At 40.6% G+C, this 65,427-nt stretch overlaps 1 protein-coding gene across 1 annotated transcript; it reads right to left on the bottom strand.

The window, feature by feature from the left end:
- Window positions 1–23,618: 23,618 nt before the first annotated feature.
- MRPS33 (mitochondrial ribosomal protein S33) lies at window positions 23,619–33,480 on the bottom strand. The gene is made up of 3 exons (XM_032401447.1): window positions 33,388–33,480; window positions 28,213–28,454; window positions 23,619–24,680 (listed from the first exon to the last, which is right to left on the bottom strand). Exons 2-3 carry the CDS (start codon window positions 28,425–28,427, stop codon window positions 24,575–24,577), a joined length of 321 nt encoding a protein of 106 aa, XP_032257338.1. The 5' UTR covers window positions 28,428–28,454; window positions 33,388–33,480; the 3' UTR covers window positions 23,619–24,574.
- Window positions 33,481–65,427: the final 31,947 nt, after the last annotated feature.

The following is a 65,427-nucleotide window of genomic DNA, read 5'->3' as shown; positions in this document are numbered from 1 at the left end:
TTTCTTTCTTTCTTTCTTTCTTTCTTTCTTTCTTTCTTTCTTTCTTTCTTTCTTTCTTTCTTTCTTTCTTTCTTTCTTCTTTCTTTCTTTCTTTCCTTTCCTTCCTTCCTTCTGAATTTCTAGTTCTTCAAATGGAGGGGAACATAGCCTTCTCCTGTCCTTTCTTCTTCCTGCTTCCTAAATTTTTTTTTTTTTTAAGATTTTATTTATTTGACAGAGACACAGTGAGAGAGGGAACACAAGCAGGGGGAGTGGGAGAGGGAGAAGCAGGCTTCCCACTGAGCAGGGAGCCCGATGCAGGGCCCGATCCCAGGACCCTGGGATCAGGACCTGAGGCAAAGGCAGATGCTTAACGACTGAGCCACCCAGGCACCCTCCTGCTTCCTAAATCTTGAGCAGTCATCTTGGACCAAGGGACCGTGCATGCAAACAGCAAAACACCAAGAGAGAAGGAGCTGTGGAACTATCGTATGAGTGAAAAATAAACCTCAGTGTTGTTTAAACCACTTGCATAACTGAAAATTTGTGCCCCTTGACCAGCATCTCTCCATTTTCCTCCTCCCCCAGCCCCTGGCAACCATCATCTACTCTCTACTTCTATGCATTTGACTATTTGAGATTCCATTCTTCTCCTGCTTTTGCAGTTCCCTCTGGCTGAGGCATTCTTTTACTGCAGCTTCACATGACTCAACTCTATTATTTCTACCCCACTTAGGTCTGCTGTCACCTTCCTCAGCTTCCTAGTTGGGGGAGGGGGGTGCTTTCCTTCTGGGCTCCATGGCGGTAACACCCTGCAGATACCTCTACCATAAGGCTTGTTGGCTGTTTGCCTGTGTCTCCCCCTAAAGATTCAATCATGTCTTCCTAAAATATTGGAAATATTCAATTACTATTCACTGAACTTAGAGATGAGGTGCTGAGGCTAACAGAGTATTTCCCCAAGCTTAGTATGTGGAGGAGCCAGGAGTAGAACCCTGACCTTTGACCTCCAATCCCAAATTCTTTCACTATATTATGCTGGAGGTTTCGCTCTCTATCCCCAACAGAAGTCCCCACTGCCAGGCATTTGTGCGATTTTGTTTTGAAGCTGGGATGTAACTTCATGTGACCAGTGCACTGAACAAGCAAACCTTATGGGAATGTAATCGGACAGTGCATCTTTATTTTTGCCTCCCACTGTTCCTCTCCTCCAGCTAAGACCATCTGCAGATGGAAAGCCTTCTTCACCTTCTGCTTTCACCCTTCCCCTCCATCTTGCTAAGCAAGGTTCCTGGGCTCTCTGACTTTGAACGTGGTGAAAAAAAGAAGGAAAAACTGAGCTGAAAAGCAGGGCTGGCAGGAAGGCACTTGCCTCAAGTGCAGAATTTAAAGGGGCTCAGTAATCAATATAAATATTAATGCAGTACATTAAAAGTCTCATGCAAAAAAAATCCAGGATGAACAACATACCAAAAATGTAAATAAAGACAGGCCATCATTTTCTGTTTTATGACCTTGAGTTATTGTGTAATGGGAACAGTGTTTCTCATCAGCCTATAGTTCAAGGGCCACTGGGTCATTGTGTCCCTCGATGGGTGTGTTTATGAGGTTTTACAATGGTGTGAGAAACAGATTGGGCAACCCGGGACTTCATATGTAATCATGGTTTTTGATCGTAGAGCCTTTATTAGCTTTTCTACTTGGTTCAACATGGGAGAGGATATTTTGGAAAATGTATATAGGGGCACAGATTTTTATCCTGTGGCCTCGGGCTCCAATATGTCTTGGCACGGCACTGCAGGAAGTTCTTAATTTACTCATGTGCTTGGAAGAGGGCTTTACAACTCTGGGTCTGGCGGGTGTTGAAAGCTGCCTTTTTCTCTCATAGGACTCTTCTGGGGTTCTTTGGAGGCAGACCTCTGGGCATGTTTGGCTGCATTTTCTACAATACGGGAGACGTGTCTTCCATGGACCGGCCAGTTTTCTCTCGGGCTTTTCAGAGGTTTGCTCCACGTAGACTCTTGCCTTCTGTTCTGTTCTTTCCTTTGTGTGGTCCTCTGGGGCAGGAGTTTAAAAAGTTCCAGGCTGTCTCTCCACTGAGAGGGCCACAGTGGTCTTCAAAATGCTCAAGCAGGGGCCCCTGCTGGCTCAATCGGTAGAGCAACTCTTGATCTCGGGGTTGCAAGTTCAAGCCCCACATTGGGTGTGGAGCCTACTTAAAATTAAAAAGAAAAAAATGCTCAAGCATCTTCTGCTCTCACACAGTCCGGGAGCATAGGCCACCCAGAGCAGTCACCTCCCCCTTTGCTCCCACCCTCTTTATCTAGCTTCTGGATCTAATGCCAGTCCTTCTCTGGCTTAGGGATTTTCCAGGAGGGAGTCAGGCACCAGTCCATCGTGTGCCTTCTTTCCTTACTTGATATAAAGTGAGAGGAACCTTCCACATTTGCCTTGAGAGTGGGAGACTTGCAGCATGGTTTCCTGCAAGTAAATCTTGACACAAATTCTTTTCATTTTTCAATGATTTGCTCCGTTTATAATCTCAGTGTGGGACAAAGGGTTTCTAAGAACCATGCCCCCAACTTTCAGATACCTACTGAAAAATTCCTTTAGGATGGTCTATCTTGAAACCCCCTTTGGTATCAGATATCTATAGCCTTAGGGTCTCAGTGGAAAATTCCATTTAACATTCTGCTACTGTTTTAATGAAAAGGCATTTTCTCTGAAGATTTGGACATGGTAAGAGAAAAGAAGTGGTGAATTAAGATTCCACAGTTCTATTCTTAAAGACAGGAATCTGCTGGGGTGCCTGGGTGGCTCAGCTGGTTAAGTATCTGACTCTTGATTTTGGTTCAGGTTATGATCTCACAGTTGTGAGATCAAGCCCCGCAAAGGGCTTCATGCTGGGTGTGGAGCCTGCTTGGGATTCTCTTTCTCCCTCTGCCCAGCCTCCCACTACCCCCCACTTCTTAAAAAAAAAAAAAAAAGGAATTGTGGGTTTTTTTAAGATTTTATTTTTTTAAAGTAATCTCTATGCTCAACGTGGGGCTTGAACTTACAACCCCAAGATAAAGAGTTGTGTGCTCTACTGCCTGAGCCAGTAGGTGCCCCAGTGTCTGTATTTAAAAAAAACAACAACAACATAATATTTCAAACTGGACCCCATGGAGTTCTTGCAAATGGTGTGACAATGGAGTCAATACTTGGGTCATCACCTGAAGTTTGCTTGAGGCACGGCCAAATTACTCATTTCAGATGGGATAGTCATTCATCCAACCTCATTTTCTCTAATACATCCTCCTGAAAATGGCTAAAACTCAACAGGTAAAGATCCCAAAGGTGAAGTAGCTACAATCTCATTATCAGATCAGATGTTATATGTAAAAGACATAAACTTTGAAGAGCTATTTAAAGGCTCGTTGTTATTATTAATTTTCTCTGGAAATCTAATTCTCTGTATGCAGCGTCAACATTTCTAAGTGAGTAATTCACAGATTCAAAATTAGCAGCATTCAATTAAATGAGGTTTGGCTGTGACTGTCTTTATTCTACAAAATGAATATAATGCCAGTCTTTTTAGGTGTTGCTATGGAAGTTAGCAGCCAGGCTCAGGTCAATTTATCTGTGTTATCTCTGGTAGCACTCCTTATAAAATTTAGCTTATCTGAGAAAACCCAAATCCTAGTAAGTGTTCATCCTTGAGTCTATTATAAATTGAAGTGGGACAATGCTGCAGAATAAGAAGTTATTTACATTATGTCAGATCAATCTGACATTCATTCATCATGTTAAATATCATTTATTCCAAGAACCTTTTGGAGTGTCAAGGTGCCTTAATATTATACAAAATTCATGAAGACAGGGACCATGGCTATCTTGCCCGCTGCTGTGTCTCCACGAACTAACACAGTGCTAGAACAAAGTAGATACACAGAAATCATTTGTTCAATGAGTGGATTCATGTATTCAATAACATGTGACAGGCGTTTGGTACTGGGATATAAAGAGGAAAAATGAGGTCCTTGCCCTCAAACAGCGTATGGTCCCTGTGGGGGTGACCGACAATTGCCATGCAGGATGAAAACACTTTGGTAGAGTCTGTCTAAGTAGTGTGGGAGCACAGAGGAGGGATATGTAACCTAGCATGGGTGAGGGCAGGCGGAAGGTGGCAGGGCTCAGAGAGAAAGCATCCTGAAGTGGTGTTGCTTGAGTTAAATGTTTGAGAACAAGTAAAACTTAGCCAGATCAGCATAATAAAGAAATTGCATATTCAAAAGGAAAGAGGCCAAAGTGTGTGTTTTTGTGTATCAGCTCTGCACTAGGGCCCTGGTGTGCACGTGTGTGTGTGTGTGTGTGTGTGTGTGAATCTGTCTGTCTGTCGATCTGTGAAGCTGTGGTGAAAAGGCCAACTGGTGCTCATTCACTTCCCTCCCAGGGCTCCTCCAAGACCTATGGCCCTATTTCCAAATAATGCATGGAGCTTAAACATTTTTTTTTTTTTTTTTACACCTGCCTATTCTTTACCTTGCATCCACTTCCATCCTTCTCCCCTAAATTACTTGATTGTCCTTGATGCTTAGTCTCTACCTGGCCAAGGCTCTTCCTCTTTCTTGCCCCTGTGTGGGTGTAAGTTCCAACGGCGAGCAGTACTCGGTACAAAGACCATCTCTGGGTCAGTCCCAAGGTGGTCATCCCGGAACAGTGAGACTCTCTCACATCACAAATGGTGATTTTACCCCCTGTAGAATTATTTAGTTAATTGTCTTAATTTTCTATTTTTCTTTGCATTCAAAGATAAAATCTTGATATTCAAATCTTAGTGTTCTCTTTGGGAAAATCAACCGAGGATATCATACTGCTAAAACAGTGGAACATGTTGTGACAGAGGAATGCAAGTTCAGAGACCTGGGCTCCACTAAATGCAGTACCACTAATTCACTGTATAAACTTGGAAAAGTGGATTTCTTGTGTTTAAAACAATAGATGGATGAGTACTAGATGCACCCTAAGACAGTCCCATTTGGATTCAGAGAAAAAATATTTGGCCTTATAAGAAAGACGAGGGGAAGCACACTATTGCTATTGTTGATATTGAACAGAAACAGTAGTAATTGCAACACTCTCTCTCTCACTTTCTCTTTTTCACACACACAGACACACACACTTGATGGGAACATTTCAGCTAAAGGAAATCAGCTTAACAGAAACCCAGCAGTGGGTGTAAGGTTAGCATTCTCCATAAATGTTTTGATAATTGTACAGTTATAATTAAGTTCTGCTTGAGAAAATTGGTTCTCACGGTGCAACTTGAGAACTTCCTTCATTGCTTATTCACCTCCAAAGCTGTGGGTCTATCCTATCAGCCACCAGTTTAGGTTGTTGTCCAAAGTGCTCGATACCACTGATAGATGGTATCATCTACCTGACTTCTGACCAATATGTAGTGGAGATTAGTGATCTATATTTTTTTTTAAGAAAAAAAGGACAATCTGTTTATATTTACATTTTGCAGACTATCTTCCCATCTAAAGGAGAGCTAATTACACTGTTTTTCTTCACGGGGGAAGTTGTTTCTGAATTTCTAGCATCGTGTGTGCGTGCATATGTGTGTGTACCTGTCTCAAATAAAGTAACAATTCCAGTTTGGCCACCCCCTAATTGCAGGCATTGCTAAAAAGATTATCATGCATGTTATTGCAGAGAACTCAGCACCCTATAAAGTCATGTGGCAGGAACTAGGGCATTTCTCAATTTACCACATTAACATCGCAATAAACCAACTCCTCTCTGTAAACATCAGGTCCGGAGCACTACCTGGAGGGTGGATTTGTAGGGTCTTCTCAAGAAATTTTGTTGTTGTGGGAAGGTGGGAAGATCACAGTCAATTTGTTAATTAATCTTGTTCTTTAGCTTTTCTCCTTTTATTCCTCTTTTTTTCTTATGATACATGCTGCATGTAGTGATACATGCTATATGTAGAATATTTGTAAAATACGAGGAAGTATAAAGCAGCGGAAATAAAATTAACTGAAATCCCACCTCTTAGTTACAACCACTGTTAACCTTTAGAAATACTCCCTTCAAGTCTTTATACTCATGCATTAAAAAAAAAAAAAAAATAGTTATGCCTTGCCTTTTTTTTTTTAAGATTTTATTTATTTATTTAAGCGAGAGAGCTCAAGCAGCAGAGATGGGGAGGGGCAGAGGCAGAGGGAGAAGCAGGCTTCCCACTGAGCAGAGAGCCAGATGTGAGGCTCGATCCTAGGACCCCCAAGATCATGACCTGAGCCAAAAGCAGACACTTAACTGACTGAGCCACCCAGGTGCCTTTGCTTTTTACACAATATGACAGGTATTTTTCTTATGTAAAAAAATTATTTATAACCATCATTTGTAATGGCTACCTAGTGTGTTATTTATGGAATTTGCCTTAGCAGACCTCTATCATTAGATTTTAAGTGTCAGTTTTTCACTTGCATAAAAATGCTGCAATGATCATCTTAATTTCAAAATATTTACACATGTTTTGGATTACTTCTTTAGTATAAGTTATTAAAGGTGGAATTATAGGGTCAAAAATTAAAACATTTTAAAGCTTCTTTAAATACGCTATGAAAGGGCGCCTGGGTGGCTCAGTTGGTTAAGCGACTGCCTTCGGCTCAGGTCATGATCCTGGAGTCCCTGGATCGAGTCCCGCATCGGGCTCCCTGCTCGGCAGGGAGCCTGCTTCTCCCTATGACCCTCACCCCTCTCATGTGCTCTCTCTCTCTCTCTCATTCTCTCTGTCTCAAATAAATAAATAAAATCTTTAAAAAAAAAAAAAAATACGCTATGAAATAGCTATTCAGAAAAGTTACATTAATTTTTATTCTTACTGCCAACAATATGTGAAAGGACCCATTTCACCATAAACTTATCAGTTGGGGGAATGCATATTTCAATACATTTTTGCTAAATCTGTAGGTAAGCAAAATATCACATATTTGTAGTTTTAATTCTCAGTTATTTGATTTCAGTGAAGTTGATCATTTTACCGAATGTTTATCATCCAACTGGATGTGCATTGGAACAAGAACTATTCTTGTTCTTTGTCCATTGTCTACTGAGAATTTAGAGGGGTTTTGTTTTACTTATTTGTATGAGCTCATTTAATCCTTAGTCCATAATGTTGCAGTTTTCCTCTCAAATGATTAGTTTGTATTTCAAACCTACACATATTTTTGATGTACAGAGGTTTAAATGTTTGATGCAGTTCAACTTTTTCTTTAAACGATTTTATTTATTTACTTGAGAGAGCACGCAAGAGGGAGGAGGGAGAGGGACAAGTATAATCCCGCTGAGTTTGGAGCTGAACGCGGGGCTCAATCCCACGACCCAGAGATCACCAACCCCAGCGGAAACCAAGAGTTCGATGCCCAACCGACTGAGCCACCCAGGGGCCCCACAGTTCACCTTTTCAATCTTTTGTTTTCTTTTATTTTTAAACTTAGAAAGTTATCTCCAGTCCAGAGATTTAATAAAGTTTTCCTTCTCTTTTATCATATATACATAAGCTATTTTAAATGCAAAACATATACACACCCCAAAGTCTGGGATATATCCATCAGCTCAAGGAAAGCAAAAGTAACAACTCATTAAGAAGTTAAAGCTGGCCTCTGTTGGGCACCCGTAACTGTCCCTGAGCTGCTGGCCAGGAAGGGTGGAGGCATGTGGGAGGAGGCCGACCAACGATCTTCCTGACTAGAAAGATGGACTTTCACACTGATCTTGAGACCTCTTCATAGTCTCCATTCTCTTCTTTTTCTGAGTTTCTAAAAGAAATGTGTTGCAAACGTGGACTCAAGGAATGAGGACTTGCGACCTTTCCTATGGCTGACAGATAGCTGTGGGTTGCAGAACGTACTACAGTTCCTCATTTTCAAAAGAAGCTGAGAGAAATGAAAGAGTTACAGAACTGGAGGAGAGCTGAGTGGGAGTGCCCAGGAGTTTCCGAGCCTCCCTGTGAGGAACAGAAGCGGGTAGCCAAATGTGGAACTAGAGTCCCAGGGCACTGAGGGAGAGCTATGCGGAGAGGGCAAGCCTAAGTGGGAGGAAGTTGGGAGGTCCTATTTTGCCATAAGGAATATCAGAATTAGATTAGCATTCATACAATTTGAAATTCAGTGTGAGAAAGGCAGATATTTGTACTTCGTAAAATTTTAATCTACACTGTAGACCTGCTTATTCTTTTCTTACTATTGTGGATTATTTAAATATTTGTATTGGTTAGCAATTCAGCAAGCATATTTATTTTTTAGTTGAAATTACAATGTATGTCTTCATAATCATTTCCACTTGGAAAGAGCCTAAGCGACTGGTCTAACAGCCAGTAACTAGATATATTCTCTAACCTGTCTGAACTGCAAGCGTAGTGACCAAGAGGAACTACTTGGTTTGTAAAGATCTGGCTTGGGGGCACCTGGCTGACTCAGTTGGAGGAGAATGGGACTCTTGATCTGGGAATCATGAGTTTGAGACCTACATTGGGTGTAGAGATTACTTAAATAAATAAAACTAAAAAAAAAAAAAAAAAAAAGAACTGGCTTGGTAGGGGCACCTGGCTGGCTCAGTAGGTAGAGTATGTGACTCTTGACTTCAGAGTCATGAGTTCAAGCCCCACACTGAACATAGAGCCTATTTAAAATTAAAAAAAAAATTTTTTTTTAAAGATTTTATTTATTTATTTGACAGAGAGAGACACGGCAAGAGAGGGAACACAAGCAAGGGGAGTGGGAGAGGGAGAAGCAGGCTTCCTGCTGAACAGGGAGCCCGATGCGGGGCTCGATCCCAGGACCCTGGGATCATGACCTGAGCCGAAGGCAGACGCTAAATGACTGAGCCACCCAGGCGCCCCCCCCAATTTTGTTTTTTAAACTGGCTTGGGGGCACCTAGGTGGCTCAGTCGGTTAAGCAACCTACTTTTTTTTTTTTTTAAAGATTTTATTTATTTATTTGTCAGAGAGAGAGCACAAGCGTGGGGAGCGGCAGGCAGAGAGAGAGGGAGAACAGACTCCCCGCTGAGCAAGGAGCCTGAGGCAGAACTCGATCCCAGGACACTGAGATCATGACCTGAGCTGAAGGCAAAGGCTTAACCGACTGAGGCACTCAGGTGCCCCTAAATAAATCTTAAAAAAAAAAAAAAAAAAACTGGCTTGGTAAACCCAGCCTTATAAAGTGACTCTATATTTCACAAATCAACATTTGTGTCCTGTTTGAGCACATTTGTCAGGGGTCCCTATGTAACCTGGGATCTAGTTCTGTGTCACCAAAGGATCTTGGGTAAAACACCTACATCTGGACATGCTGGCTTCTTCAGCTGTAAAATGTGGGCTCTCACTAAATTTCGAAGGTGACTCCCAGATCGAAAAGTGGGATCTTTAAAATCCTGCAATTAGGGGAAACCTAACAAGGAATCTTTCCTTGCTGCTCTTCTGTAGTCACATGAAAGAGACATTTCAGGACAGTCATAGGAAGCAGCCCAGAACTTTCTAGCTGATTAGGAATATTACAAAGACAGACTAATATTATTCTTTTATGTAACTCTAATCACCTAAGCAGTATGACTAGGCTGTCTCTGACTTTACGGAGTTGTTTCTTTTTTTTAAATCTTTTTATTTTTTCTGTTTTGTCTTCTTCGTAACGTTAGTATAAAAGAAATATCTACCATCTTCAGTTAAAATCAGAGATTTTTTTCTAAAAAATATTTTGTTTATTTATTTAATTGACAGAGAGAGAGAGAGAGACAGACAGCGAGAGAGGGAACACAAGCAGGGGGAGTGGGAGAGGGAGAAGCAGGCTTCCCATGGAGCAGGGAGCCCGATGCGGGGCTCGATTCCAGGACCCTGGGATCATGACCTGAGCTGAAGGCAGTCGCCTAACCAACTGAGCCACCCAGGCGCCCCAAAATCAGAGACTTTAATAGAGAATGAAAACCATACATCTCTCAACACATTAGAACACCTTGCCACAAAAGCCTTATTCTTCCAATTACTAGGCCATGACTGAAGCACTACTGTCACCTGGTGGCGTATCGTCTAATTACAGGAAAAATGTCTAAAGGAAAGGCTAGTTTTTGAAGGAGTGAAATTAAAAAGTAACAACAAATATTATAGTCTTAAACTATAACCTCTGACATTTATATTTAATAAGGCAACCCTGGGGCATCTGGGTGGCTCAGTTGGTTAAGTGTCTGACTCCTGATTTCAGCTCAGGTCTTGATCTCAGGGTCGTGAGTTCAAGTCTTGTGTTGGGCTCCACACTGGGCGTGGAGTCTACTAAATAAATAGATAGATGATAGATAGATAGATAGATAGATAAAGACATTATAATGTACTAGTGATCAGGTCAGTTCCGTTGAACCTAAAGTCATACACCACTGACTATTAAATTTTTGCATCTATGCCCTAGGGAAGGAAAAATCCATTTTTTTCTTTTTTCTGTTGTTCCATCAGCATTCATTTATTATTCTTTATTTTATTTTTTTAAAAACATTTTTAAAAATTAAATTCAATTAACATCTAATGTATTATTCGTTTCAGAGGTACAGATCTGTGATTCATCAATCTTATATAATACGCAGTGCTCATTATATCACGTGCCCTCCTTAATGCCCCTCACCCAGTTACCCCATCCCTCCACCCCCCTCCCCTCCAGCAACCCTCAGTTTGTTTCCTATGATTAAGAGTCTCTTATGGTTTGTCTCCCTCTCTGGTTTCGTCTTGTTTTATTTTTTCCTCCCTTCCCCTATGCTCCTCTATTTTATTTCTTAAATTCCACATATCAGTGAGATCATATAATAATTGTCTTTCTCTGATTGACTTATTTAACTTAGCATAATACTCTCTAGTTCCATCCACGTCGCTGCAAATAGCAAGATTTCATTTTTTTTTTTTTTAAGATTTTATTCATTTATGTGTGAGAGAGAGAAAGCACAAGAGGGGAGAGGGTCAGAGGGAGAAGCAGACTCCCCACTGAGCAGGAAGCCCGATGCGGGACTCGATTCTGGGATTCCAGGATCATGACCTGAGCTGAAGGCAGATGCTTAACCAACTGAGCCACCCAAGCGCCCCAAGATTTTTTTTTTTTGATGGATGAGTAATATTCCATTGCATATATATACCACATCTTCTTTATCCATTCATCTGTTGATGGACATCTGGGCTCTTTCCATAGTTTGGCTATTGTAGACATGGCTGCTATAAACATTGGGGTGCAGGTGCCCCTTCGGATCACTACATTTGTATCTTTGTGATAAATACCCGGTAGTGCAATTGCTGGGTCATAGAGTAGCTCTATTTTCAACTTTTTGAGGAACCTCCATACTGTTTTCTAGAGTGGCTGCACCAGCTTGCATTCCCACCAACAGTGTAGGAAGGTTCCCCTTTCTCTGCATCCTCGCCAACATGTCATTTCCTGACTTAATTTTAGCCGTTCTGACTAATGTGAGGTGGTATCACATTGTGGTTTTGATTTGTATTTCCCTGATGCCAAGTGATGTTGAGCACTTTTTTCATGTGTCTGTTGGCCATTTGGATGTCTTCTTTGGAGAAATGTCTGTTCATGTCTTCTGACCACTTCTTGATTGGATTATTTGTTCTTTGGGTGTTGAGTTTGGTAAGTTCTTTATAGGTTTTGGATATTAGCCCTTTATCTGATATGTCATTTGCAAATATCTTCTCCCACTCTGTTGGTTGTCTTTTGGTTTTGTTGACTGTTTCCTTTGCTGTGCAAAAGCTTTTATCTTGGGTGCCTGGGTGGCTCAGATGGTTAGGTGTCTGCCTTCGGCTCGGGTCATGATCCCGGGGTTGTGGGATCGAGTCCCGCATCGGGCTCCCTGCTTGGCGGAGAGCCTGCTTCTCCCTCTCCCTCTGCAGCTCTCCCTGCTTGTGCTCTCTCGCTCTTTCTGTCAAATAAATAAATAAAATCTTTAAAGAAAAAAAAAAAGCTTTTATCTTGATGAAGTCCCAATAGTTCATTTTTGCCTTTGTTTTTTTCCCTTGCCTTGGAGATGTCTAGCAAGAAGTTCCTGCAGCTGAGGTTGAAGAGGTTGCTGCCTGTGTTCTTCTCTAAGATTTTGATGGATTCCTGGGCGCCTGGGTGGCTCAGTTGGTTAAGCGACTGCCTTCAGCTCAGGTCATGATCCTGGAGTCCCAGGATCGAGTCCCGCATCGGGCTCCCTGCTCGGCGGGGAGTCTGCTTCTCCCTCTGACCCTCCTCCCTCTCATGCTCTCTGTCTCTCATTCTCTCTCTCTCAAATAAATAAATAAAATCTTAAAAAAAAAAAAAAAAAGATTTTGATGGATTCCTGTCTCACATTTAGGTCTTTCATCCATTTTGAGTCTATTTTTGTGTATGGTAGAAGGAAATGGTCCAGTTTCATTCTTCTGCATGTGGCTGTCCAATTTTCCCAATGCCATTTGTGGAAGAGATTGTCTTTTTTCCATTGGATATTCTTTCCTGCTTTGTCAAAGATTAGTTGACCGTAGAGTTGTGGGTCCATTTCTGGGTTCTCTATTCTCTTCCATTTTTAATGGTGGGATAATAGTATTAATAACAGCTAAAACTTATATTGTTCTTATATATATCAGGGACAGTTCCAAGTGTTTTACAGCTATACCTCATTTAATCTTTGTGGCTGTCCTCTTGAGGAAGATACTATTATCATTTTCATGTCACACACAGGAAACTGAAGCACATAGAAGCTAAGTCATTTACCCAATGTCCCACATATAACTGGTAGAGCTGGAATTCAAATCTAGTTTGCTTGGGATTAGAATCTGTTCTTAACACTATCACCTTTCTGTATTCTGTTCCATGGATATATTTTACTCAGTAAATTATCTGTTGTTGGACATTTAGGTGTTTTTTTTAAAAGATATTTTATTTATTTATTTGTTTATTTAGAGAGAACGCACAAATGCGGGGGGGAGAGGGGCAAAGAGAGAGGGAGAAAGAGAATCTTAGCTCCACAGTTAGCACAGAGCCCATTGCGGGGCTTGATCTCACAACCCTGAGATCATGACCTGAGCTGAAATCTAGAGTGGGATGCTTAACCGACTGAGCCACCCAGGCGCCCCTTAGGTAGTTTCTAAATTATTATTAGGTACTTTCCTTTTATTTATTTATTTATTTATTTATTTATTTATTTATTAATTATTTGACAGAGAGAGACAGAGCCAGAGAGCACAAGCAGAGGGAATGGCAGAGGGAGAGGGAGAAGCAGTCTCTGCACTGAACAGGGAGCCCAACGTAGGACTCTATCCCAGGACCCTGGGATCATGACCTGAGTCGAAGGCAGACGCTTAACCATCTGAGCCACCCAGGCGCCCTATTAGGTACTTTCTAACGATGTGATGGTTATCCTTGCAGTGAACTTTTTGTAAACATATATCATTATACTCTTAGGCTAAATTCCAAGAAGTGAAATGAGGATCTAATGAATGCCATCTTTTTTAAGGTTCATTTATCTAATTCCTTGTGTTAGAAAGTAAGGGAGTGCTCAAAGAAAAAGGGGTATGTTAAGAGTATATCAATCAATACTTCCAGGAACAGGTCTACTTTATTAATTTTTAATTAAAAAATCATAAATTCTCATTGTAAAAAAATTCAAGCAACAATTCTCAAGCTACTTTTTGTGTATCCTAGGATTCAGCAATGAAGTAAATGCATTGTAGTTAGTGGGAGCTAGGTTTCCTCCTGCTGAAGACGGGAGTTAGGAACAGGGAAGAGGAAGGCTAAAGTGAACTGGCAGGATGTTCCTACACATAATTTTTTTTTTTTTTTTAAGATTTTATTTATTTATTTGAGAGAGAGAGAACGAGAGAGAGGGGGGAGGGTCAGAGGGAGAAACAGACTCCCTGCCGAGCAGGGAGCCCGATGCGGGACTCGATCCAGGGACTCCAGGATCATGACCTGAGCCGAAGGCAGTCGCTTAACCAACTGAGCCACCCAGGCGCCCTCCTACACATAATTTTTAAGGAGGTTCATACTGTAGTACTATGATAGAATGTTCTGTTACTTGATTTTTTTTAATGCTGTATCCCTGACATCTTTCCATGTTAGTACATTTACATATATTTCTTTTTAAAAACTATAATATCCAGGGTATGGATTTAATACAATTTATTTAATAATTTTCCTGTTGAACATATAGATTGTTTCCTATTTTTTCTATAAAAACTTCAGTGAAAATTTTTGTGCATTTGTATCTATAGTTCTATGCTCTAGACATGTGGGACACCTGAGTCAAAGGATATTCATATTTAACCTCTTGATAAATATTGCAAGGGCCACTTTAGAAAGCAGAAGTTCACCTAGTGTCTCTTAATTACCCCTGCCAGAACCATACCTTCAGAACAAATGGGAACAATGACTAAGATCAATTTGTGGGCCATTTGGATGAATCTTATGGGCCATGAGCTGTTCATAGCTGTGCACTGCTGATGAGCACTGAGCAGTGATAATTGCTCATTGTATATTACCAGCGAACATCTCAGGCTGTGTGTTATCTCATGCAGGCTGGTACATGACTACCTACAGTCTTTCAAGAGATCATTGTTAACCTGAGGGGTTATGCCAACTCTGTAAGTGCCCCATAATTAGCTGCATGTTTTCTTCTGTGTTTAAGAACACAGCTATTAAGATTATTGGGACTCTTGGATCACTACTTATTTTCTACTTTATTTTCTTATCTTTACTGTTTTCCTGCCTTTCACTCACAACTGATTTGGTAAAATCGATTGTATATTTGCAAGAAAATATTGGAGGTATCAAGGCAGCCTTTTTTTAAAGATTTATTTATTTATTAGACAGAGAGCACATGTGTGAGGGGGATAGGGGTGGGGAGAAGGGGCAGAGGGAGAGAGAGAGAGAATCTGAAGCAGACTCCCTGCTGAGTGCAGAGCCTAATGCGGGGCTCGATTCTGTGACCCTGAGATCATGACCTGAACAGAAACCAAGAGCTGGATGCTCAACTGACTGCACACCCAGGTGCCCCTCAAGACAGGCTTAATAGAAATGAAGAAATACAGTAATTCCTTTTATTATATCACCTCCCATCCCCCCCTAAAAATATCTGCTCTATAAGTTGGCTTTTCAGCAAAGGATAGGTTATCTTGTGGGAGAGGGGTGTGTACAAGGGAAAGGAAGCAGAAATCACTACCCCAATGAAAGGTAGGTTCAGAGATTGTGTCCAGGCCAATGGAATTATTTTTGAATAATCACTGTAAATTAGCTACGAAAGATAAAAGAAATGTTTTTAAAGGATACCAAGTTATAATGTGAAAATCTTTAAGCGGTAGAGTAAGATTTACTATTACCTGACTAAAACAATGGAAGAAAAGATCTAAAGGTAGTTTTCCTATAACACTGAGCCTCTGTTCCAAGTCCTGGGCTGGGTGCTAGGGAACATAGATGAATAAAATGTGTTCTTTGTCCTTGAGTAACTCACATTCTTGTGAGGGACACAGATGAAAGCCTACAAATATAATATGGCATGAAAACTCTATAATATTGGTGTATACTGGATATAATAGATATAATATATCAAGGGAATACAGAAGACAGGATGATTAGTTTTTGCCTTTTTTTTAAATTTAATTTTATTGTTATGTTAGTCACCACACAATACATCATTAGTTTTTGATGTAGTGATCCACAATTCATTATTTTCGTATAACACCCAGTGCTCCATGCAGTACGTGCCCTTCTTAATACCCATCACCAGGCTAACCCATTCCCCCCCACCGCCAAAACCCTCAGTTTGTTTCTCAGAGTCCATATTTTTTTGTTTTTTGTTTTTTTTAAGTAGGCTCCACACCCAGCAGGAAGCCAACACAGGGCTTGAACTCAAGACCTGAGGCAGAAGAGTCAGATGCTGAACCAACTAAGCCACTCAGGTGCTCTGGGAAACGATTGGTTTTGACTCGGGGTATCAGGAGGGTTTCAATGGGGATGTGATCTTTGGGCTGGGCCTTGAAGAATGAATAGGAGTTGGCCAGGTTGATGAGCTACCATGGAAGGCATTTCCAGGCAGAGAGAATGGACTTCGTGAGTAAAGGCGGGAAGACTAAGACCTCTAAGAACTCTGCAGGTTAATACATATCTAAACTAGTGATTCTCCTGCTTTCAGGTCATACAAACCACCTGGGGATCTTGTTATTAACACGCAGATCCTGATTCAAAAGGTTTGGGGAGGGCCTGCGGTTGTGCGTGTCTAACAAGCTCCTGGGGGGCCTGGTGGCACACCTTGAGTTAAAAGGCTGGAACATCGTCAACTGTTGTGTCCTTCAGCTGAGCCCACTTGTTAGAACAACCTAAGAGCAAGAGGGAGAGCACAGATTTGCCTTTCCCTGGGAACAGTTAATAACAAGTATTAGAGGGGCGCCTGGGTGGCTCAGTCGTTAGGCGTCTGCCTTCGGCTTGGGGCATGATCCCAGGATGCTGGGATCGAGCCCTGCATTGGGCTCCCGGCTCTACGGGAAGCCTGCTTCTCCCTCTCCCACTCCCCCTGCTTGTGTTCCCTCTCTCGCTGTGTCTCTCTCTGTCAAATTCATAAAATCTTTAAAAAAAATAAAAAGTATTAGAAGCCTCTCTTTTTGAGACTTTGGTTTCAGAAACAGATTCTTCATTGTACCTGAACCAGCCAGGGGTGTGAATGAGGGTGACTCATCCCGTGGAGGTGACACGGGAGCAGACACTGCAGGAAGGGGAGGGGAGGGGTCCAGGCAGGACCGGTCAGGTGCTGTGGGTCAAGGACGGTGGCAGGGCAGTGGTGAGCTCCTCCGTCTGAGGGTCTTCAGTGGGAGATAAAAGGGAAAGCTGGACAAAGGATTCACACAAGTTTTAAACTGACTGGGGGCTCCTGAAGAATAATGGCAATTAGAAAAACATAACTCAAATTGCCATTTTGAGTTAGTTTGATGCTTTCTCAGGTGCTTCATTTTTAGTAAGAACATAGCTGCATCCGTCAGCATGCTGTGCTAGGAATTCGTGACACGGCTCTTTCTGAAAAAATAACCTATTGGGGACTCATTGAAGTAATACTTGTTCTTTGCAAAACATCTGATGACCATGTTTTTGGGTGGTCTTAGTTGAGTAGATGATCTGGACTAATTTTCTTTTTTTAATTTTTATTTTTTTAAACATATAATGTATTATTTGTTTCAGGGGGACAGGTCTGTGATTCATCAGTCTTACATAACACCCAGCGCTTACCACAACACATACCCTCCCCAATGTCCATCACCCAGCCACCCCATCCCCCCACTCCCCTCCCCTCCAGCAACCCTCAGTTTGTTTCCTAAGATGAAGAGTCTCTTATGGTTTGTCTCCCTCTCTGGTTTCATCTTGTTTCATTTTTTCTGGACTAATTTTCTTTATTCCTATTTTCCATACATCACCCCGTCACCCTGCCCTCCTTGGGGAGCTGGTGCCTGAGTGGTTTTGCCATGTGGCAAACAGAATCCTGGAGGGCCCACCTGTTGTGCTAAAGACAGACTGTGATCTCCAAATGAGATCTCTGAGCTTTTCTTCACTTTCATCTTCCCTGCTATTTATGGTGGTTGTGAAATGCAATGGGAGACTTCATAAGACTAATAAAAGAGGAAAGATCAAGTGATTATTTTTCACAAGAAGCATAATTCTGGTCATGCCTTCCTTTCTGTGATGAAGTTTACAACCTGCACAGATGGTCTGGAACAGCCTACAAGCCTGGAATTGAGCATCAGGGATTGGGATATCCTTGCTACCTCTGTAACCTTGGACATGCCCCCACAAAAACCACTGTAGAGATAAGATCATTCTAGATCATACTAGAACAAGCAATTATTAACGCTAAGTACTTGCTAAGAATAAAATCAGACAGACATGTGTGCTTGTTGGAGAATTATAAAATCAGAAGCTGAAGGAGGCTGATGATGATATTACAATTCAAGGTTGATTCAAGACATTGTTGATATATTTACCTTGTGGTTCACTAGGTGTCTTGGAACCAGGGTTTATCTCTTTCTGTCTTTAAGGGTTCCATCAGAATGCCAAAAGCGGGATTCCCATGCTTTAGATTGCTTATTAATCACCTGGAAGGGCTTGTTGGAAATGCAGATGCCTAGGCTGCATCCCAGCCTGCTGACTCAGGAGTCTGTGGTGGTGATCTGCTGCAGGCGGCCTGAGCCCATATTCTGAGCCTTAAGCCTTAAGGGAATCACACTGACTGACAAGGGTATGTCTTGTGCCACTGGGAAAAATAGTGATGTTTTTACTCCCGCTACCCTTCCCCCAAAAGCTGAGTGAAGGCTAAAGAAAGGGAAACTGTCCAAAGAAAGAAACACTGAATAGACAAATCCCAATTTTTATATTCTATGTGTATTCCTAAAAGGTTGTATACCAATCAGATTTATGTGAGTTAATTTTTACTTTCCCTTTACTGAATCCTAACATGTTATATCCACTTTAGATATTCCCTTGGCAGTGACTTTGCCACCCTAACTTTATTTTCCAGCTCCAAATAGCCTTTCCACCAAGACTTTTTTTTTTTTTTTTTAAGATTTTATTTATTTGAGAGAGAGAGAGAGAGCATGAGTGGGGGCAGGGTCAGAGGGAGAAGCAGACTGTCCTCTGAGCTGGGACTCCGGGATCATGACCTGAGCTGAAGGCAGACGCTTAACCGTTTAACTGACTGAGCCACCCAGGCGCCCCTCCACCAAGAATTTACCTACCTGTGAATGGAGTAAGTGCACTAAGCACTGGTGGGAATGATACAGCCCCTCATTTCCCTGGCGCTCCCCTCGCCACACTGATGGCTGCTGCCGGCCCTTCTCTGTCAGGGGGTCACACTGCTGCTGGTTTCCTGCATCCTAGGTGGGATTTGCACTGAGCCTGAGGCCTTTGCTCTCCCTGCACTCTGCTCACCAGTCCCCTCAGTGGTCCCTGGCTGACCTATTACATGGCTAGAGTCCCAGAGGGAGCTAGCCCTTCCTGCTTCTTCAGGATTCACCACCTGTCAAACCAGTTGCCCCAGTCAGCTGGTCACCAGCCTGGCTGCATTCTGCTTTAAGCCAGTGATTCTTTTTTTAAGATTTTATTTATTTGAGAGAGAGTGAGAGAGAGAGCATACAAGAGGAGGGAAGGGGCAGAGGGAGAGGGAGAAGCAGACTTCCTGCTGAGCAGGGAGCCCGAGGTGGGGCTCGATCCCAGGACGCCGGGACCATGACCTGAGCTAAGGCAGATGCTTAACCGACTGAGCCTCAGGTGCCCCTAAGCCAGTGATTCTTAACCTCAGCAGCACAGTAGGGCCACCTGAGGAGCTTTTCAAAAATACCAATGCTTAGGGCGGTTGAGCGTTTGACTCTTGATCTCAGCTCAGGTCTCGATCTCAGGGTCCTGGGTTCAGGCCCTGTGTTGGACTCCACACTGGGCCTGGAGCCTACTTCAACAACAACAACAAAACCCAATGCTTAAGTTATTTCTCTCCCTGCCCCAACGTGGGTTGGTCTGGAGCAGAAACAGGCACAGACTCTAACCTCCCCCAGATGATTCTGCTGCATGGCCACAGCTGAGAACCACAGCTCTTAACTTCACCTGTAGAACCAGGGAGAGAATACCCACCTCATAGAGCTGTTGTAAGAATTAGGTGGTGTAACTTACAGAGTTACACATAGTTCCCAGGAAAGGGGAAAGCACTGGACAAATGGGAGTTACTGTTATAATCATCTTCGACCCAGAGTTCAGTGCTACACTGTCAGGTCATAAAAGGACACTGAGAACTTTAGGGCTCTTTAGGTTATGGCTCTGAAGTGGCAAGGCCATGCTCATTATAGCTCTTGTCAACCAGAGTTTTACTGTTTGTGGGTCTTTGCACATGCTAGCCGCTGTAACCCTCTCTCTGCTTGAGGATCCCACCTCTAACAGTGTGGTGATTGGTGGTACAGGCTTTGAAGTCAGGTGGCTTGGATTTAAACCTCAGTCTGGACACTTAGACTTGTGTGATCCTGGGCACAAGACCTAAGCCTCAGTTTCCTCACCTGTAAAATGGGGATACTCATCATATAGAAGTAACATAAGGCCTATAAAGCTCTGTGCTGTGCGTGTGATAGGTGCTCCAAAATTGCAGACTTTAATTGCATTCATTGCTTTCACTGCTTGTAGTCATTCCTTTTTTTTAAAGCTTTTATTTATTTGACAGAGAGAGACACAGTGAGAGAGGGAACACAAGCAGGGGGAATGGGAGAGGGAGAAGCAGGCTTCCCGCTGAGCAGGGAGCCCCATGTGGGACTCGATCCCGGGACCCTGGTATCACGACCTGAGCCGAAGGCAGACCCTCAATGACTGAGCCACCCAGGCGCCCTGTAAAGTCATTCCTGATTCCACTGCACTCTTCATTAAGAATTTATATTTGTGTGGTGCTTAATACACTGGTCTGTTCTCATACTCAGACTTTTAGATTTGACCTGTGTCCTAAGACTTTTAATTTGTTGAGAATGCTGTTTTTATGCTAAACTCAATAGGTCAGTTAGTGTTGTGGCTCTTTTGGGAAGATATTTTGGACTAAGCACCAATTTAGATGGTCAATAAGGAGCTCCTATTTTCTGTAATAGACACACAAAGCTCTCCATCAATGAATCTATCCTGTCTCAGAAAGCACGTTTAAGTAGAATGAAAAAGGTCTTAGGATCTACATTGGTTTGGTTCTGGTTTCTACTTTCACATGAACTTATATTGCCAGACCTCCAATTAAGTGAGAAAACTGCATCTGGGTAGTTTCTGTGGCCAGTCCTTCCCCTAGTTTCATGGTCCTCCTCTTTTCCTGCCTTCCTGTCTTTTAAAAAACATTTCAGTTTTAAGTTCAGCATAAATGTTTTACTGGTTTTCTAGTTCTTAATACCCTGGGCTTTACTGTTTGTTCTCTGTTATACTAAGTCTTCTTGAATGTTTTACTGTTTTATTCTTTTTTTTTAAAGAAATGCTTTCTTTTGAACTTATGAGTACTTAAGAAAAAGGACTGTGAAGACAGAGTTGGCAGTTTAAAAGACATTTCCCTCTATCTATTTCCTTTGAAGTTTGTTCCTGCCTCTAAATCTCTAAAATTAGGCACTTAGAAGCTTTGGGGGAAATGTGTGAGGAAAAAAGGAAGGGGTGAAGAGGGTGGAATTTTTCATTTGACTTATTCTTTTCCAGAAAGTGCTTTACAAGTAAAAGCATTGTTTATATGCTCATACATATTTAGATATACGTACACACAGACATGATTGCTTTTAAAAAGTGAGTTTCTGGAACTCAGGATTACGTAAATAATAAAATGCATCTCCCACCTACTGCTTCCTGAACCTGCCGTGTTGCATGTAAAAGTAGAGAATTATATATTTTTAGCATGTATTTGTCAACACTACCTTGGAAGAATCTATTTGTAAGATGTAGTAATTCTTACTCATCACACAAATAACTGTATGTGAAAACATTTGATTAATCTTTTACGATTCACATGGTACTTTTCATAAATCTTAATATTTCATGACTCTAGTGAAGGGTTACTATGATTTTACAGAGACGGAAGGAGGCTCAGTGAAGATAAGTGACTGAAGGTCACAAAGCCAGTAAGTAGAACTGCATCCCAATCCGTGACTTTGAAATCCCAAATCCAGTCTGTTTTACTGTGCCACATCGAAATCAAGGGCAAAATCTTCCATGCACACCAAACACTTGAGGGAAAACACAAATGTTTTGGTCTTGACCAGAAAAAAGTCCAGTTAAACATCTGGCTAACCTACACCCGCAGTTAAAGATTTTTTTTTCCTGATTGCACTGAGTCCTTGTCTTAAATGTCAGTTGCTGGTGTCCTGACACGAGTTGCTTTTATGGCATCAAGAATTACCCCCCCCTTATCCTCCATGTTCCATCTGGTCCACCATGTTCAGTACAGGCTATTTTAAGTTAGGTAGCATTTGCTGTGTCAGATGGGTTTCAGGGTACAGCTTATATACAAATAAATTTTAGTCGGAGTCTCTGATTTTCAGCAGTGGCATGCTAATCTACTGCTGATTTGTCCACAAACTTCCCTATCAACCAGCGCTAAGGCTCCTTGCAGGTTCAGCGGCCGTCGGCAAACCAACACACGGATTGTTTTCTGACTCAGGTCAGCTATTGGTACCTGATGGAGTTTCTCTTTAAAATATCATGCTAATTCTCTGAAGCTCCTCTCACATTCAGGCCTTCTCCACAAGTTGGAGATGGCGTAATTCAGAACATCCACTGGGTTGTTCTACACTGTGTTCAGGATGCGAGCCTGTTTCTCAGCCCGACGTCCTGGGTTCCTCTTCCACCCACCTGGCGCAGCTGCACTGGCCAAGAGTAACAAAGTGTGCACTTTTCTGAGCAAATCCCTGGGATCTTGCCAATGCCTTACAACACACAACCGTCCTTCACACAGTCTTGGGGACTCAGCCTGTTTGTCTGTGTTCTCTACAACTAGCATGTGGCAGGCACAGGGCAAGTGCTCAGGAAAAAGTTCTAAATGAATGGATTCTCGGTCCCCCGCTGAAGTTACATCTGTCAGACACAAATTGCCCATTTTTAAGTAGTTTTTAAGACTATAATATGGGCCCTAGCCCTACCATCTAGATCATGTATCTTTAAAAATACAATTTATCAAAACATATGTAATGGGATTCTTATTAATTCAGGAATTATTTGCAGGGCAATTATTGCCAGTACTTCTAATGTTGCAGGGAAAGAAAATCATAGCTTCAGGAGCTGCTATATGTCCTCTTGCCTGTGCACTTTGCTCTGAGAGGCAAAAACGGGGTTAAAAAGTACTTTAGCAGGACAATGTGCGTACAGTTAACACTACCGTACTATATGCTTAAAGATGTTTAAGATGGTAAATTTTTTAAAAGAAAAGAAAAAGTAGAAAAATTTACTAGACAGTGCTAGGTTTTTGGAACTTGAAAAAAAAATCAGAGAAGCCCTCACAACCTCATTGGAAACTCACTGTTAGAATACACTTAAATGAGCAGCCAGCTATTCGTGTGTATACAAGAGTCCTCTCTCAAAGAAATAACACTTCACACACTGGCTAAGTCCAAGCTTTTTCACAGAAATTGCAAAGCCCTGGGGCGCCTGGGTGGCTCAGTCAGGTAAGCGTCTGACTCTTGACATCAGCTCAGGTCATGATCTCAGGGTTGTGGGATTAAGCCCCACCTCGAGCCCTGCATCGGACTCTGTGCTCAGCATGGAGTCTGCTTGTCCCTATCTCTCTGCTCCTCTCCGTATTTGCACATGCACGCTCTCTCTCTCAAATAAATAAAATCTTAAAAAAAAAGAACTTGGAAAGATTTTCACAGTCTGGCTTCTGTTTCTCGGTGAAACCCATACAGTCAGCGCTCTTTTTTCCATCCCTCGAACAGCATGCTTTCTTGTGCTTCACACTTTCCCCATCATTTTTATCTTTTAAAAAAAACTTTAAATTAAGATTTTTCTTATTTTTAAGTAATTTCTATACCCAGTGTGGGGCTTGAACTCACAACCCTGAGATCAAGAGTCACATGCTCCTCCAACTGAGCCAAACAGGCGCCCCAATGATTTTGTTATTTTTTTAAGTAAGCTCTTCACTCAACGTGAGGCTTGAACTCACAACCCCAAGATCAAGAGTCACATGCCCTACTGATTGAGCCAACCAGGCACACCTTAATTTTAAGCAAACTCTACACCATGTGTAGGGCTCGAACTCATGACCCCGAGACCAAGAGTCACATGCTTTACTGACTGGGCCAGCCAGGTGCCCCCTCTTCTCTTACTCATCCTGCAGAGCTCAGCTTAAATGCCATCTCTTTAGGGAGGCCTTCTTTAAACTCCTTGAGGTTTGGGTCTCTTGCTATCTCTGGACCGAGCCATTGATTGATCCACACTCTTGCAGAAGTCTGGATTTTTCCTTTGTAGCATTTAATACAATTTTATTTATGTAATATTAGTCTTTCCCATAAGCCTGGAAGTTCCATGAGGTAGGGACTGTTTTTTCTTGCTAACCATGGTATTACTAGGGCCCAGCAGGTACTCACTCAGTACTCTCTTAGCAGGTAGATACTTTTCCCACAAATCTATCTTAGTAGATACTCTCCAAGGAGTATGTGGAGAGGTACATGAAGTTTGTGAGCTTGGTGGTGGAGACATTGGTTGAACACCGGAGGGATGGAAGAGTTCAGGGCTGGTGTAGTGGGGAAGCAAGAAGGGATCTTGGGGAGACTAAAGGATGCTCATTTGAGTTCCCCTCTTGTCCCCAACATCCCATTCCCACCCCAAATGAGTCATTCTTCAATCACCTATGCATTCATTTCTTTAGAGAAATAGGTAAACTCAGAGTATAAAACCAAGGCCAAAATAACTTTGCAGAATTAGACTGTGTCCAGGAAACCAGTCACAATTCAACTGGATTGGACTTCAACACAGAAATGATTGTGTTCCTCCAAATAATCTTCAATTTCGGAAGCTTACATTCCTTGAATATGTGGAAAGATAAATACGGCTGTCAGTTGCTGAGAAAGAACTTTGTTCTCCTGATGGACCAACACTATTTCTTTTTTGCTGCTCTTTTCCCTTCTCCTTTCTTTGGTTTCCCCTTGCCACGAAGCTTTTTTAGACGCAACTGCTCATCCCTGAAGTCCTGGTGCTCATCTCTGAGTGGAGAAAGAAAAAATAATTAGCCTGTATTTTTACCTGATGGGAACAGCACACCATTCTACCACTGTTCCCTCAGGCTGCTCCGGTTATCAGTCCAACTTCTCAGGGCACATGCTCAGCTTGGTGAACAGAAAGGACAGAGAGTCCCCAACATACACATGGGTTGTGTTCCAAAAGTTCATTTCTAAGTCACAGTGTCCCTTCACAGAAACAATGCCACAAGCGACTAAAATTCCCAGGCCGGCCCATATAAACCGAAGCAACAATGATACAATGCTGGTAATTACCCAAATTTCCCTACAATGCTAACACTGAACATAGGGAAACAGAAAATGGGTCTAAGCTTGAAGAGCTACACAGAGACCCTGAGAGTCCCAGGAATTAGCACCTACTATGAGGGGAAGAGGTCTGAAGGAAGCTGCCTTAATGGCCGTGGATAATCCACACGAAAAGGCTGCTGGGGAAAGGCTCAGGTAGAAGGAAGCCAAATCAACAGACAGGTACTCTAGAGATCAAGGCAGCCAGGGCTGTTTGTACATATGGATGGGGTGTAAGCTGAAGACTGCCTATACTCTAGAGAAATGACTGCATTCTAAGATTAAATTAAACTAAAGATTAAATTAAACTAAAACAGTATCGCATTTAAATATGTAAGGTTTGGAACCCGTTTCAACCTGGGTTCAAATCACAGCTCATCTACCACTTAGTAGCCGTGTGACCTTGGATAAGTGATTTTCCCTCTCTGTATCTTAGTTTCCTTACCTGTCAAGTGTGGATAATAATGGCATACAAATTAAACATAAGAGGGGGTTGTGCTGGGCCCAACTGTTAACTCCTTAGGTAGTTTTAAAATAGACTGGTTTTGTAGGGTACACTGTTCCATTCCATGAACACGATGGATACAGCTGACCTCTTAAGAAGTAGCTATGATTGTCCTCAGATCATCTATTCTCAACAGAGCAGCCAGAGTAATTCTAAATTATAAGCGAGATCATGTCGCTCCTCTGTTCACAGGCCTACAGACGGTTCCCCACTTTACCCAGAGCAAAAGCCAAGGCCTTGTCCTGGCCCTCAGAGCCCTTCATGATCTGCCTGGGGCCCTCTGCCTGGGGCCCTACCACTCTCTCCGTCACCTGTGCTACTCCTGGAACACACCAAGAGAACTCCCACCTCAGGGCCTTTGCACTGCTCTTGCCTCTGACTCAGCAGTTCTTCCCCAGATCCCACTTGTCCCACTCACCACCTTCAAGTCTCTGCTAAGACCTCATCTTCTCAAAGAGGCTGACCTTGACTGTTCTGTTTAATACTGTGACCCGTCCTCTCCCCGCCCACCACGTGCCCTGTGAGTATTCTTCATCCTGCTCAGGCGGCTTTACTGTTTTTTCCCCACAGCACACTCAACTTTATAGCATACCACATCATTTACTCATCCTGCATGTTTGTTCTCTTCTTCCTCCCTCCTCCATTCCCATCAGCCCTCAGCCAGAAGGAAAGCTCCAAAGCCAGGGGTCTTTGTCTCTGATGATATCGCCCAAGCACCTGTGTGCCTGAGTGACGAATGAGTCGGTGTTTGGGAGAACCTGTGCCTTCCTCCCGCGTTTGCAGGTCTTTGAGTAGTATTTTCTTTACTGAAGATTGTCTAGCTTCATCCTGCCTGACGCCACAGGAGGCTTTCCATCAGAGGCACCATTTACCATAACTAGTGACTAAATACATGAAAATCATTGTGCTTTTCCATGGATAACTAAATGCTAAGTATTTTTTCCCCCGTCCCCAAAGATAGTCAAGATTTTATTTTTCAAACAAATGGAGAGTGGCACCAAACAGGTAAATTAAAATAGCTGAATATGATTTTGTTATGGGTTATAGTTTTCTACTCAGGAGATTTGCCTTCCAATGATATTTTATTTTGGGTCATAATAAAATTAATTTTTATTTTCTGAGCTCAGACTAATAGCAAGGGAGAAAGCCCCAGAGCAATTCCAGAAATTCAAAATATGTCATGGATTATAATCTCTATTATAATATATTAACTAAGGAAATCTATTCTATTTTGCTCACTGCTGTTCCCCTGGTGCCCATCTTAAGTGTCTGTACATGGAAGGTACTTAAAAATACACCCATTGGATGGATGAATGTACCAGCTTTTAGCTACCTGGAATGAACTATTAATTTTATTATATTAGAGTGAATAGTCCCAAATTAACTTCTGTATTACTGTCCTAAGACAAGTCCAATTAAACACGTTAAATTTTCTTAAAAAGTAGATTTATTTATTTTTAAAAGATTTTATTTTATTTTATTTTTTTATTTTTTTAATTTTATTTATTTATTTGACAGAGAGAGACACAGCGAGAGAGGGGACACAAGCAGGGGGAGTGGGAGAGGGAGAAGCGGACTCCCCGCTGAGCAGGGAGCCCGATGTGGGGCTCGATCCCAGGACCCTGGGATCATGACCTGAGCTGAAGGTAGATGCCTAACAACTGAGCCACCCAGGCGCCCCTAAAAGATTTTATTTTTAAGTAACCTCTACACGCAACATAGGGCTCAAACTGACAACCCTGAGATCAAGAGTCACTGAGGCAGCTGGGCACCCAAAAAGTAGATTTACTTTAACTTTACACAATTACGCACTGTTTGAATTCTTTTATAATGAGCATGTATCAGTTTGGTAATTAAGACTTTCTTTTAAAGAAAATGATCACACAGGTATTTGATCTTTTCTCTTTCTAGAGCAATACAAAGTCCTGAGCACCCATTTCCTATACATACACAAACATACAACACGTGGTGGTAAGAGCCTGTGCGATCTACATATTACTCTTTTTTCTTTTAAGTAGGGTCCACACCCAGCGTGGAGCCCAATACGGGGCTTGAATTCACGACCCTGAGATCAAGACCTGAGCTGAGGTCAAGAGCCGGGTACTCAACTGACTGAGCCACCGAGGTGCCCTCGCATATTACTCTTAAAGGTGAATTACAACTTATTTAGACCAAATTTATGTATCAAAAAGGGCACAAACTAAAAATGCCAGAAAAAGGTCGAAGGAAAGGAGGCTCCTGTAAACTAGCTAGGAAGGAGATTGGCTTTGGGGCAGGGACTCTTCATCTGATCAATGAGAACCTGCTGGTCCGGCAGCCTGTAGGGGTTGGCGGGAGCAGGGGGAGCTGGGGGTGGGGAGAGGTTTTCCTCTGCAGCATTTGGGTCAGTTTTCCTCTGCATCCTTTAGAATGCTCTTAAATTAATAAATAATTAAACATATCTGTAGCTCAGTATCTCGTCACTGTTAGTCCAGTTTTAGACACAATTAAAATATGTCTTCCAATACGTGGTTTCCTTTTTTGTTTCTTTCAGTGTGCCCATTATGAGTATTTTAAAAGCCTTTCCCCCTAAAACTATGCCTTTTGAGCCATCTGGGCACTATTATAAGAACCACAGAACTGTTAAGGAAAAAGCCTAACTTTTTACTTTTCTGATCTACTAGAAAAATCTCTTAACAGGTTACTATTTGTGTTTTTTGCCATTACCTATAGAGGCCAAGAAAACGTAGAGTCCCCATGAGCGCAAAATAAGTGTTGTGATTTGGATACCAGTCATAAGTCTCCTTCCTCTTGGCCAGAGGCTGCTCACTGAACAGTTTCACCACTTTCATGGATTTGGAATCAGTAGGCCTGGCCACTTCACCGAACAGCCGGGCACTCAGACGAGTCATGCGCAAGGCATATTCTGAAAGTGAAGACATTTCTTGAGCAGCAAGGAGCAAGAGTCCCTACAGAAAATGAGAAGATAAACAGGTTAGTGTATGAAATTCCATGATTATCTAAAGAACACTTTAGAAAATAAAAACAGCAAGCCATATGTGGATCAGTCATGTGGCTGGCAGGACATGCCTTGTAGTAGAGAAATATCCACAGTCCAAATGGTGGTTTCCTTTGCATGCTTTACATTTCTAATTTCTACATTTGATGTTCCCATACTACTATCTTGCTGTACTGCCCTTTTTACAGTGAACCATTTTGTTATTTACTGATAGTCAGTTTACCTATTTGTAGGCTAGATGAGGACAGACAAATGAGTTATCCAACCACAGCATTATTATACCTTCAGAAAACACCCACCTCAGCAATCTGTAGAATAAAAATGCTGACTGCTTGCCATGTGAAGGTTTAATCATGGCAGAGAAATAATTATCCTGTTGTCTTTATTATCAGCCCTTTGAACACTGTTCTCCTCAAGGGCTCCAGATGGCTCTGAGAACTGCTAATGAGTTATGAGGTCATTTAGCCTCTAGGTTGCTAGACTGAATTCTGCCTAGAGACTGAGCGCTGTTTGGGAAAAACAAAACAAAGATAGTAGTCTTATAGAAATAAACTCAACAGCTCTTAAGATTCATTTTATTCCTGAATAGAAGGATTTATGGGTTATAAGGTTATCTGTCTTATCTTCCATCTTATATATTCTGCTTTAATGCATACTAAGTTCTTATTAGCTGAAAACAGTAACTTTTTCTTTAGAGGCACAACAACAGAATGTTGAAATAGATCTAAGGATGATATCTGTAATATGCAGAAATTACAGCTAAAATATATCAAAAATTATATAGGCGATACAGAAAAATCAAGAACACTGCTGATGGAGTAACTGTCTCATTCCATTCCAGACGAGATGTAGAGGTTAATGCTGGCAGAATATGCTAGTTTATGTGAAATTTTGTAGTGGGATGAGAATCTTTGCTAAGAGACTGTCCTGGGGGACAGTTCAGTGGAGACGAAAAAGAGTTGATATCTAAACAGAAAAAAGGTGTAAACTTATCTTGAAAAAACAATGGGAGAAAAAAAAAACCAAACCCCAAAAACCTAACCGTCCTAGGGCACCTGGCTGGCGCAGTCAGTAGAGCACATGACTGTCGATCTCGGTCGGGGTCATGAGTTCAAGCCCCACGTTGGGCACAGAGTTTACTTAAATAAGTAAATCTTAAAAAAAAAAAATCCTCCTAAACAAGAATGGGGCCAAGTAAATTTCAAAATAACTCTTGCAAGAAAAAAGAAACAAACCCAAAACCTGTATTTAAATTAAGGAATTTTTCATGTCCAAATCTAGATTCATTGAAAGAGCAGAGGCTGACCTCAAACCAATTGCAGAATGCCAATCTCAAACCATTTACCAAGCTCAACACCCACCAAACGGGCCAATAGTGCCATCTGAAGGCCAGCAATGGGAGAACTGTCGGATCCAGGGTCTCTTCCCTGCCCCTCCAACCTGGGGATCACCTGCAAACCTTCTTCCTTTTCCTTTCAGCACTCCCGTTCTCCTATTTGCTTCTTTCTCAACTCTTGCTCCATTGTGTGGATAGGAATGGGTTGGGTTGGGTTGTTGGGGGTAGGGTTATATTTTCATCAATGAGAAAAAAAAGGCATTAACAGTTTAATGTATAAATAGGAAATAGTAACAAATCAGTGCTATAAACCTCTAAAGGCCTTGCAAATGCCCAGGAGTTGCCTTCAGAGGCTCTAGTTTCTTTGCATGCTTTACCTTTTCTCTTCCTTCAGTTGAATTATCTTTTTTTCATACATCAGATAAAAAAAAAACCAACCTAAAAACAAACGGTTTCTTAATCAACTTTGCTTTGTTTTGCTTAATTGCTAAAATGGAATCCGAATTGATTTCTGTTGCAAGTGCACAGTATTTCCACAATCAGTTATTTGGTGGCCAGCGAACTATTGTTTTGTTACAATGTTCTCAGACAACTATGTTCCAAATTCCATCACTTTATTTTTAAATGAAGAGGCAGCATGGAGTCCCCAGGCCTAGGTTTGTATCCTGGCTCTGCCATTTATTAGCTGGGTTAAAGTCACTTATTTTCTGAATCTGAGTTTCCTTTTTGGAAAACAAAGCTTACAGGACTACTGTGAGAAATAAGTTAAAGCTGTGGCACTCAGTAAATGGTAACTTAAAAAAAAAAAAAGAAAGAAAGAAAGAAAAAACCTAAACATGTTTTTAAGTTTGGTGCTCATATGATCTAGCTGGACACATTTATTTCTTGTCTTTATTTTTTATTTTTAAAAGATTTTATTTGAGAAAGAGAGCATGAGCAGGGGGGAGGGGCAGAGGGAGAGGGACAAGCAGACTCCCTGCTGAGTGGGGAGCCCGACATGGGGCTCTATCCTAGCACCCTGAGATCATGACCCTGAGCCAAAGTCAGACACTTAACTGACTGAGCCACCCAGGTGCCCGTTTTTTTACGGTTTTATTTTTAAGTAATCTCTGCACCTGACACGGGGCTTAAACTCGCAACCCTGAGATCAAGAGCTGCATGTTCCACCGACCGTGCCATCCAGGCACCCCTATTCCTTGTCCTCATTTAATCATGCAAAGGAGATACATACTCCATGCAGTTAAACCTATACCTCCCTGGAATGACATCCTCACTTATAAAAACTGACAGCCAGAGAAACACGGGAGGGGACCAGCAGCTTGGTAACTTGACAGGCAGCAAGGAGGAAGGGGCTCCTTAGGAGAGTGGTCACTGAAGCCATCACAGGATGCTGTTATCTCCAGGCCCACTTTGGAATGTAGCACATTACTGGGACACATAAATGGTAAGTAATGAAGTCTCATTTGAATCCATTGGGACATGGCTATACCACAAAATCCAAGTCCCAAAACTTTTATGATGAAGAAAGGGAATAAGCCTCTTCAAAACTGAATCCCTTACTAGAAACAAAGATCCATTTGCTAAACAGAAGAAAACTGAAGGGGCACCTGGGTGGCTCAGTCAGTTAAGTGTCTGCCTTGGGCTCAGGTCATGATCCCAGAGTCCTGGGATTGAGCCCCACATCTGGCTCCTGGCTCGGCGGTCAGCCTGCTTCTCCCTGTGCCTGCCTCTACCCCTGCTCGTGCTCTCTCTCTCTCTCTGTATCTCTGTGTCTCAGATGAATAAATAAAATCTTAAAAAAAAAAAAGAAGAAAACTGAAAATGATTATAACAATTATCAATTACTGCTTTGTAGTCTCCTTCCACAGACCAGACATATGCCTCTGGTGAAGAATGGCATAGGAGCTTGGTATACTTTTTTTTTTTTTTAACAGAGACTAAAACAGCTGAACAGTTCTGTTGTCCATAAATACCAGTCCTAAGACTGGAAGATTGTCACTTTTTACTACCTTAATTTTTTTTTAATTGGAAAGCCTTACTTAGGATTTTTCAGGACCCTAGTATGCCTCCTTACAAAATCTTTCAATTTTATCTTAAAAAATAAAATAAATATGATTATGTTAAAGACATTAAAGTAAAAGGCAAAAAACTTAACATGTCAATTAAATTTTTATTGTACAAAATAGTCACCTAAAAACGTCATTTTTCCTTAAATGTGATCTAAAGAAAACAGTACCATGAGGAAAAACTAACTGGAGCGGAAAATGCCAAGCAAAAATAAATAGAAAATTATATACACACACATACATATTTTCTAATGTGCTGGAGCAAGACATGTTAAGCCCACACAAGAAAATTCCTATATTTTTACTTTGGCATAAAAGGGCAAGTTTCTTTGATCTTTCTGATAGGTTTGATGCATTTAAAAGGTCAGGTTTTCAATAACTGGCTTTGGATTAGTTTTGCCTTTTTTCTTTGAAAAGGGCAGACTGATATGCAGGAGTTCTTAACCTGGCTTTCCCTTAGCGTGGTGAATTCCCTTGGTATGCCGAAATAAATATATGTGTGTGTGTGTGTGTGTGCGTGTGCGTGCACGCGCGCGCCGGGGACAGCTTTCTCCAGTTTCTCAAGAAACCACTGGGTTGGTGGAGAGCACCAGCTCTGGAATCTTGCCTCGGCGCTTTGATGGCCGTGTCATGTTTGCAGCAGTAGGTAGTCTTTGCCTCCTCGGTTTTCTCATCTACGACCTCAGAACAGTTACACAACCTCACTGCATTGAGGCTGACAGGCAAAACTCACGGCACAGTGGGGTGCCCTAATAATCATCAGGCCTCAGAGAACCCGTTCTGCACACGTATTTCACAAAGAAACAATCTAAACACGATGCTTTATTATTTTTGAAGTCTGGCACCAGTTGTATCACTGGGTCGTAGAGACGTGACCGGCTCTGAACGTTATGTCCGCTTTATTCAGTTCAACAAAAACGCCTCCAATCCCCTGCAACTGACTGGATCACACTTGCCTGTGATGGAAGCAGGTGTCAAGACAACCGAGGCTTGCATCGGTAGGATATTTCGCAAAAAAAAAAAAAAAAATTTTTTTTTTTTTAGTTTATTTTATAATCTCTACCAAGGTGCGGCTCCAAGACCCCGAGATCGAGTCGCACGCTCTACCCACTGAGCCAGCCAGCACCCGCATATATTTTTCTTTCAAATGGCAGAATCTGCATCCCCCCACACAAAGCTACGGTGCAGAAATGCCGTCTGATGACCTGAGAAACTGAGGCTTGCACGCGACCTAATCAGGAAGAGAGTAACTGCGCCGGAGAGGAAACTACGCTAGCGTCCTTCGTTTGGTAAATTCCCCAATTTAAGCAGGAAAAGGCCAACTTGTTTGTAGGATGGTGTGAAACCTCCGAGCTAGTTAATAATGATATCGACTCATCTTATTTTTGGCGACTGGAGAAGGTTGGAAACCCTCGCAGGACCTCTCCAACCATCGCCCGCATCTCACTACAGACCCCCGCAAAGCTCCCAGACAATCTTACCTACTCGCGACCTTCCTCTCCCGCGCGCCAGTCTCCCGGAAGGCCCGCCTCCGGCCGCGCTCCAAGCTCCCGCGGGAATCTGCAACGGAGAGCAGTGGAGAAACGGAAGCTTGCGGCTAGAGGGGAGCCCTAGTGAACCCGGAACTACTAGCCTCTCTCTTGGAGGTCTCAAAGGTCATACCTGGCACCTGCGCAGTGAGGGCAGAGAGTCATGTCTGCGGAGTGGAGGCGGTGGTTTAGGGTGAAAGACTGGCTTAAGTGGAAGGTCTTGCGGCGTTCGCTAAATTTATTTTGTTGGAAAATGCCTACAGAGCTGCCCTCCAAACAATGGTTGTGCGCGTGCCGCGTAGTGGAGGATGAAATGCACTTTTTTTTTTCTGTTCCCTCCGCTTTCTGTGTATTTTCTTTCTCTTTTCATCCAGCCGAGGCCTTGACGTGCTCCAAGGGCATTGCTTGACTGGGGGCTGAAGCGTCTTCTGGCCCATCTGGGATGCCATTTCCCTCTCTTCCCATTTATCCACTCTTCCTCTAATGGTCGAGTAGTATCATCTGTAGGAGGCCATTCTTGATACCCTTTTGCTGGATTAGGGCGCCAACTGGAGCTGCCTGTGTATCTCCCCTGGTGGCCCGGAAGCTTCTTCAGGGAATAGGGATGGGATTTTTATCTGACTCCGTAGTGACCTAGATACCGCTTGGCAGACAGTAGAAATACTGTAAGTATATCCCTCCATACTAAATGGGCTCTCAAGCTCGCCACATCTCATAGGCATTGTATGAAGCATTTATTGACTGATAGTAGGGATGAAAACATTTTCTGAGCATAATCCAAGCACTTTTTTTTTTTATTTTTTTATTGTTATGTTAATCCCCATACATTACATCATTAGTTTTAGATATAGTGTTCCATGATTCATTGTTTGTGCATAACACCCAGTGCTCCATGCAGAACGTGCCCTCCTCAATACCCATCACCAGGCTAACCCATCCTCCCAACCCCCTCCCCTCTAGAACCCTCAGTTTGTTTTTCAGAGTCCATCGTCTCTCATGGTTCTTCTCCCCCTCCGATTTCCCCCCCTTCATTCTTCCCCTCCTGCTACATTCTTCTTCTTCTTTTTTTCTTTCTTAACATATATTGCATTATTTGTTTCAGAGGTACAGATCTGAGATTCAACAGTCTTGCACAATTCACAGCGCTTACCAGAACACATACCCTCCCCAGTGTCCATCACCCAGTCACCCCATCCCTCCCACCCCACCCCCCACTCCAGCAACCCTCAGTTTGTTTCCTGAGATTAAGAATTCCTCATATCAGTGAGGTCATATGATACATGTCTTTCTCTGTTTGACTTATTTCGCTCATCCAAGCACTTTCATAAATACTCTAAAATGTACCCTGGAAATAAGGCACATCAGCAGCAAACCATATACCCAGAGGGTATTCTATTGACACTCTCTTCCCTCCTATAGAATTGTGTTATTTTTTGACATCTTTAAAAAGGGAAAAAGAAAAAAGCCCCAAATGGAATCATTCCTCTCTACCCACAATCCCCCATAGCAAACCAAGACTTAATCAGTTTAAAACTCCCAGGAACTTGACCTTTTAACAGTCAATCTGAAATTTCCTGATCAGCACTAGTGAGGTAAACTGCATGATAAAAAGCTTGCCTTCTCGGGGTGCTTGGGTGGCTCAGTTGGCTCGGGTCATGATACCAAGGTCCTGGGATAGAGCCCATGTTGGGCTCCCTCCTGAGTAGGGAGTCTGCTTCTCCCTCTCCCTCTGCCCCTTCCTCTGTTTGTGTGCATGCGCACTCTCTCTCAAATGAATAAATAAAATCTTAGGAAAAAAAAAACTTGCCTTCCCAGTAGTTAGTAAATATAAGATCCTATATCACCCAAAAAAGTCTGTGACTTCCCTGGCCAGAAAATTCTATCACAGATTTACTGATGAAGAAACAGAATACCAAAGGTCATTATTTTATTTATTTATTTTCTAAAGATTTTATTTATTTATTTATTTATTTGAGAGAGAGAGAGCACAAGCAGGGGGAGCAGCAGGCAGAGGCAGAGGAGAGGGAGAAGCCGGCTTCCTGCCGAGCAGGGAGCCCAATGCAGGGCTCCATCCCAGGATCCTGGGATCATGATCTGAGCCGAAGGCAGATGCCCAACTGACTGAGCCACCCAGGCGCCCCCAAAGGTCATTATTTTATAGTGAAAGCTGACATAAAGGAGTTCACAGCTTTGAAAGCTGACATGTGGTTTCACGTGATAATGAATATCTTACCACACTTCTGGAGGCTATCAGAGGTCGGAGGGGGAGGTCTTACCTGATACATTATAACCTGAAGCCCTTGCGGTGTTTTGAACTGGCCAACAGTAGGGTATAGAGGCTACTCCTATAGTTTCCTTATATGTAATTTCTTTGTATATAATTTCTTTGGCTTTTTCATTTTCTCTTCTAGTTTCCTATAAAAGTACAACTTTTTAGTAAGTAAGTAAAGCATAAAAAAAAAAAAAACCCAAAACAAAAAACCTTGGTTTCCTACGCCACCCACAAAAAATGTCCTGGCTTGAGACCATTCTTTCCTTTATTTTGCTAATAATTTTCTTGCCCCACCTACTACCATTTTGTACAGCTCCCCAGAGCTCCTTTCTACTTGCTAGATGGGATGCTGCCCCATTCATAAATTGCTTAATAAAGCCTACTGGATCTTCAGGTTTATTCAGTTGAATTTTGTTGTTGTTTTTTTTTAATTTTGTTTTTTAGTAACATCTTATTAATCTATGCTGTAGAATTTTCTTTTATCAAGTTGTTTTGACATGTTATCAGTCTATGATACAGTAAGTAGCCTTCTAAACTTGGTCTGGTGTGAGTTTACTGCAGTTACATTTACACACAGTGTAATGAGTATACCTCATTCTTTTTTGCATAGATCAGTCCAAAAAAGAACATTCTGGGTAGAAATTCTACCTTGTCTTTTGTGTTTTTGTGTAGTTGGCTGTGTTGATCTAATAGCCACTGAATCATGTAAACAAGGAGGCTCCCTTTGCATGTTGGGCTGTTAGAAAGTTTAAAGCCAAATTTGCAGTGGACCCATGGCAACAAGTATTATATGTGTATTTGCATAAACCTTGTTGTTGGCTCCATTTTTATATCTATTTTTGATTTTTCCCTTTTCACCTATGATTTGTGTTATCAATATGTTTTGTGAATCTCTCTAGAAGCTACCATAACTCTTGAAACATACAAAAGTATAAAGAGTTATAAGTGGCCACTCTTGAAGCTGCCTTTGTCCTTCCAACCAACCTAATATTCTTGAAACTTTATCAACCACCCATAGCCCATGTGATTGATTAACTAAACCTTTTTTTGTATATCTAAGATCATGCATTCTTTCCTAGAAAAGAATAGAGCCCTTCTGCATGTCTCAAAACAGAAACCAGACCCTCTTGCACATCCCCCCAACCCCAATGCCCTGCAGTAAGGAACCAGACTCACTTGCACAATCTTTGAGCACTGTGAAAATGTCTGTAGCTGGCACCATTAAGTCTGCACAGTAATCAAGAAATGTTACAGGCCACTGCACTCCCTTTACTGATTAACTGCCCTAAACCCCTTTAAAAATCCTTGGGCTAGCAGAAACCTTGGAGTTGGCCTTTGGGCAAGAGTCTGCCTTCCTCTAGGTTGCCGGCCTCCTGAATAAAGTTCATATTCCTTTCCAGTTAAAACTCATCTCTTGAATATTAGCTTTTCGAGTGGCAGGCACCCGAACTTGGGTTTTGGTAACACTCTGGGTACTTTGCAATATGACTCTCATTAAGTCAAGCTTATGGAGTTCCTATTAATTTCCTGAGCCTGCTGTAACAACATACCACAAACTTGGTGGCTTAAAACATCAGAACTTTATTCTCTCATGATTCTGGAGGCCAGAAATCCAAAGGCAGTGTCACTGGGCCAAAATCAAAGTGTTGACAGGGCCACACTCCATCCAGAGGCTCTAGGGTAGAATCGGTTCTTTGACTCTCCTGACTTCCGGTGGTTACTGGCATTCATTGACTTTTGACCACATCACTCCAATCTTCAAGGCCAGCATCTTCAAATATCTCTCTGCCTCCTCTTCACATCACTGTCTCCTCTATGTGTGTCAGAACTCCTAATGCCTCCCTCTGATAGGGATACATGTAATTGCATTTAGGATAATTAGAATAATCTCTCCATCTCAAGGTCAAAATTTAACCTCTTCTAGACATTGACTTGCAGGCTTTGGTTTACCCACTTGTACTTTCAAGTTAAGGCTTCTTCTTCTTCTTCTTCTTCTTTTTTTTTTTTAAGATTTATTTAAGAGAGAGGGAGAAAGGAGAGGTAGGGGCAGAGGGAGAGGGAGACAAGCAGACTCCCCACTGAGCAGGGAACCCTGACCCAGGGCTCAATCCCAGGACCCTGGGATCATGACCTGAGCTAAAGGCAGACGCTTAACCAACTGAGCCATCCAGGCATCCCTCAAATTAAGGTTTCTTTAGGGACATTTCTTACAATTAGATATTGTTGTATAATCAGAGATTGCATTATAAATTTCTATTTCTATTGCTCAGTGTTTTAAAATTGTGGGCTGCTCAGCGGGGAGCCTGGTTCTCCCTCCCTCTGCTCCTCCCCCTCTGCTCATGCTCTCTTTCTCTCTCTCTGTCAGTCAAATAAATAAACAAAATCCTTAAAAAAATAAAATTGTGGGCTATGAATCATTAGTTGGTTGTGAAATCAATTTAGTATGTTGTGAGCAGCCTTAAAAGGCACTAGAATAGGCGATATCAGAGTGCATTACATGTAATGCGGGTAATTATTGTTTCATGAAACAATATATATGTATTGGATCATAATGTAAAATATACTTCTTATTCTAGGTGGTGGCAAAATGGAAAGCCTCTGTTGTACACAGTTTCATTACTCATCATACTCTATGGAAAATATTCCTTGCCATTAGACACAGCAAGAATTAAAACTCACATCATCTTCAGGTTCTTACTGTGTGGCATAGTCCAAGGGGCAGATGGATACTTATTCCTTTTGGTAAATTAATTTACAGATTCCCTATTTCTGTAAGTACTCATTCCTAGCATTATGTCCTGTCTCCTATTTCTGCATTTACGATAGTTCTTTTCTCACTTTACACACACACACACACACACACACGCACGCACACACACACACACAAAGGTGTATCTCCCTTCAGGGAGTATAAAACCCTCTTGGATAACAAACAAAGGGACAATTTAATATGTTTTTTGGGAAGCTTCCTTTAATGACCAATCAAGTCACCATAAACCCTTAGGCTTCCTGTCTTTTCCTGTCTGATGTATATTCCAGGTAAGGGTGAAGTATGGCTGTTAGAAATACAGTAATTGGATATTTGTTGTGATTTTCTGAAATCTGATACACTGTGTGAATGTGAGTGTTGGAAGTGATAGTAAATATCCTTTAATCATCATCCTCTGTAGCTAAGAAGTGCATAGTTATTGAAGGAGAGTCTGGTGAAAGCAAAGCCAAGGCAGTGTTGAAGAATATCGAACCCTCAATTTTTCCCCACATGTTTAAACATAAGCAATTCTTTTCAGCTATTCTTAATTCTTATCTGTAGGACGTGTCATTATCTGGAAAGGAAGGCAACTTTGAAGCTGAAGTAATAGAAGTTAGTGACATTGATTATTTTATTGATTACTTTAAATATAGAAGGGATTATTTTAAGGGACCTTCATTTTTTTCACATCACACTGGAATAATCTGCAAAGAAGTCATACATAATTTTATTTTATTTTAGATTTGGTATGTGTTATTCATTAAAGTTTAAAACATACTGTGGGGGTGCCCATGCCTGGCTGGCTCAGTCTGCAGAGCATGCGACTTGATCTCAGGGTCGTGAGTTCAAGCCCCATGTTGGGCCTAGAGCTTACTTTAAAAAAAAAATACTGTGAAATCACAGATACAGTTTACCAGATATTTACCATTCCTCCCCTTTCCAGGCATAAGGTTGGAGTGCATTTCATGGCAATCTTGGGATTCCGTAAGCCATGTGTCTATTTCTGGCCAACGAGTTGTGAAGAGAAGTGAAGCATCACCTTCACCCATATGAAACTCTCCAGAGCTCTTTTCCCTCTGGCACAGAGGGTCCTTGCTTTGTCAATCTAGGCCTCTGAGTGGTTATGAGAAGTGGATCCTGCGACATCAGCCACAGTGTGCACATAGCTTAGGTGAGAAATGAGCTTTTGTTGTTTTAAGTCATACAATTTTGTTGTTTGTTATTGCAGCATGACCTAGCCTATCCTATCCGATATACTTATTTTATAAAATTCTTTTTTTTTTTAAAGATTTTATTTATTTATTTAATTGACAGAGAGAGAGAGAGAGAGAGACAGCGAGAGAGGGAACACAAGCAGGGGGAGTGGGTGAGGGAGAAGCAGGCTTCCCGCGGAGCAGGGAGCCCGATGTGGGGCTCGATCCCAGGACCCTGGGACCATGACCTGAGCTGAAGGCAGTCGCTTAATGACTGAGCCACCCAGGCACCCCTATTTTATAAAATTCTATCATGGAAGTAACGTGGGGCCAGGAGCAAATGGTCAAGAAAAAATTCTTGAGGCATTTTTGGTGCAAAAAGTGCTTTTATTATAGCATGGGGACATGGTCCGTGGGCACAAAGAGTTGCCATTTTGGGGTGTGAAGCTAATGGTTATATGCTTAGTGCTCAAGGGGGAGGGGATGTGCATGGAGTATTAGATCATAAACGTCTTCTTCAAATTTCTACTTGTAAAACTACTTTTGCAGGATTCCTCTGGTGCTTATCATTCAGCTTGATATTAACTATCAGTGAGATGTACAGGCAGTCATGAGACCCTTTAAGAATGTAGCAACCAGGGATGCCTCGTGGCTCAGTCGGTTAAGTGTCTGCATTTGGCTCAGGTCATGATCCCAGGGTTCTGGGATCGAGTTCCGCATCGGGCTCCTTGTTCAGTGGGGAGCCTGCTTCTCCCTCTGCCTGCCACTCTTCCTGCTTGTGCTCTCTCCCTCTCTCTCTCTGACAAATAAATAAATAAAATCTTTGGGGGGAAAAAAAATGTAGCAACCAGTACATACTTGATCCTTATTGGAACTATGCAGGCTATAGGTCAGCCTCCTGGGCTAACAGTGAACATTTTTCTGCATCTGTCCCTCATCAGGAATATATAAATACTACAATCCTGACCTTTTGTCACCTTTTAATATGTTTGTATTGTCTGCCTCTTATTAACAAAAATGAAATCATGTGCTGGTTGCCAGACTGACTAATTATACTTTTATTTTTCAGTAAATATATAGGAAAACATTTTATTGTAATTTCAAAGGAACTGATTATGAAAGAGGACTTCATCTGTCTCCATTTTCACCTGTCTGTACTTTAAAAAAAAAATTTAGTTAGGGGCGCCTGGGTGGCACAGTTAAGCGTCTGACTCTTGGTTTTGGCTCAGGTTGTGATTTCAGGGTTGTGAGATCAAACTCTGAGTTGGGCTCTGTGCTCAGCACGGAGTTTGCTTGGGATTCTTTCTCCCTCTGCCCCTTGCTTCTCCTCTCTCTCTCTCAAAATAAATAAATAAGTCTTTAAAAAAATATTTATTTTAAGTAATCTCTGCATCTAATGTGGGGCTCAAACTCATGAACCCAAGATCAAGAGTCACATGCTCCTGGGAGTGAGTCAACCAGGCGCCCTAGTCTGTACTTTCTAACTGATGAAGTTCTTCTTTCCAGCCTATTTCTTAACTCAGGCAAAAGACCCTGTGGACAGGGTGCCTGGCTGGGCTCAGTGACTAGCATGTGACTCTTGATTTCAGGGTTGTGACTTCAAGCCCCTTGTTGGGTATAGAGCCTACTTAATTTAAAACAAAAAACAAACAAAGAAACAAAATAACCCCTGTGGGCAAAGCATCCCATAATGGGAACCAAAACTAACCCCTCAAGCAATAAGAACTGCCCTGAGCCAGCAAGACCCAGCATGACTGACTCCAACATAAGGACTGACTTGACCTTTACTGCCCACCTGCACATACCTACTGACCTTTGTTCCACAATTTCTTTATATAAACCTAGAAGTATTTTCAGCACGTTGGAGACAGTCTTTGAAAGGCGAGTCTGCTGTCCTCCCGGTGTGGGCCTCACTGAAATAAATCCCTTTCTTGTTTGACCGCCGCTCGTCTCTCTGCCTTTGGATTTTGTCAGCAGTGAGTGGCCAGACCTGGTCTGTTTGGGGCCCCCAGAGCCTGGTGCGCTTGCACCTCTGTGCCCTGGTTACAAATGTGAGCTATTACAGCATTTTTATATGTGATTCTTATTTAGTTATTTCTGAAAGGTGAAAACCAAAGTTCAGTACACACCTAGACATACTTACTGAAGGAACACTGTGCCTTTATCATACCCTAATTCATAAATAATATTTATTTATTATGTTTTACTATTATGAATTAAGTAATGAGAAAAAACACATAGCTTTATTCTTATAAAAGTGTATAAGCTAATTTTATTAGTTCCTACATCATTTTAATCTTGATTTCTTATAATTGAGCTTATGAAGATACATTTGGTAGTCTATTTCTCAGTTTTTAGAAAATATACATCAAAGTACATATTTTAACACATTTATTTGAATTGAAAATTGTCAGACTTTTTCTTTTTTTTTTTAAGATTTTGTATATTCATTTGAGAGAGTGCAAGAGAGAGCATGAGCTGGGGAGGGTGGGGAGAGGGGCAGAGGAAGAGGGAGAAGCAGACTCTCCATTGAGGAGGGAGCCCATGGGACTCAGTCCCAGGACCCTGGGATCATGACCTGAGCCGAAGGCAGATGCTTGACTGAGCCACCCAGGCGCCCCAGACATTTTCTTTGACAATGAGGATTGACTTTTTTTTTTTTTTTTTTAATTTTTATTTTTTTGGTAGGTAGAGACAGCCTTTTAAAATTTTTATTTAACGGGACACCTGGGTGGCTCAGTCGTTAAGCGTCTGCCTTCGGCTCAGGTCATGATCCCAGGGTCCTGGGATTGAGCCCTGCTTCGGGCTCCCTGCTTAACGGGAGGCCTGCTTCTCCCTCTCCCACTCCCCCTGCTTGTGTTCCCTCTCTCCCTGTCTCACTCTCTGTCAAATAAATAAATAAATAAATAAATAAATAAAATCTTTTAAAAAAAATTCCACATAGGAGTGAAATCGTATGATAATTGTCTTTCTTTGACTGACTTATTTTGCTTAGCATAATACCCTCTAGTTCCATCCGCGTTGTTGCAAATGGTAAGATGTCATTTTTTTTGATCCCTAAGGAATATTCTATTGTATATATATGCCACATCTTCTTTATCCACTTGTCTGTTGATGGACATCTGGGTTCTTTCAATAGTATTGCCTTTTTGGTATATTTCCCAGACATTGTGAAAGTGAATGATTACATAATAATAATAATAGTATAATAGTATAATAATAATAAATAATAGAACAATAATTTGAACTCAAATTTTAGTTTCTTTTTTGGAATAAAGGAGCATTATTTTTGAGTTGCAAAAATTCTGTCTTCCTTGGTATTACTCTGTTTTTTCTCCTACGTTCCCCATCCAATCATAGCTAGTACAATCAGACAGACAGAAGGCATGAGGACACTTTCTTCTTGCATCTTTTATGGAAGGTTTAGCAGCTGACAGTAACTGTTCCAGGTCAATATATTCTTTTAAAAGTCAGGTTGAAAACAACTGTATGTTTTCAGGAAAATCGAAGGCAAAACTAGTCAAGGTATCGGCTGATACAGCATTACAAGTAATTTTTATGATAGACTTCTTTTTTTAAAGGTTTTATTTATAAGTAATCTCTACACCCATCATGGGGCTCGAACTCACAACCCTGAGATCAAGAGTTGCATGCTCTACCAACTGAACCAGTCAGGTGCCCCTGTGATAGATTTCTATGTAATTTTTGGCACAGAACATGGAATGAGTTCAAAGAATTGGGTGATATTGCTATAACCCAGCTTTTCCCATTCCCATCTACTTACTAATGTGAACAAAGTTTCTCAGTGCTTACATCCAGGTAAGTGAAAACAGGAATAAAATTGATGCTAGCTCATTCAAGCAATAAATAATAGTCATACATAGATACATTAAGCAAATGTAGAAAACTTTATCTGTTAAGAGATGTATTAAATTTTTTTGTTTATAAGCATTTATCAAAATTTATAATATATTTAAGTTGTTTAAATATATTGTTTGATATTTGCATACAAAAAATCATACTGATAATCCAAATGAAAAATATTTTTAACGTAGTTTTTTAGTCACAGAAGTTTAAAAAATTGAAATTTAAGTACAAATATTTTGTTGCAGAGAAATGTAATAGAAGATCAAGAAGTGACTTTCAAGCCTAGAAATATATTAGGATAAGATAAAATTTCACGAGGTGAGTAATGTATCTTCAAGGAGAAAAAGGAATAGTATAAATTTTCCCACTACTAAAGAAGGTCTTATTCATATATTTTTTTTTTTTGAGAATTTTTTATTGTTATGTTTATTTTATGTTACAGCATTAGTTTTTGATGTAGTGTTCCATGATTCATTGTTTGTGCATAACACCCAGTGCTCCATGCAGAACGTGCCCTCTTTAATACCCATCACCAGGCTAACCTATCCTCCCACCCCCCTCCCCTCTAGAAAGAACCCTCAGTTTGTTTTTCAGAGTCCATCGTCTCTCATGGTTTGTCTCCCCCTCCGATTTCCCCCCCTTCATTCTTCCCCTCCTGCTATCTTCTTCTTCTTCTTTTTTTTTTCTTAACATATATTGCATTATTTGTTTCAGAGGTACAGATCTGTGATTATTCATATATTTTTAAAACAAATGATTGATATGAAATTATTATTACATTGGACATTGAAAAAGTGATGTAATCATTTAAAATTTAATTTAAAAATTCAACATTGGTAATACACTGCTACACTTTGCTACTCTTTAAATTTATAATGCAAAATTCTAGATGCCCACTGAAACTGGGTGAAGGAGCAAATGGTTTTGCAAATTTTCTTGGTTTATGAACAAAAGTTTGAAGATTATTGGTATTATATTTTACACTATATTTTCTAAGGCTGTTTCCACATGTGCTAACTGGAAAATTAAGGCAATTGCCTAGGATTAATTACTCTTTCCTGATACCTTTTATTTTGGTGAGAAATAATTGCAGGAAAAGAGTTGTGTATCTGTCATTTATCTGAGTAGTTGTTTCATTTTCATATATATGGAAATATTTATTCTAATTTGAGTTATGGATACAGGAAAGCAAAATTCTCTTCTGATGGCACATGCTATGCAGTACAAATGACTTTCATCCTTCCTTGTTGGTTCTGTTAGTCCATTCTCATGTTTGTTGTATATTGTTTCAAAGAAGTTGATAAATAAGGGAGAAAGAAATCTTAGCAATGTAAGAAAAATTATTGTCCTGCAGTGGGTGTGGAGATTACTTAAAAATAAAATCATTTTTTTAAAAGATTTTATTTATTTATTTGACAGAGAGAGAGAGAGAGCAAGCAAGGGGAGTGGGAGAGGGAGAAGCAGGCTCCTTGCTGAGCAGGGAGCTCCATGCGGAACTCCATCCCAGAACCCTGGGATCATGACCTGAGCCAAAGGCAGACACTTAACTGACTGAGCCAGCCAGGTGCCCCTTAAAAATAAAATCTTAAAAAAATTATCTCTTTATCAAAATTATTTAAATACATATCCCCTCACATCGATGCATTTAAAAATGTCGAATTCTTGTGAAAGGGTTTAACAGCACATAGGTATCATATGAGAACACATTACCAAAGGATCTGTACACCTTCCTAGTTCCTTTGTTTTCTGGGCTTCCCCAGCCCTTTATTTTAAGCCTAGAACCTATAAATCCACTTATTCTCTACTCTTTATGTTCCAGTTGTCTTTACAGAGAATGTTCTCAACAGTCCTGAATATTTTAAATAAATTAAAGGAGAAAGAGTCTATTTTATTTACCCAGATATTTACCATGGCTATTTTTTCTTCATTCCTGAAGTTCCAAGTGTCCCTCCTGTATAATTTCCTTTTAGCCTGAAGAACTTCTTTTATCACTTCTCTTAAAGCAGGCCTGATGGTGACAAATTCTCTTATTTTTTCTGTATGTGAGAATGTCTTTATTTTACTGTTATTCCTGAAGGATATTTCACCTGAGGTAGAATCCTGGGTTGACAGTTCTTTTTATTAAATTCTTAAAAATGTTATTCCACTGTCTTCTGGTCTCCATGGTTTCTGATGAAGAATCAGCAGTCGTTCAAGTAGCTGTTCGTTTGTACGTAATGTGTCATTTTCTCCCCCTCCTGCCTGCTGTCAAGATTTAAGAAAAAACTTTGGGATTTAGAACTTTGATTTTGGTGTCTGTCATGATTTTCTTTGCATTTGCCCTGCTTGGGGTTCCTTGGGTTTCTTGAGTCTGTATATTTACATCTTCATAAGACATATCAAGACCATTATTTCTTCAAAAGATCTTTTTGTACTAATTTATTTCTCCTAGCCTTGTAGGACTCTAGTGACACAAATGTTAGATTATTTGATAATGTTATACTCATTTTTCTTCCTCTCTGTTCTTCAGACTGGATAACTTCTATTTATCTACCTTCAATCTAATCTTTGATTTCACTGACTCTTTCCTTTGTCATTGTCTCTCTTCTGCTGTCAAATCATCCAATTACTTTTTAATTTCAGGTATTTTACTTTTCAGTCCTAAAATTTACATTTGAGTCTTTTCTATTACTTCTATTATTTTGCAAGAACTTCTGTATTTCTGTTCACTTAAAAAGTATTTACCTTTGCAGCATCTGGGTGGCTCAGTCAGTTAAGCATCCAACTCTTGATTTTGGCTCAGGTCATGATATCAGGGTTGTGAGATCAAGCCCCATGCTGGGCTCTGGGCTGGGCATGGAGCCTGCTTAGGATTCTCTCTCTCCCCCTCTCCCTGCACCCCTCCCCCCCGATCTCTCTCTCTCTCAAAAGAAAGTATTTACCTTCATGAAGCATGACTATAATGGCTACTTTAAAGTCTTTAATATTTCCAACATCTAGGTTGTCTTGGGGTTGACATCTCTTGATTTTCTTTTCCCTTGAGAACGGATCAGTTTCCTGGTTTTTTTGTATGTTATGTAACTTTGGATTCAGTCAAATCTTTGGACATTCAGACTGTGAATTCTGTGTTGCTTTCTATGTCATTTCAATTTTCAAAGTCTTTGCAATGCTGCTTTGGGTCAGTTTTAAGCATGTGCAGGTTTGGGGGTGAGCCCAGGAATGGGGTCTGTTCATACAGAGAATTAGGAATCCCTTTCACTATCTTTCTGCTCTCTAAGAGTTCCCTCACTCTCTATGGCTCCTAGGGGCCTCTTTTCCTTGTTCTCTTGCTCTAAAGAAGGTTTCTCTCAGAATTTTAGCCACCTGCACTGTTATGCAGTTCTGTATGAGTAGGGCCGCCCTTGGGGCCAAGCAATGAGGAAAAAGAGAAAAATGACAAGGATTCTCTGCAGTCTTTAGATGACAATGCCCTTTCCCCCACTTCCTTCATTCAGAATGATAGGTTATCCTTTGAGGTTTTAGATGTCTGTTCTACCACCACTACTCTAGTGCAGCCTAATGACTGGGACTAACCTTGGGACAAGGCTGGAAAAGAAAAAAGAAAGAAGAAGCTATTCTGTACCCTTTCTGGCTCAGTGCTACCTTTCCCAGTCCTCAGACAATAAGATAGTGTATCCCTTAGAGTCTTCTGTTGCCTGTGCGTGCTGCACAGCTCCTTGCTTGGGCCACCGTTGGATGAAGCTGTGAGATGAAAGAGGAAAACTGTGGGGACAGATCAGTGGTTGCTAGGGGCTGGTGGTGAGGGGAGGGGATTGACCTCAAAGGGGTGTGAAGGAATTTTTTGGTAATAGAATTGTTTTTTGATTATGTTAGTGGGTACATGACTTTATGTTTGCCCAAAACTCATCAAACTCTAAACCTAATGATGCTGAATTTTATGATATCTAAATTATACTTCAATACATCTAAATTATAAAAAAAGAGGTATTCTTTTAATGACTTTTTGAATCAATGCTTCCTTTACTTTTTCCTTTTTAAGGTTTACATTTTGCTCAGTAAAAACATTATACAGATATAGCTAAAGCTCTGTCTCTCCTACTCTTTCTCTCACTTTCCCACTTCCCAGAGATAACCAGTGTTCTGAAATTGGGGTGTATCATTTCCATGCATGCATTTTTATTTTTAGGAATACATATGTGTGTGTAACTATTTTTTTAAGATTTTATTTTATTTATTTTTAAATTTATTTATTTTAGAGAGAGAAAGAGTGCATGAGTTGGGGGAGGGGCAGAGGGGGAGGGAAAGAATCCCAAGCAGACTGCACACTGAGCACAGAGCCTGACGTGGGGCTTGATCCCGTGACCCTGAGATCATGACCTGAGCCAAAACCAAGAGTCATATGCTCAACTGACTGAGCCATCCAGGCACCCCTAAGTTTTTATTTTTAAATAATCTCTACACCCAACATGGGGCTCAAACTTACAATTCCAAGATTGAATCACATGCTTCACCGACTGAACCAGCCAGGGGCCCCACTATTTTTTGTTTAAAATAGATGGTATTATTCTGTATGTATCTTTTGCAGATTGTCTTATCACTTAAAATTGTGTTTTTGAGATTTATCCATGTTGACATATATACATCTAATTCATTCACTTAAACTTGTATAGAGTATTCCACTGTATGAATAAATTACAGTTATTTAACCATTTTACACTAAGGGACATTTAAGTTGTTTTGAGTTTTTTATTTTTTGTTATCAGAAACAAGGATCCAGTGAACTTGCTTGTACAAATCACCTTTAGCACATGTACAAGAATCTCTTTAAATGAGGCACCTGGAAATGTTGTTGCTGGTTATTGCTGGTTATGGCTTTCAACTTTATCAGGCATCACTAAATTGATCTCAAAAAATGCTTGTACCAATTATATCCTACTAGTGATATATAAATGGCCCTATTTCTCCACATCTAATATTTCATATAATCATGTACCTATACTATATTACTAGTAAGACTGGGCATCATTTATCTCTATAACTCCTCTTCCCTCCCTTTCTCACTCAAAGCTCTTCCTTCTTCCATGTTATTTATCCGAATAAATGACACCATTATTATTCCAGATGTTCAAGCCAGAAATCTGGGTGGCCTCTGACTTCTCACCCCTCCTCTCCCACATCCATCCTCCAAGTCCCCTTTGCCTTTATTTCTTGCCCACGATATTATAACCTCCTAACTAGTCTCCTTACTCCAGTGTACTCCTTTCTAGTAGATTCTTCTCATTATAGGAAGAAGCATCTTTCTGAAGCACCAATCTGATTGCATCATCGCCCACCTCCACCCCAGCGTCCTGCTACAGCTTCCCATCATCCGGACTCTGGCCCGGCTTACAGGTCTTCCTCCCCTGGCCTCTGTGCCTGCAGCCTCACACCTCTCCACTCCTGTCCTCACAATCCCTATTCCAGTTTCCCAGAGCCACTCTCAGTTTCAGGGGATCTCTCTGCCCAGAACACTCTTCCTCCTTTCTCCTCCTCATGCTAATCCCACCTTGCCCTCAGCAGAGATATCACTTCCTTTGGGAAGCCTTCCCTGATGCTCTCAGATTGTGTTTGGTGACTTGTGTGTGTGTGTGTGTGTGTGTGTGTGTGTACTTAAGGACAGCACAGCATAAATGGAACAACAGTGGACTTTGGAGCCAGAGGGCCTGGGTTAGAATCCTGGCTCTCCTATTTCCTAACTCTCATTCTGGGCAAGCTCATTTCTTCATGACTCAGTTTTGTTACCTGAAGAATGGCAATAGTACTAGTGCTTCCCTCAGAGACTGCTGTGAGAATCAAATAAATTAATATGTATAATAAGCTTAGAATGGTGCCTGTCACAAAGTGAATGCTTAGTGAATATTAGCTATATAAAAAATAGTACTCATTCCTTTATATTTATTTGTTTACTTGTTTGTATTCTGCACTTTAGACTCCATAGGGTAGATCTGGTAGCGTTTGGTTTGTGATTGTATCCTTTAAGGCTAGTATAGAGATTGATCCACAGTAAAATTTCGATGAGAATTTACGAATTGATTGAAAGAATGTGTGAGTAAATGAAGAAGATATTTTTGAATCCAATTTGGCTTAAAAAAAATGTTGTTCTGTAGCTATTTCTAATTTTATCAATTTTTTTTTAATTGCTTTTGTTTCTGGTCTTTAGCCAGCTTCTCTTAATCAAGCACCATGTGAACAGCACATCATAGATTCTTCTCAATATTTGCTTGTTAAGTGTTAGTCCCTGTCTCTTTTCTTAAACTTTACTAATGGGATAATTACCTCAGCCCCTCCCAGGGAGTCTTGTCTGCTATCTGCTTACAGGAATTCTAGAAGCCCATCCTCCTCCTCCTCCTCCTCCTCAAGGTATTATTTGCAATCCCACTCATTGCTAATTAAAACAGGATAGATGTCATATAGCTTAGCTTTAGCGGACCAATTTTACTGTTCCAAAATAATCTCATTCCCAAGCCTGTACCTGTTCTTATGGTGGTTCTTATAGGATGAGATGGTATAGCAGAGTGGTTAAGAACATAGGCTGTGAAGCTAGACTCCCTGGATTCGAATTTTGGCTCTGCCCTTTACCAGCTGTGTGACCTTAAGTGAGTTACTTAACCTCTCTGTGCCTAAATCTTGGGAATGTTATTTAACCTCTCTGTGCCCTAATTTCCTCATCTTTCAAATTGGCTCTTGCTAGTACTTATTTCCTAAGATTATGCTGAGGAATAAATATAGTATTATATTTAAAGCACTTAGAACAGTGTCTGACACATAATTAACACTTAGTAAAAGCTGATTACAATTATAATTATGTTATTGTTTCCTTTCCTATAATGTCCTGTCCTTTCCTTTCTATATAATCTATTCAAAAGGCTCAGATTAAGTTTCATGTCTGATCCAAAACCATCCTAACTATTTTGGGTTCTTTTTTTAAAATTTTAATTCCAATATAGTTAATATACAGTGTTAAATTAGTTGCAAATGTACAATATAGTGATTCAACAATTCTATATATTGCTCAGTGCTCATCAAGATAAGTGGACTCTTAATCCCCTTCACCTATTTCACCCATCCCCCCCCCACCTCCCCTCTGATAATCTTCTGTTTGTTCTTTATAGTTAAGAGTCTGTTTTTTTGGGGCGCCTGGGTGGCTCAGTTGGTTGAGCGACTGCCTTCGGCTCAGGTCATGATCCCAGGGTCCTGGGATCGAGCCCTGCATCAGGCTCCCTGCTCGGCGGGGAGCCTGCTTCTCCCTCTGACCCTCTCCCCTCTCATGCTGTTTCTCGTTCTCTCTCTCTCTCTCTCTCTCTCTCAAATAAAGCAATAAAATCTTAAAAAAAAAAAAAAAGAGTCTGTTTTTTTGGTTTGTCTCTCTTTTTTCCCCACTTTGTTTGTTTTGTTTCTTGAATTCCACATATGAGTGAAATCACATGGTATTTGTCTTTCTCAGACTGACTTAGACTTATTTTCCTTAGCATTACTCTCTAAGTCCATCCATGTTGTTGCAAATGGCAAGATTTCATTTTTTTTATGGCTGAATAACATTTCATTGTGTATATATATACCACCTCTTCTTTATCCATTCATCTATCAATGGACAGACACTTGGACTGCTTCTATAATTTGGCTATGGTAAATAATACTGCAATAAACATAGGGGTGCATGTATACTTTTGAATTAGTGTTTTCATGTTCTTTGGTAAATCCCCAGTAGTGTGATTGTTGGATCATATGATAATTCTATCTTTAATTTTTTGATAAGCCTCCATACTGTTTTCCACAGTGGCTGCACGAGTTTGCATTCCCACCAGCGATGCACGTAGGTTCCTTTTCCTCTACATCCTTGTCAACATTTGTTGTTTCTTGTGTTGTTGATTTTAGCTATTCTGACAGGTGTGAGGTGATATTTCATTGTGGTTTTGATTTGCATTTCCATGATGACGAGGGATGTTAAGCATCTTTTCATGCATCTCTTGGCCATCTGGATGTCTTCTTTGGAGAAATGTCTGTTCACGTCTCCTGCTTATTTTTGAATTGGATTATTTCATCTTGGGGGCATTGAGCTGTATAAGTTCTTTATATATTTTGGATGCTAACCCTTTATCAGATATGTCATTTGCAAATATCTTCTCTCATTCAGTAGTTGTCTTTTAGTTTTGTTGATTGTTTCTCTGGCTGTGCAGAAGCTTTTTATTTTGATATGGTCCCAATAGTTTATTTTTGCTTTTGTTGCCTTTGCCTCAGGAAACATCTAGAAAAATGTTGCTATGGCCGATGTCAGAGAGATTACTGCCTCTGCTCTCTTCTAGAATGTTTATGGTTTCAGCTCTCACATTTAGGTCCTTGTATTTTTATTTTATTTTATTTTATTTTTTAGCTCCTTGTATTTTTAGTTATTACTGATGTCCCTTCCCTCTACATTCATATAATGTGATCCACATCATTTAACCCAAGTAGGTATTAAAGTCTTTTAGCCTCCCCCTTCCCCAGCTGCAGAGTGACTTCTCTGAAAGCAGGAGGTGTGTCTTGTTTGAACTCTCTTTGAGTCCCAGTCTCATCTCTTTAAGGATGGGAAATTTCTACTTGAGTGTCCCACCACTGCCTCAAGGACCATGTGCGAGGTATTCTCATTTGCACCTTTATATGCACCTGCCACTCTTCTCTACCCTGCTCTGTGCTTTAGGAGGTTGACCTCCTTGGACTGTATTTCATTGTGTCCAGGCATTGGGAGGCATCAGCAAGAGATTAGAGGGTGGAGAGGAGAGGGTTTGGGATACTTATCCCCTTGGGTCCCTCCAGCCTGGGTGGCTACATCCCTTCACACAAAGCCACAGCTGCTAGGCAGTCCTCTCCTACAGCCACAACTCTTGCTGAGTTCTGATAACTTCTGCGCCCCCCTACAACTGTCAGGTCAAGGGATGATAGCAGCTTTGTGCCATTTGGGGTGCTTCATCACCCCTTGTTAGTTTTCTTAACAGCCCATACTTTTGTGCCTTCGTTTATATGTCTTTAAATTCTCTTCAGTTCTCTCCATCGTGCCAGTGTATCTACCTGGGGCGCTTCTAGCTTCTTCTCTTACATTTCTCTAATTTCTGTCAATGGTATTATCAGCACTTTACTTGTATAAGCATGACATTTTATTTATTTACTTATTTATTTATTTATGGGGGGAGGGATAAAGGGAGAAGGAGAGAATCTTAAGCAGGCTCCATGCCCATCATGGAGCCCGACGCGGGGCTCAATCTCATGACCTTGAGATCATAACCTGAGCCGAAATCAAGATTTACATTACATATGTAATTGCATTATATGTAAATAACTTTGAATTCACAAATGTTTAAGTTCTTCTTTTTTAATCCTATGTTATTAGTTTTTCTTACCTTATTTCACCATCCAAGAACTCCAGTAAAATGTTAAATAGAATTGGTGTTTATAGAAATCCTGTTTTGTATGTGATCTCTAAGAGGGAGTTTCCAGCTTTCTGCCATTAAGTATAATGCTTGCTGAGATTTACTACAGACATCATTTATCAGATTACATTTTTTGTCTTTATTTCAACTTTCCTAAGAGTTTTTTAAATCATGAATCTATGTTGAAAGCTAGCAAGTATTTTTATGCATTTATTGATATGATCATATTATTTTTTAAAATCCTTTTTTCTGTTAATGTAGTAAATTGTACTAATTGATTTACTTTTCATTCCTGGAATAAATCCAACTTGGTTAAGACATGCAGTTCTTTTTCTGTGTTTTCTGTATTTCTGTTCAGTTTACAAATATTTTGGTTAAGAATTTGTATCTAGGGATACCTGGGTGGCTCAGTCAGTTAACTGTCTGCCTTCAGCTCAGGTCATGATCCCAGGGTCCTGGGATCGAGCCCCATATTGGGCTCCTTGGTCAGTGGGGAGCCTGCTTCTCCCTCTGCCCACTGCTTCCCCTGCTTGTGCTCTCTCTCTCTCTGATAAATAAATAAGTAAAATCTTTATAAAAGAATTTTGTATCTATAGGAGTGCCTGGGTGGCTCAGTTGGTTAAGTGTATGACTTTTGATCTCAGCTTAGGTCTTGATCTCAGGGTCATGAGTTCAAGCCACACCCAGCGTGGAGCCTATTTTTTAAAAAAAATAACTTTGTGTCTATATTGATGAGTGTAATTAGACTATACTTTTTCTTCTTAAAATGTATGGGAGGTTTTGGTGTCAAGTTATGGTAGCTCATAATACAACACAGAGTTTGTTTCCTCTTTCTCTATTCCCTGGAAGAGTTTTGAGATTGGCGTTATTTCTTCTACAGATGTTTGGTAGAATTTGCTGGTGAGGTCATCTGGGCCTGGGGTTCTCTTTGTGGAAAAGTTTTAAATTACAGATTCCTTTTTTTGATTGTCATTATTCTTAAGTTATTCTTTGAAATTTCACTCACTGACCATCTGATGTGGGACTCTGGGTTTTTCTTTATTCTTATTCAGTTTCGATAAGTTGTATATTTTCTACAAAGTTGTCTATGTAACCTAAATTTTAATATTTATTATCATAGTAGGCCATGGGTTATCAGTTTTCAAAGAACCAATTTTTGGCTTAGGTAATCTTCTCTACCATATGTTTTCTATTTTATTTTTTCCAAGTCTTGATTATCTTCTTTCTTTTCTTTTTTTTTTTTTTTTTTTAAGATTTTTTTTTTATTTGAGAGAGAGAGACACAGTGAGAGAGGGAACACAAGCAGGGGGAGTGGGAGATGGAGAAGCAGACTTCCCGCAGAGCAGGGAGCCCGATGTGGGGCTCGATCCCAGGACCCTGGGATCATGACCTGAGCCGAAGGCAGACGCTTAACGACTGAGCCACCCAGGCGCCCCATCTTCTTTCTTTTCTATTTGGGCTGAATTTGCTGGAATTTTTTTTCTAACTTATTAATGTGGATGCTTAGCACATTGATTTTCAACCTTTTTTCTTTTCTAATATGCATTTTAAAGAAATGATGACTTTTGGGGCACCTGGCTGGCTCAGGCGGTAGAGCATCTGACTCTTTATCTGGAGTTGTGAGTTCACCCACATTGAGTGTAGAGATTACTTAAAAACAAAATTGTTAAAAAAAGAAATGATGACTTTTGAGGAGGGTGAGGATTTCTTTGGGCTTGAGTAGCTAGAGAAAGAGTCACAGAGAAGATGGGAGCTGAATTTTCAAAAACAAAAACGGAAGTGCATAGCAGGCTGAAAGAAAGTTATAAACAAAAACTTGGTGGTGACAATGTACTTAAAATGTTCTTATTATAGAAAATTTCAAACATATACACAAGTAGAGAGAGTGACACAAAGAACCTCTATGTACCCACCACCCCGGTTCAACTAATATTGACTGGTGGCCCTTCTCCCTCTCCTCCAGTAGTATTTCGAAGCAAATCATAGGCATCATACAATTCATCTGCAGATATTTCAGTCTACATGTCTAAAAGATTGGGACTCATTTTTATTTGTTTAAAATAAAACCAGCCTATTTGGGACCTTGTAATGAGGTGCTAATAAGCAGTGACATCATCAAGATAGTTTGGCCTGAGGATTCATGAATGTTTAAATCTGTGGAGACATGGCCTTCTTACTCCCAAATTCAAACTCAAATCTTGGAATTTACAACTCTGATAGAACAAAAAGTCACACTTGTCAATGTCACAGAAAAAGGATCCAGATATGTTGATGTGATTGAAAGGATGTCTCCATCCATGTCCAGCAATCTTATCATTTAGATCACTTGGGTAGGACGCAGTGCTCCAGAAAGCAGCACAGCCTAGAATGGTCAATGGACCATTTAAAAGGGCTCTTTTTAAGGGGCATGATACCCTGTGTAAATTACGGACACACACTCTCATGGTAAGGTTGGTCCAGTCTCTTCTGTCCTGACTGACTCCTTCTCTCACCCTGGCTTTTGGTAATTCATCTTTGTATCCCACAACTGATGTAGATTTTGTGATCCTAGGAGAGGCAAACTCTTTCTGCTTAGGGGGAAGCATGGTTAGAAAAAAAAGTGGTCTTTGGAATCACATAGAACTAGGTGTGAATCCTATCTCCCCTGCCAGAGAGACATAGATACACTTTTAGCCATTTTCCTTAACAGCAAAATAGGTTGGTAATGGCTACTTAGCAAGGAAATTGTGAGGACTAACAAAGAGAATATGTGAACTACATAGTGTTTGCTATTAGTCATTCCTGTCGATTTAAGGTCTAACATACCCTCCTCGGAGTTACCGCAATCTTAATGTTGCTGGACTTGGTCAACAGGAATTCCATAAATTAACCTCTGTTTTGGACACCTATTACCATCAGATCAGACTCCCTGAGTTGTTTGCTCTTAAAATGTTTTCTATATTTAAAAATTTCTGAATCCAAAAGTTCTCTCAAAGTTCCCAGTTTCTCCACTCTTTTGCCCTGGGGGGCAGGAGTTCATCCTTGGTTACACATCAGAATGTTGGAAATTCTTATTTAATGGAAACATCCTGCCTTTGAACTGCCCACTGCCAGCATTAGCATTCTTAGAACTCCACATTTATATTGCATCATATCCTCTCTAACCCATTTTGAATTCTTAACTGAGTTGTAATAATTTGGAGAGAATGTATTATTTTCCAATAGTACCATGGGGCATTAGTGTCACTAGGATGAGAGAAAATGTTTGCAAGAGTTTGGAAACCCCAAAGCAAATATGCATTTGCTTCACAAATTTGTCTGTAGTTAGCTTTCCCAGTAAGTGGACGTGCCCCTTCTCTGGGGCAGCTGAGGATCTATTTAGTCTGTGGCTTCGTTTTCCCATCTTTGAAGTGATAGATAATGGTGTCAGTGGTCAGTATCCACTGAATGGATTTTGAATAAATATTTATGTGATTTATTAATAATAATAGCAACATAATACCTACACCACAGAGTCAGGGAGATTGGAAAGTACTGTGGTTAAACATAAGAGTTTAAGAGCCAGGCAACCTGGGTTTGAAGCCCAGCTTCACTACTTACTACTCACATGGTGTTTGGCGAGTTACTTAAGCTTTCTTTTTTTTTTTTTTTTTAAGATTTTATTATTTATTTGACAGAGAGAGACACAGCGAAGAGAGGGAACACAAGCAGGGGGAGCGGGAGAAGCAGGCTCCCCGCAGAGCAGGGAGCCCGATGCGGGGCTCAATGCAGGGCTCGATCCCAGGACCCTGGGATCATGACCTGAGCCAAAGGCAGACGCTTAACGACTGAGCCACCCAGGCACTTGTTACTTAAGCTTTTAAAACTTCACTTTCTTCATCTGTAAAATGGCAATAATAATAGCATCTACTTTGTAGGGCTGTTAGAGGATTAAATGAAGTAATTTCTGGTATTTAAGTGCTCTATAAAAATCTTTTTATGATTGTTCTTAAATAGTACTCATGGTGATTAAAGTATTGAAGTAAGTAGGTGTGAAAGTCCCAGCACAGTAGGTGCTTAATAAATGTGAGAAATTGATAATTATTTTTCTCTTTTAACATTTCTTTCTCTATCAACCGAACAGCAAAGATGGAAATTAAATGGCAGGGGCACCTGGTAGGCTCAGTTGGTAGAGCATAAGACTTGATCTCGGGGTCCTGAGTTTGAGCCCCATGTTGGGTGTAGACTTTACTTAAAAAAAAATCAAATGGCAAAGTGGTTAAGGACCTGGACTCTAGAATCAGACTCTCGGGGTTCAAATCCTAAATCTAATGTTTACTAGCTGTGCAAACTTAGGCAAGTTACTTAACTTTTCTCTGCCTCCCTTTCCTCATCTATAAAGTTAGTGTAATAATAGAATCTACCTCATAAAATTATTATGAGGATTAAATGAGTTATTAGTAACGTTATCTAATTACAGCCTCCACACACAGGGATGTATACACTGTATTAAATAAAAGATATTTTATTTGTTAATTTTTAATCCCAAATTCCAGGTGCATAAATCCTCATTATGTAAAAACATATGGTGGGTGATTGACACATTTCCAGTTGGGTGAACTGTGGTTTAGTTATATTGTAACAGCTAGAGTTTGAAAACTAAGGAAAGAGAAACACAGAAGCCAAGTATATACAGACTGACCCCAACTTAAGATTTTTCACCTTTATGATAGTGCGAAAATGACACACATTCATTGGAAACTGTACTTGGAATTTTGGATTTGGGTCTTTTCCTGGGTTACTGATATGTAGGATGATCCTCTCTGGATGCTGGGCAGCTGCAGCTCCCAGTAAGCCATGCAATCACAAGGGTCAACAACTGATACATTTAAAACTATTCTGTACCCATACAGTCATTCTGTTTTTCACCTTCGGTATTCAATAAATTATATGACATATTCAACACTTTATTATAAATTAGGCTTGTGTTAAACTAAAAGGTGACCTATAGAATGGGAGAAGGTATTTGCAAATGACATATCCAACACAGGGTTAGTATCCAAAATATATAAAGAACTAATACAACTCAACACACCCAAAATGAAATAATCCAATTAAAAATGGGCAGAAGACATGGAATAGACATTTTTTCCAAAGAAGACATCCAGATGGCCAACAGACACATGAAAAAACGCTCAACATCACTCATCATCAGGGAAATGCAAATCAAAACCACAATGAGATATCACCTCACACCTGTCAGAATGGCAAAAATCAACAACACAAGAAACAGCAGGTGTTGGTGAGGATGTGGAGAAAGGGGAAAACTCATGCACTGTTGGTGGGAATGCAAACTGGTGTGGCCACTGTAGAAGACAGTATGGAGTTTCCTCAAATAGTTAAAAATAGAACTACCCTATGATCTAGAAGTTACACTACTAGGTATTTACCCCCAAAATACCCAAATGCTAATTCAGGGGTGCCTGGGTGGCTCAGTCGGTTGATCGTCTGTCTCTGGCTCATGTCATGATCCCAGGGTCCTGGGATTGAGTCCCGTGTCTGGCTCCCTACTCAGTGGGGAGTCTGCTTCTCCCTCTACCCCTCACCCCGTGCTTATGATCTTTCTCTCTCACTCTCACTCTCAAATAAATAAAATCTTAAAACCCCCCCAAAACAAAAATACTAATTCAAAGGGACACATGCACCCCAATGTTTATTGCAGCATTATCTACAAAAGCCAAATTATGGAAACAGCCCAAATGTCCATTGACTGATGAATGGATAAAGACGAGGTGGTATATGTATACAATGGAATATGACTCAGCCATCAAAAAGAACAAAATCTTGCCATTTTTAAAGGCATGGATGGATCTAGAGTGTATTATGCTAAGTGAAATAAGCCAGTCAGAGGAAGACAAATACTATATGATTTCACTCATATGTTGAATTTAAGAAACAAAACAAATGAGCAAAGGGAAAAAGAGAGAGAGAGGAAAACCAAGAAACAGACTCTTAACTATAGAGAACTGATGATTACCAGAGGGGAGGTGGGTGGGGATGGGTGAGACAGGTGATGGGAATTAAGGAGTGCACTTGTGATGAGCACTGGATGTTGTATGGAAGTGTTGAATCACTACATTGTACACCTGAAACTAATATTACACTGTATTTTAACTAACTGGAGTTTTAAAACTTTAAAAAAATAAATTAGGCTTGAGTTTGATGATTTTGCCCAAGTTTAGGCTAATGTAAGTGTTCTGAGCACATTTAAGGTAAGCTAGGCTAACCTGTGATGTTCAGTAGGGTTTATAGTGATGTAATGCCATCCTAAGTTGAAGAAGATCTGTATAGGTACAATATTAATAAATATTCAACACTTATAACATATATTACTGATTTATATACTTGACATGAATTTTCTTGTTTAACTGTTACCACAATCCTTTGAGGTAGCAGTTAGTTTATCTCTACGTTACAGACGAAAGAAATGAGGCTGAGAGATTATGTAACTTGCCTAATGTCAGAGTAGAGTTGGGTTAACTCCGAGTCTGTCTCCACAGCCCCTGCATGCCACTATCTTGCCCTATGGCCTTCCCAGTGAAATGAGCAAAATGGTGCCCTGCAGTTCATGGGGTTAGGCCAGTGGTTCTTCACACTTTGAGTCATTGACCCCCCTGAGATACAAATGGACTCTCAGAAAAAATTGCACACACCAGGTTAATTTTTCCTGGTCGAGGAAGGGATGTTGAAAGCATAGGGCCAGTCTCCTACATATCAAATTCAAATAATATAAACAAGTTTTTCCTTCTAAAATTTATTTGACCGTTTATAGAGCACAAAAATGAACATGTAATCCAAGACACTCCTGGATCTTGCTATTAATACAAAAATAAATGCATTAATGAATACATTTAGAAGAGCTTAAGGCTGGCTTGGTGAAAAGTGCAGTCATCCCTTCGGGCACACAATGCTGGACTGACAGCAGATTTCTCTGACAATTATATTCATAGTTAAATCTCTGAAGTAGAGAGGCAACAGATACGAAGGTGTGTTAGTATGTTTTTCTTGAGGAAGTCAAGGAACAACGACACTTTGCCACAGTGCCTAGAACACTTGCCTTTGCCAGAGCTCTCAGCCTTGCCTTGCTTTCCCGACAGAGAGCATTTGTTTAGGATCCAACTCTCACACACAGAAGCCACACGGTACTTCAGTTTTATATGAAGCATCTACCATTTTTGTCACCCGTCATACATTTACTCTTCTTCTGGGTTAGAGCACCTTGACTTTCCTTTGGCGAACCAGTTCTTCCATGACTTAATCCATATAGATTGTGGACTGGGTGGGGCTCCTTTCTTTCTCCAGAGGTGGAACATAAGGCCCAGGCCTGACTAATCAGGAGCAGGCAGTAATCCAAATTGATTCAATTAGTGTGAATTCAGGGACTCATAAGGAGGTATTAGGAAAAGGTGCTTTCTTCCATGCTGGAATCCCACCTGGGAGGATGAGAGCCCAGAGGGCCTCTGTGTGAACCATGAGAATGAAGCTTAGGGGGGTGCCTGGGTGGCTCAGTTGGTTAAGCGGCTGCCTTCGGCTCAGGTCATGATCCCAGGGTCCTGGGATCGAGCCCCACATAGGGCTCCTTGCTCAGTGGGGAGCCTGTTTCTCCCCTGCGTGCTGTTCCCCCTGCTTGTGCTCTCTCTCTGTGTCAAATAAATAAATAAAATCTTTAAAAAAAAAAAAAAAAGAATGAAGCTTAGGGATGGAAAGAAACTTCGTCCTGATAATATCATCTGGGTTCCTGGATCAAGTCATGCCTGAAAACCATCCTGAGACTTTTATTTTGGGAGAGAGAGAGAGGGTGGGGGAGTGGGACGGGGGAGGGGCAGAGGGAGAAGGAGAGAATCTCAAGCAGGTTCCACACATAGTGTGGAGCCCAATGCAGGGCTTGATCTCAAGACCCTGATATTAGGACCTGAGCCAAAATCAAGAGTTGGGTGCTTAACCAACTAAACCACCTAGGTGCCCCCATCCTGAGACTTTTCAATGACAAACCAAAACCCTTTGCTGATGCCAGTTTGACTTGAGTTTCTGTCACTTGGCACAGGAAGTCATAACTGATGTTGCATCTAACAGACTATGGAACTATGCTCAGGCTCTCTCTCTCAAATAAATAAATAAAATAAAAATAAAAAAAGGTTTTATTTATTTATTTGAGAGAGAGTGCGCACAAGCGGTGGGGGGAGGGGCAGAGGGAGAGGGAGAAGCAGGCTCCCCACTGAGCAGGGAGACAGATGTGGGGCTTGATCCCAGGACCCTGAGTTCATGACCTGAGCCAAAGGCAGATGCTTAACCTTAAGACTGAGCCACCCAGGCACCCCAATAAATAAAATCTTCTTAAAAAATTCTTTTTTTATCTTAAAAAATCTGCTTGTTTTTTAAACTATAGTAATCTTGGGGTGCCTGGGTGGCTCAGTCAGTTAAGCGTTGGACTCTTGATTTCAACTCAGGTCATGATCTCAGGGTCATGAGATCTAGCCCCATGTGGGGCTCTGTGCTGGGCGTGAAACCTGCTTAAGATTCTCTCTTTCCCTCTCCCTCTGCTCCTCCCCCTGCTCTCTTGCACGCTCTCTCTCTCTCTAAAATAAATAAACAAGATCTTTAAAAAAATAAAATATAATAATCTTTTTTTTTCCAGTGGATTTTCTGGATTTTTTTTTAAGTAGGCTCTATGCCCAACATGGGGCCTGAACTCACGACCCTGAGATTGAGTCACATGCTCTACCGACTGAACCAGCCAGGTGCCCCCAAAATATAGTAAATCTTAGCGATTTTTGAGAACTTCTAGAGACCTCCACAGATACCTAATGATTAATTGCCATGTTGCATATATTGCCTTCCCATAAGTATAGTGCTTATGAACGTGTATACATCCATAACAATCAGGCAAGGACAGAAGAAGCTGCATGGAATTTGGATGCTGGGATCATGCACCAGCCACCTGGGGCATAGGATTCTGAAAATTAATGTTTTGGCAAAATTATCTGTTATTACATCATGCAGACTTTAGAATCATTAAAAAGTAGCAAAACCTTGAATGCTAAATCCCCAATGCCAAGGATTAACTATATTGCCTTACTGTGTTAATTTGTCCAACTGCAATTTATTTCATTTTCCTTCCATTTCATCGAGTCAGATTTTTTCTTCAAAAGCCTTCATATCTAATATCCATGTTCCTGAGTGAATTTTGGGTACAAATACATTTGGTAGCCACTAAAACAAAATGAAAATATTGGAAGTATTCTGGCTCCTTGTTTACTTTAAAACAAACATTTAATCTTTCCCTCAAGTCCCCAATTTATTGACCTTTACATTTTACATTTTTGTGTACTTACTGAAACAGGAAAAGCGGAGACATTTAAATGGGTTTCAGTTTAAGAGAAGCTGGTATTTGAGAAGCAAGATTTATGAAAATACTATTTGAGGGAGTGATTATGTATATTTAAAAAAATTTTCGCTTTAAACAAAGCTTCCTCTATGTTTCCTATTAATAGTCGTCCTACCAAGTAAGCTGTTTGACTTAATGTATAAAATTTTACTTAGAATTCTAGAATTTGGGGCGCCTGGATGGCTCAGTTGTTAAGTGCCTGCCTTCGGCTCAGGTCATGATCCTGGAGTCCCAGGATCGAGCACCCCATCGGGCTCCCTGCTCGGCGGGAAGCCTGCTTCTCCCTCTTCCACTCCCCCTGCTTGTGTTCCCTCTTTCACTGTGTCTCTCTGTCAAATAAATAAATAAAATCTTAAAAAAAAAATTCTAGAATTTCAGAGCAGAAAGAATACTTGATGATTTCACATTTCTGTAAGCCAAGGAAAGAGAGGAGTTAATTTGCCCAGTCAATGGTTGGTTGTTTAGTAGCAGTTGGGAATTTGTTGCCAATAGACCCAGCTTGTTGCCAGTAGACCAAACCTTCTTCTTCTTCTTTTTTTTACAAGATTTTATTTATTTATTTGATAGAGAGAGTGAGTATGAGTGGGGGCAGGGGTGGCAGGAGAGGCAGAGGGAGAAGCGGACTCCCTTGCTGGGCAGGGAGCCCTACGTGGGGCACCATCCCAGGACCCATGAGATCACGACCTGAGCTGAAGTCAGCCACTTGACTGACTGAGCCAACCAGGAACCCCAACACACCTTCTTTTTAAAGAGGTTCTTTAGGGGGCGCCTGGCTGGCTCAGTTGTTGGAGCATGCAACTCTTGATCTTGGGGTTGTGAGTTCAAGCCCCAAAATTGGCTGTAGAAATCACTTAAAAATAAAATCCTCAAAAAAAAAAAAAAAAGAGCTTCTTCAGGAACTATCCCCAAAAAGAAGTTATTATTTTTTTTGTGATTTTTTAATGACTTATTTATTTGTTTGAGAGAGAGAGAGAGTGTGAGGGGAGGGGCAGAGGGAGGGAATCTTCAAGCCCCAATCTGGGGCTCAACTCAACGACCCCTGAGATCATGACCTGAGCTGAAACCAAGATTCAGATGCTTTATTGACTGAGCCACCCAGGTGCCCCTATGATTTTTTAAAGTAATCTCTACACCCAAAAAGAAAGTTCTTTAGAAGAAGGAAAATGATATAGGTTAGAAACTCAGGTCTACATAAAGAAAGGAAGAACATTAGAGAAGGAATAAAGGTAAAGTAAATCCTTTATTTTCTTTTTCTTAATTGACCTATTAGATAACAGTTGTCCAAAATAATAAGTAGAAACAATGCATATGGTGATTATAGTTTATGGATAAGTAAAATGAATGCCAGTAATGTTATATGGAATGGGAGGGAGGGATTGGGAATACTCTGTTATAATGTTTGCATTACCTATGCAGTGGGATAGTGTTATTTGGAAGTGGACTTGGATTAGGTGTAATTATATATGGTAAACTCTAGGGCAAACATTAAAAAAAAAAGTTAAAAAACATGTATAATTGATATGCTAAGAAACTGGAGAAAATGGAATCATATAAAATGCTCAAATAAAACCACAAAAGACAGAAAAAGAGCAGAAAACAAAATAAAACAAAAAAGAAACATAAAACAGGGTAATTAATAGAAAACAGTAACAAATACGGTAAATATAATCTTATTATGTCAATAATCACTTTGAACATCAGTGGTCTAAATATACCAATTAAAAACAGATAGTCTGGGGGTGCCTGGGTGGCTCAGTCGGATAAGCCTCTGCCTTCCGCTCAGGTCATGATCTTGGGGTCCTGGGATAGAGCTCCACATCAGGCTCCCTGCTCAGCAGGGAGTCCTCTCTCCCTCTTCCTCTGCCCCTCCTTCCTGCTTGTGTTCTCTCTCTCTCTCTCTCAAATAAATAAATACATAAGTAAATCTTAAAAAAATAAAAAGATAATCTGAGTGGACTTAAAAAAAAAAACAAGACCCAACTACATGTTGTCTACAAGAAACCCACTTTAAATATAAAGTGGACAGATGAAAAGATACATTAAAAGTAAAGACATATTAAAAAAAGTAAAGACAGATTTAAAAAGATGGAAAAAGATATACCATGCTAACACTAATCAAAAGAAAGCTGGAATATAATATTAATTTCAGACAAGCAGATTTCAGAGCAAGGAAAATTAACAGGGATAATGTGAGACATTATAATAATTAAGGGATCAATTTGCCAAGAAGACATGACAGTCCTTAATGTACACATATCCAACAACAGAGCATCAAAATATGTGCAGCAAAAACTGTTAGAGCTGCAAGAAGAAACAGATGGATCCACTATTATACTTGGAGACTTCAACACCCATCTATCAGTAATTGGCAGAAAATCAGTCAGGATTTAGTTGAAATGAACATCATCATCAGTCAACATGATATAATTGACATATATAGACTATTCATCTAACCACAGGAGAATACACTTTTTTTCTCAAGGTCACACAGAGCACTCACTATGATAGACCACATCCTGGGCCACAGAAACATCTTAACACATAAAAAACTCAGACATCATACAGTGTCTGTGCTCAGTCCACAAAGGAATTAAACTAGAAATCAGTAACCAAAAGATAGCTGGGAAATCCTGAAATGCTTGGAGGTTAAATGACATACTTCTCAATAACACATGGGTCAAAGAAGTCTTACAAGAAATTAAGAATATTTTGAACTAAATGAAACTGAAAATATAACATTTTGAAATTTGTAGTATGTAGTAGAAGCACTGCTTAGAAGAAAATGTATAGCATTGAATGCATATGTTAGAAAAGCAATATAATCTAAAATCAATAATCTAAGCTTCTATTTTAGGAAACTAAGAAAAAAGGACAAATTAAATATAAAGTAAGCAGAAGAAAGAAAATAAAATTAGAGCAGAAATCAGTGAAATTGAAAACAGGAAATGAATGAAATAAAAAAATAGTTCTTTGAAAAGATCGATAAAAATTGATAAGCTTCTAGCCAAACTAACTAAGAGAAAAAGAGAGAAGACAGAAATTACTAATATCAGAAATGAAAGAGGGGCATTACTACTGATCCCCTA

The sequence above is a fragment of the Phoca vitulina genome, unplaced genomic scaffold, assembly GCF_004348235.1.
Source record: "Phoca vitulina isolate PV1807 unplaced genomic scaffold, GSC_HSeal_1.0 scaffold4, whole genome shotgun sequence".
Taxonomy (NCBI): domain Eukaryota; kingdom Metazoa; phylum Chordata; class Mammalia; order Carnivora; family Phocidae; genus Phoca; species Phoca vitulina.
The sequence above is the reverse complement of the archived record's forward strand: the minus strand, read 5'-3'. Positions and strand labels throughout refer to the sequence as shown.

What these genes read in the sequence shown, in the direction of transcription:
- MRPS33 (XM_032401447.1), bottom strand. Translation starts at nt 28,427, where the DNA reads ATGTCTTCACTTTCAGAATATGCCTTGCGCATGACTCGTCTGAGTGCC. An exon ending in CGTTTTCTTGGCCTCTATAG is followed by an intron (nt 24,681 to 28,212) that starts GTAATGGCAAAA and finishes TTCTCCACTCAG; the next exon opens with AGATGAGCACCAGGACTTCA.